The following is a 70,246-nucleotide window of genomic DNA, read 5'->3' as shown; positions in this document are numbered from 1 at the left end:
AGTGTAGGCTCAGGTATCCTATTCTTTCTGACTGTTCTCTGGCCAGAGAAAATCTAGCCCCAGCTTGCAGCTGTGAGCATGAACTCTCAGTGCCTGCTGCAGGTGGCTGTAGGTCTGAGATAGATTGAACCCATAGTGTTGAAGATGCCTATCTATTTGTGCTTTTACTCCTTTTCTCCCCACTTTTTCTTTCCAGGAGTGATGATTCTAAACAGCTGTTACAGTGGTCTGAAGAACAATGTCCAGAGCATAAGAGACTCAGGTTTTATAGCTGTGAGGCTGGATAGGAAATGGGATGGTCAAAAAGCAGGGGAAAAGGTGTTTTGAAACCTGACAGAACAATCCAAGAGAAAGTATTTTGAGGGGAGAAAGTTGTGGTGAGCATAGGGAGCTACAAAGCAAAACAAAAGGAGGTAAATGCTGGCTCCATAGAGATCAGACACATGGAGCTACAGAACCAGGGCAGCCCTGTGGGGGTGACTGGAGTCTCTGCTGAAGGCAAAGAGCCAAGGTTAGGTGAAGTTGTTGGGTGAATCCCAGTCTTTCCTGGGTGAACCTTGATGTGTGTATGCCTCTGCTAAAGCACTACAGCTCCGAGATCCCAGTTCAGGAGGCTTCTGGGCAGCTTCACTAACTTCTAGTATTGCACAATCACCTTTGACTGTCCTGTGATGATCCCTCAAGCTTAGAGATGACATCCAGGATGAGCTGTTCTACCATCTTCCTGGGGATAAAGGTGAAGCTGATGGGCTTGTGGTTTCCTGGGTCCTCCTTGCTGTCCTTTTTGAAGACAGGAGTGATGGTGAATTTCCTCCAGAGCTCAGGCACCTCTCCTGGGGAATCACCTCCCCTGACTCAGGGGCAGTGCTCCCTGTGACAGAGGCAGGAGTGGGGATTTCCCCTGGCCAGGGCTGGAGCATTCAGAATTCAGAATGAGATTATTTGGTGGCCAATAAGAAGCACCATTATCAGGTTCTTGTTCAGGTTGCACTTTACAGTTGGTGGAATGATGAAGGCAGGCTATGAATGCTAGAAACTCTTTTTTAGAAGTTATACAGTTCCTATCCATTACAGCATGCAAATAGTTGGACTTGATGATCATAAGGGGTCTTTTTCAACCTAAATGATTCTATGATTATCTAGCCTTAGTCATTTGGAGAAGAATTATCACAAATGCATAATGCCATCTTAAAACATAAAACTCAGAAGCAGGTTCCAATGTCTCCAAGTTTAAGAAGGTCATCAAATCCAAAAGTGAGTGTCCTGGCCACATAAGATTTACTGCTTGCCTGCAAGATTAACCACAGAAGAACAGTGCCCTGGGTCTGTGGAATCACAGAATGGTTTAGGGTGGAAGGGACCTTAAATTTCCATCTCCCTGTGCTTGGCATTATCAGAGCATGTTCTATTCACAGGTGCCATGCCTGTTTCTGCAGCTGTTGGCCAACTCTCCTCTGGAGCCCAGGACACCTTGCACAGGCTGTTTTTATCAATACTTTTCAGAGGGGAGGGAAGACAAATTACAGCTATTCCTAATGAAGAAATCAATCAACACTCAACAACTGTCATGGCAATATTCCACATCTGGATCAATCAAATGTCACTACCTGCACTGCTCTACAGTACCTGCACAGTATTTGTGTTCCTGCCACCACAAAGTCTCTCTTGTCAGCTTTGCCCCAGGAACAGCAAACCACTGTGGATGTAGGCTCAGCAGCACTGCCCTATCATCACTAGATGACAACTACTCAACAAAATTTCACAATCCAGTTTAGAAGGCAGGGTTGTAGTTTACAACCAACTGCACAAAGGGAAAGCAGCTATGGAAAATTCCAGACAATAACTTGGGAGAGAAAAGTCAAGCTTTAGGCAGAGCAGAGTCCCCTGGCAGGAGTCTGTTGTGGTTTAAGGCATGGCTCTCCACCAACACAGAGCTCATATGAAACCTGCATGGGTGTAAAGGTGAACCTGTCTCTGACCTTTTGATCAGCCTGAGTAAATACAGGCACTACTGCCAGCCCAGCTCTGCAACACAGTTTGCAGAGGTGCTGAACCTAGAAGAGAGTTTTATGCACAGTGATGTCCAGGAGCTATGCTATTCCATGCTGTGAAACACCAGGGGGAAAGCTGTACCTGCTTCTCAAGAGATTGATATTTTATAATGTGGCAAAAGCCAATGTTCATGGGGATGTGGTTATTTTAGTTTAAAAGATACAGGCACATAAAAGTATCTCATGTCAGAATACCTTCCTTCATTAAACAAACCTCGTGGTTGTATAATGTACAATCCCAGAGCCTCATATGAAAATGTCAGGATTTTTTTTCAGAAATACAAAATACCACATATATTTGCTAATTAATCATAGCCTGTTTACTTTGCTTATCTCTACTATTTTCATTGGTCAGTCAATCCCAAGTGAAATGCTGACTTTTCTAATGAACTCAAGGTACTTGAAATCACTAACCAGTGTGAAAAAGGCCAGTTCTTTCTGGTGTTGTCTATACACATTCTTCAAGTATGAAAGTATGCAAATACACTTGGCTTACTAAAATCTTACCTCAGTGCTAAGGCATTTATGACTACGAATTCAGAATACTTGACTGACAAAACTGTTTTCATTGCTTCACTTGACTGACATATGATTAAAAGTCATACTTAATTGTCAAAAGAATTACCAGATGAGAAATTTCTTGTACCTTTCCCAAGTATTTCTGAGCAGTTACCAGTTCCAGAAAGCAATGTGACTTAGACCAATGTCTATATGTTTTCACACATTAAGGACCTTTTCAGTTAAAATCATACCCAAAAAGTAAAACAGTTATTTTTCACACCCAATTATTTTAGAATAGCAATAAAAACCAAAACAGAGGCTTTCAAAAGAAGTCCCTGACATAAGCAGGAATCACTCCACTGGCTCTTGACAGTCACCAAAACAAGACTGCAAAACACATCAGTGAGCAGCAACATGTCCAGCAAAAAAATATATGGTAGAAGCTGCAGAGAAACCAGCCCCTCCCACCACAGTCCTCAAGACTAAAAACATCCCAACAATGAAACTTATTTTGTGACCTATCTCCAAAGTGGTGGAAACATGGTGGATGAACCACTCCTCAGCTGAACAATCCACAAGTGCAAGAGCAGGAAGGAGTGTCACTGTTCTCAGAAAAATGCCACAGCAGTTTTCCAATGACTGTGCTTGTGCTGCAGATTCATACAGGGAATGGGAGTAAAGACTGAAAGGGTTCAGGCTCACACAACTAAAGGAGAAAACACCAATAATGTGGAACCAGAAATAAATAATGCAAAACAAGACAGACCAAAAGGATGTTAGGGAAGCAGGCAAGACTTCAAAAGGAGTACAGACCCAAATCAGAGCATGGTCTGAACCCAGGGCATCATTTGGAGTTTTGATGGAACATAAGACAACACTCTCAGGTACATGGTGGGATTGTTGGTGCTTTTTTTTGCAAGGCCAGCAGTTGGACTTTGATGATCTTTGTGGGTCCCTTCCAACTCAGGATATTCTACAATTCTAAGATTTGAAATAAAACAGTGCCTGAACTAGAAAGTGGATGGAAATAGCCCTGCAGAGTACCCCACTGCCAAGTGCCTACACACAAAGATTTACAAATACCTGACACATCCCCATCAGGTATCAACCAATCCCTTGACAGGTATGGGGGAAAGCAATGACCAGTGCCTGCAGGAAGGAGTCCATCAGAAAAATGCACACAGTGGCTCAGGACCAAGGCTTTAATCCCAGCAGAGGAAATGCAGCAGGCTCATTTTGATTTTTTATCTTCTTTTTTTTTTTAATTTTTTTTTTTTTTTGCCACCTGCCATGAAATGATGATTGCCAGAAGATGGAGAATCACTGCAATCCTTCAATCCTTCTCCCAAGCTTGCAGACAATAGGTATTTGAACATGACAAGCTTCTGTTTTCACATGCACCCTAGATGATCGATATTCTGGATTCTAGGTGATATTCTAGATTCTAGTTGATATTCTGGTTCAAGGATCTAGTTCATGAAGATAGAGCCAGGACCAGGTGAGGTCTTCAAGTAAAATAGTCAAAGTTGCCCTCAGGCCTGGCAATTCCATTCATTGCAGTCACCAGCAACAAGAAACTTTACATCCTTGAGCTGAGGAATGGGACAAAACAAGGGGCTCTAGTGCTGTCTGGCTGCTTGATCACATCTGTAAAGTAGCAGCACTTTAAAACACCCTGTTTGGTACTGATCTACTCTAAAATCTGCTATTTGTAAAGTACAAGCCACAGTAACACTGATGATGTACTGGCCACCTCATAAACCAGAATACTGATCATGAGAAATGTGAGAGAAGATTGGATAATATTTCAATTTTAAAACTATTGTTCAGTGCCTGTATGGGACAGTAGTTAAAATCCTGATGTATCTAAACTCACTTTTATTATATTCAAACTGGAACACTGGCTTCAACAGAAGATGTGTAAACATAAAATGAATACAGCAGCCTCATTTTGCAGAAAACAAAGAGACTTATGTGTGATCCTAGCTGCCCAAAACAGAAGTGCTAATATAAACAAAGCATCTTTGCAAGTCAAGTTTATCAAAATAACCAAGCACTTCAGAAGGAGACACCTATAAAATGGAAGACAACAAGCAAAGATAGTCCTAAATACTTTGAGACACTAAAAACAGCAAATATATGGAAAGCCCTGCTTATTGTCAGATACAAATTCTATGAATTTTAAACTATTGTATATATAGCAAGAGGATGCTTATGCAATTTTTAACTTGTTTAGAGGAGGTTTCATGGAAATGAGTTAAAGAAGTATACAAGGAAAATTTGATGAGGAGCTGCACTTAGGAATTTATAGTGTAATTCAAGATTTTGGAGGAAGTTTAGGCCTGAAAAGAATGAAAACTGGATATAGAATAAAAAATAATATATGCATGGAAAATCTCAACCAAGCCTCAGAGAACAGCCCTGACCTCACAGGCTTTAGCAGAGAAAGGTTTGGATTAAAATCAGCACTTGGCAATGCTGGGATTTTGAATATTTAGAGAACACAGAGTGCAAAGGGCAATTATAAGATAAAAACTTGATTCTGATCCAGTACACAGCTCATGTTGGTTCTGTGTGTGGGTGCATAAAACCTGTGCAATGACATTAAAAACCTTCCCATGCTAAAGGGTCCTTCTTGCCCACCCAGGAAAATGTTTCAGCTTTGTCTCAAGGGGCACTGAGGATGAGCAGGGCAGCACAGACCTTTGCAAGGCAGTCCCAACCTTCCTGGAGGAGCAAGGAGCCAGGTCATCCTGGACTCACAGCCTCCTGCTGCTCCTCTGGAGCAAAGATCCTATGGCTTGTACAAAATAAACCCAGTGGTAAGTTGCCAGGGAAGCTTTGTGTTGATTTCTCCCTTTCTCCTGGGTTAGGAGTATTAGCACTCCTGTCACCTGCACTGGAGAACTGTTTGAGTAGCTCTTTTCTCCCCAAGCACATACCTGGGGTGGGACTGAGTTCACTGGTTCTAATAATCTGAAAGTTTATTTGGCATAAGTCAATTAAGTTTCCTTTGAGAGAGACAGAATCTCAGGAGGAAACTTGTCCTGTCTGTCTTGATCAACTACTCTTGTATAGCACAAATCAGTCTCTAGAACTGCCTGTCCCTCCTATGGCCCAGAGAAGGGACCTTGAGAGCCAGTGCAGATGAGCAGCATAAGATGAAATGAATCCCACCTGTAAAAATTACAACCTCTAAACCTTCTTCTCTAGATCTTTCACTAGCAAACATATTTCCTAATCTATTAATTATTTTCATGGCTTTTCACTGAAACCATTCCAAATTATACAGGGTTAACTTGGTCTGGGGAAATGTGCAGGGAACAACATCCCCCCCATTAGTCACAGCAGCATTGCCATGCACACACATGGTAATATCTAATACATGCACAATAACCTCCTCATCAATACATGATAGCCTGTGTCCTGTTGTTCATTACTTTACCAAGTTTGCACTGTAGGAACTTCTGGGATATCTTCCTCTATGTTCTTTTTCCTTCAGGAAAAAACAGGTTTGCTACTGATGATGGACTATTTCACCACTGCCAAAAATCAGGGAGTGAAGCAAAAGAAACATGGAGGAGAAGATAAAGAGAATGAGGAATCAGAGGAATGCAAACCTAGGAGTTTCTTTTGACTCCCATAAAGGTGAAATAAATCAGCAATAAATTAATAATGAAGGCTGGTAGTGGACAGACTGGAAGGGGGCTATCTTTCAAGTGACAGATGGAAACAGTGTGCTGTCACTTCCATAGATGCAAAGCAGCAGGACCATCATGATCAAGAGAAAATAAAATGTCACCAGTCATTATTCACAAGAAACATTTGGCATGACTGAGAGGCATAACTTGTCTCTTCAGGAACTCTGCAGATTAGGTTATTGTGAAGGACATGGTAGATTTTTTTGTTAAAGGGATGAAAGTGTTCCATTTCCTCATGTGTTCTGAAGTATGCTGATGCATTTGCACAGGACACTGTTTAGAGGCAGAAGATGGAATTTCACAGTTCTCATCTGCTTTGCATCCTTAGCTTTTGCTCCTCTAGTTCAAGAGAAAAAGAACTGAGCTCAGATAGATTCTAAACAAGGATCAGTAAAAAAACTAGGCATTCCACAGCAAAGGCTGTTGATTTTCAGTTCAGAACATATCTTCTGGTCACTACTTTAAAAACACAGATCATTTTTGAGCAACACCCTTTGATTAAGTCTGTCCTTCAGTCTGTCTCTGTCTGAAGCAGCAATATGGTACCTTCTAAGTTACTTTAACTTTCCTAACTCCTTTACATCTACATAAAACCTTGCTTTCCATTCTGTCCTTATCCTTGCCTCTATGGACCCATCCCCCAGGAATTCTTCATAGCAGGAACTGACATTACCCATGAACAAACTCAAAGTGTCTTTAAAAGTTGGCACAAGTCCACATCCCAGATGCCATGGCAGTGCCAAGCACCTCTGCATGCAGATATTCATGCTAATAACAATAATGAACACCACCACAAACCTGAAAATGGATTTCTTTTGGAGGAAAATTTTACAAAAAAAAAGAAAAGGAATAGGAAATTGGATCAGCCTGAACTGTAGCTAGTCGTCAGGAAGAGATTAGCACAGTGCAAAGATGAGCTTGACATTGGGGAATTAATTTATGCTAGCTTAAGAGTTTTCCCCTGATTTTTCTTTGTTGGTTATATTAGTAAGTATGCATATATTTGCATGATTACCATTATTATATTTAATCCTTCCATCAGAATTGGGGTTACACCAGTCACAGACTTGTAAAAGTGGGCTCATTAGGACAAACAGATGAAAAAAAACCCCAGAGACTATGGAGTAGAACAGCTGGAATGCTTTGAGACATCCCATCAGGTTTCTTCCACTCCTTCTTGGGGTCTCATTACACAAGTAGTCTTGATGAATGGCTTTTCTGTGAGATCTAATGAGGGGACATGTGACTGTCTCCTTGTTGTGTTAGAGCCTACATAACTCTCCCCCACTGAATGGGAAGCTGCCTCTATACCCTTTTGACTAGGAGGATCCTAAATCCACATAGACAGATGATAATAATAAGAAAGCTAAAATTATTTTGTTCCAAAAACTTGTGCACTTTTATTAAATAATTATGGCATCAGCAGAGACCTAATTTTGGGTGTTGCTCCTGCCTTGGGGTGTGACAGGCCTGGGCTGCCACTCTCCTTTGGGGGTCCCCATGATCCTTGTCCCCATCCCCAGGCAGCTGCAGGCCTGGCTGCCCTGTGGTAGTCAGACCCTTGTTCTGTTCTTGTGCTGTGGCTCTGTGTGTGCTCAGAATGTGAATGTTTGCATTCACTCATTGCTCCTACTAATAGGTTTAATCTTGTAGGTTTTACATTTAATGATCAGCCCTACTTTGAATGCAATCTGATTGTTAAAATATTCAATTTTTTCTTATTAGCTCTAGATGAATGTCAGGCTGTGTATGCTGGATTAAAACTCTTGGCTATTAACATTTACCTCTCCAGTTAACATTCACTGCTAATCAAGATGGATTTCAGTCATGGCTGGTGCCACTGTAGAGAGCAGGGACAGACTAGACAACCTGCTGGGACACCTTGCAGCAGTTTTCCCCTAGTGGAAAGCCTGGCATGCAGCTTATGCTCATTTAATTGTGCAGTATTTCAAAAGCACTGTGCTTTCACAATTTCTGCACTGATTGCATGAGGAAAATTTGAAACTGCATACAATATATGTTTAGAAGTGCATTTAAATTTGCTTTTCTTCTGCAACATCAGTGTTCAGCAAGCACAAAGGCACTGAGCAGGAGAGCAGCATGGCCTGCCACAGATTAGGGAGGTGTCAAGCCATGTTCACCCCTTCTCTGAGGGATTCTCCACCAGGGATGAAGTGCAAGCACCAATTCACTGGGTACCTGAAAGCACCAAGGCTCAGGGCACCTCAGGACAGTGGTGGAAAAGGGTGGGAGGAGGATGAACACCCAGGGATCACTGACAGGGACCTGGCACAGTGGGAGTTTGCATTCAGACCAGGAGTTTAGAAGAATTCCTGGCTTCAGTCCCCTGTACCTGAAGCAGGTGCTAATATAATCTGCAGGTAACAGATGAATCCATTCTGCTGCTTTGACTAAAGGTGATGTTAATATCCATTTACTTTCCAGCAGAAAATTTCAGAGATGTGAAACAGCTTGTCCTGAAAAAGAGACTTTCCCCCCCGAACATGTTGAAGAACAACTGTAGCACATAACAAACTACAAAAAACGGTGTTTTTTTTCTTTATTTTTTAAATGTGCTATTGTTTAAGAAGTAGAAACTGAGCATATGTGTAATTTAAAAAGCTGCACAGTGGTTTTACCAGCCACTGATGAATCATGTGCCTAAATTCTACCTCTTACACTTTGTAAATGTAGAGATCTTTGGCTTTGACCTCTACTCCATCAACTTTTCTCTACTAAATCCTCAGAACTTAGTCAGTGGTCTCAGTACCTGTTCCACCAGAGAGCATAGCTATTATGCCATTTCCTTGCCACAGTGTCAGAGAACCTAAGAAAATTAATGAAAACAATGTATTTTATCTGAGACAAACTCTAGTCTGAGGTGAGAACATGGAGGCTCTCAGCTGCTCTGTTTTCACAGGAAGTTTGCTCTGCTTTTAACATCATGCATAACGTGCCAAAAATCCAAGCAGAACACACTTTATCTATTTGATTAGTTAGAACCACATGGGATGAGTGAAGTAATGGGACCATAAAAACCAGAAACTGAATCCTAATATGATTAGATGTGAGGGCTCTAGACAAAAAAAAAAAACAAAACAAAAAAAATCAACTCATCATCTTTGTGCCATCAAAGAGTGTTTATTAGAGTTATGTACACCATCTGCTCATACCTGCTGAGACAGATACTTTAGGACTGGGACCTCTGTATGAAATCATTATTAGGGTCAGGAAATGTGTATCCCAATATCTGAGGATCCTAAAGTGCTGGACAAGCATCACAACGTTGCAAACAGAAAAACAAAGAGGGGAATACAGTACCTGTCTAATTGCACCGTGGTGTGCTGGTTTTGGCACTGGCTGGGGTTACCATCACACATGGTGTAAACATTGCAGAAGCAGAAGCCACTGAGATGAAAAAAATGAACCTTTGAACCAGACTTATTGCAGAAGAGAGGAGGGAAAACCCACCAACCTGGCTTTGGGAGAGGTTTGGCCTGTTCTAAGCAGTGCTAGATCTATTCACTAGCAGGATTATATAATGTGTCCATGAACATACAGAAACAGACTTAATGACACCCACGTTTGCTCTGTTGTATTTTAACAGGAGCCCTCTTAGGGCTCTGTGCCCTTACACTCCATGGACCTTCATGTGACTCTAGGATGTGCACCACATACTCTCAAATGCAGACAAAACAGCCTTCTGTTTCAAACACTTAAATTTTAAAAAAAGTAAAATGTATTAATTCTTAGAGCCACAAGAGGAAAATAGGAATCTGAATAATCAGAAAGGAAATAGAAAATAGGAAAACAGAAGAATCCCAGGAATAAATGTTATATATTGGGAACATCAGGAGGCTGTGGTACCTGGCATTAAATACATAAATATAACCATAGCTACCCTTGAAAAGAGTCCATAAAATGTTCCATTTCTGCTTTTGGAATAGCCTTCCCCCGTCTTCAGTGTTTCATATGGGATTTGAAATGTCTCTGCAACCATTATTTCTGATAATTTGATAATTGTGTCTCTCTCAGGATAAAGAGGTCTTGGAATTTGATTTAATCAGACAGATTCTTTAAATCAGAGTAAGAATATATATTTCTATTTTTATTCCATTTGCAGTCCCTTTAATTTTCTTCCCTCCCATTTTGCCCAAAAATTCAGGACTGTGCCTGTTGTAGTCAGTACCTGTGACTTCCATCACAGATGCCTCTCAGAACCCTATAAACTCTCACTTGAGATATTATGGAAGAGAGACAGGAACCCTCTCCAGACTTTGCTTTTTCCAATGCCCAGAAAATGGAGAACGACAGGGACTGAACAAGTGTCCTTGGCTCAGAGGATGTCTTGGGGCTGGAACCTTCTGCCCTGAGCCTGTGAGTGTGGCAGGTCAGGTGTGACTGATGTGGGTGCTGGATGGGCTCTGTACAGATACACCAGACCAAACATATTTCCATGCTTTGACCATCCCCAAATCCCGTTCTCCTGGTGCTATCCTCACAGCAGAGCAGAAACCTGAGCCATGGAAGGCTCTGCTGGGTGTGCAAGGGACCTGCCTGAAGCATCCCGGTGGATTCGACGGCACTGGAGGAGCCAGGCTTTGCCCTGTGGGTGGGTGTCACACACAGCTCTGCGCTGGAGGAGCAGTGGCACATGTCACTGTCACACAGCACACGGCACCAGCTGCCAACCCTTACATCGGGGGGTTCACAAGGAAACCCCCAGCTGCTCTGCTTTCAGAGTCCCTGCCCTGGCAGCCACAGGTGCCCGCTGGCTGCCAACACAAGCAAGCAGAGAGCCCTCGATCGGAGAGAGCCCCTCGGGAGCTGCGCTGCTCAGCCAGGGCGATTCCATCCTGGAACCGCGTGGGAGGCAGGACAGACCCGATCCCCGCCTGGCCCGGGCTGAGGGGCAGCGCCCGGCACCGGGCACCCAGAGCACAGAGCACAGAACCCAGAACACAGAGCACAGAGCACAGAGCACAGAACACAGAACACAGAGCACAGAGCACAGAGCACAGAGCACAGAGCACAGAACCCAGAACACAGAACACAGAGCACAGATCCCAGAACACAGAGCACAGAGCACAGAACACAGAGCACAGAGCACAGAACCCAGAACACAGAACACAGCACCCAGAACCCAGAACGCAGAACCCAGAACACAGCACCCAGAACACAGAGCACAGAACCCAGAACACAGAGCACAGAGCACAGAACACAGAACACAGAACCCAGAGCACAGAACACAGAGCACAGAGCACAGAACACAGAGCACAGAGCACAGAACACAGAACACAGAGCACAGAGCACAGAGCACAGAACACAGAACACAGAGCACAGAGCACAGAGCACAGAGCACAGAGCACAGAACCCAGAACACAGAACACAGAGCACAGATCCCAGAACACATAGCACAGAGCACAGAGCACAGAACCCAGAACACAGAGCACAGAACCCAGAACACAGAACACAGAGCACAGAGCACAGAACCCAGAACACAGAACCCAGAGCACAGAGCACAGAACACATAGCACAGAGCACAGAGCACAGAACCCAGAACACAGAACACAGAGCACAGAGCACAGAACACAGAGCACAGAGCACAGAGCACAGCACACAGCACACAGAACCCAGAACCCAGAACACAGCACCCAGCACACAGAACACAGCACCCAGAACCCAGAACGCAGAACCCAGAACACAGCACCCAGCACACAGCACACAGCACACAGCACACAGCACACAGAACCCAGAATCCAGAACACAGCACCCAGCACACAGAACACAGAGCACAGAGCACAGAACACAGAGCACCCAGCACACAGCACCCAGCACCCAGCACACAGCACCCAGCACACAGCACCCAGCACACAGAACTCAGAGCACAGAGCACAGCACACAGCAGCAGCAGCAGCCCTGCTCCGGGCCGGGTCCGCAGCGGGGGCGGTGCCAGTGGCGGGGCGGGACCGGCACCGGCACAGCCCGAACGGAGCGGGACCGACACCGGTACAGCCCGAACGAACCGGGGCGGGACCAGCACAGCCCGGACGGACCGAGGCGGGACCAGAGCGGGACCAGAGCGGGGGCGGTGCCAGAGGCCGGGCGGGACCGGCACCAGCACAGCCCGAACGGAGCGGAGCGGAGCGGGAGCGGAGCCGGAGCCCCGGAGCGGGCAGCGCCATGGCCGAGAGATGCGATGTGGTCGTGGTCGGGGGCGGCATCTCAGGTGGGTGCGGGGTCGGGACGGGCAGCGCGGCCGGGGATGCGCGACCCCCGCCCGGCCCCTGAAGCCGGCTGAGCGCAGCCCCTGGAGCATCGCTCGGGCGGGGAGCCGTGCGGTGCAGGCAGCATTTTATCATTGTAAACTATGAATCGTTTCAATTGTAGTGTTCTTTTAGTTATTTGTATCTTTATTTTATAATTTATCATTGGTTTTATTATTCTTTATTTTTATTAGTCTTTATTTTTATTATTTTTTATTATTCTTTATTCGCATTATTATTTTTATTATTATTTTCCCCATTATTTATTTTTACTGTAGTTAATTTTCATAATAATTTATTTTTATTATAATTTATATCCATTGTCGTTCATCTTTGCTAATAATTTTCATTTTACTATTTTTTTTTTTTAAATTCAATTTTATTTTATAGATTTACATTTTATTTTTCTGGTTCTTCCACTGCCCAGTCCTAGCATCCCCTGAACTTGTGCAGTTCTTGCAGTACCCCTGGATCTTTTGTATGAGAAGCACTCAGTATTCTCTGCACCCAGTCCAGGGGTGTTAGGCAGAGGCCCTTGGTCCCATGTGATTAATTTCAATCCTTGGCTGCCTTTTGTTCAGCGCAGGTAGAGGAATAAAGGAAAAATGCCTGCAATCAGCTGGATGAATAGGAAGTTTCTAGCTCCCCTTTCAGTGCAGGTATGGGTTTGAGAGCATGAGCAGCCTGGCAGAATGGACAGGCTGCACTGGGAGCCCAGAGCCTTCTTGCACCTGAGTGACAATCAGCTGGTTTTAGCCAGGCTGGCCTAGAAGGCCTCTGTGCCTGCCCAGTGAATCTCTCCCCTGTGCATTTTATTCCAGATGCACGTGCCAAATAAATTGTCCATCAGCAGTAGATTTTTTTCCCCTGTGCCTTTGGCAGATCAAACAGTTGCTTTTTGGTCCCTTAGCATTGGGAGGTGTGGAGTGATAGCTTCTGTGCCCTGTGATGGTCTCCTCAAAGCATGAGTACACACATCCACAGATCCAAGCAGTGTCTCCTGCCAAGCCACAAACAATTACTTGAGATCTGTTACAAAATTTGATTTTTTTTTTCCATTCATTTTCCAAATGGCTTTTAATTTCCATTATTTACTTATATATAATTCTAGATTTCTGTTTAACCATCATGGTAAGGTGTGTAGCATGCAATTTGAATGATATACAAAATGCAGAGACAAAATCACAGGCATTATTTCCTAAGGATGATTCTCTGATAACAAACTGCTGAATAATGTTTGAGTGTTTCAAGTGTGTTTATACAAACAGCAAAAAATTAACCATGGCTTTTCTGTAAAGCACAGTGGATTCCGGACACAGTGTTCTGGCTAATTTTTAATTTACATGCGTGTCACAGTGAAACTCAATTAAAGTAATTAACCCGTGGTAAATGTCTGTTCATGCCTTGTAAACAAAGACATTTTCAGTGGCATGGTTTTGTGCAGCAGTAGTGCTGCATGTTGAATGAGTTGGAGTGAGAGTCAGTGTAACAGCTTTTAAACTGCCCTTGTTACTCATGGTTGCCATGGGAATATTTTCATGGCAGACCTGCACTGAGTTTTTCTGGAAGAGCATCACGACAGAGAAGCAGTTCTAAGTGTGCTAAATCGTGTTCTTCACTCTTTGCCACCTGCAGACAGCAGCAAGTGGCAGGAGGAACAGTTTTCTATTTACTTCTCTTTACTAAATACACACCAAAATGCTCCTGTGTCATGCTGGAGCAACTTTTCTCCTACTTTCCCATAACGGTTGGAAAAATATACAGGCACAAAAATTGCTGCTGAATAATTGCCCCTCTTCAGTCACTTTCCTTTAGGTGTTGTGTACAGCTCCTGCTCCACCTCTGACTCACACTTGTCTGTAAATCATTGAGCTTGCAGCCAGCTGGTGAAACCAGGGCTTTAGCTCTCCTCACACTGATTTAAAACCCCTGCTAACATGCACAGCTGCTGCAGAGACCCCTTCTCCTGTCCACCAGAGTAGGATTTTTAAAATGAGGCACTCCTTGGAGGCTGGGTTTGTTGCTGCTCTACAGCTGGTGTGTGTTCCTTCAGAAGGTCTCTGTTTTTGAGCTGCCTGAGGCTCTTCTGACCAAGACTCTGTGTTTGCTGCCTGTAAAAGCAGCAGAAGGCTCTTGTCACATCGAGGTGTGCTGGGCAAAGCAGGTAATGCAGAGCAAACAAAGACTTGCTGTGCCAGCAGGAGGATGCAAACAAACAAGTGTCACAGAGCTGCCACTTGGCTCCCTCCTTTCTGTTTATTTCTTTAAGTCAAGCAAGATCCATTTGCAGGCTCAGACCTCCTTTGGCAGCATCTCTGCCTGTCTTTTTATCCAGGTGTCACTAGTAGGGTCTAAAATTTAAAGAGTGAAAAACCTGATAATGAAATAACAGTGCAGAGGCCTTTACAACCCTGGCAGTCTCTGTTCTTTTATCTGGAGATGCCATTTCCTTTGCTGAATCATTTTATTGCAGATTTGATATAAGGGAAGAATCAAACTGGCCAATTTAAATTTTATGTAATGAAAATCTACTCAAAATTAGTCTTAATTTCTTTCAAGTCAAAGCAATGGTCTGTGGCTTTCCTGAATTTGTCAGGTAAACTCAGTAATATTGATGATGATGAAAATCTTTGAAGAACAGGAGGATTTACTAAGGGTAGATTCTGTTTTGTGAGCAAAACTTCAGCAAAAGTCTTTGAATTTTTTTGCAAATGGTGCAGATTAAAACCAAATATTTTGAAGGAAAATTTCCTGGAGTCAAAAAGCATATATGAAAATGCTTAGCCACACATTGCATGCAAAATGCTTGGTGCTAAAGAATATTTAGATCAGAAGCATAACAGACCCTCTTAGAGCTGGAATTTGCATTGGGACAGGTTCTTCTCTTTGCTTTGAGTCCTTCTTTCATTTTGAAAGGCTCCTTTAGCATGAGGGTCAAAACAACTGTGAGAAAGCTGTAAAGTTACATCATCAAACTTGTTTATCTTCTTAATTGAGACACCAATGACTTCAAATAACATCTTGAAATCTGTTCTGAGATTTTGCTTAAAGGCTTTCTGGTTTTGTTTTCAAAAGTCTCTTCCTGTCTCTGCTTTTCCCTTGGGAACTGCTTTCCTTGCTCTGTTTTCACTTAAATGATCAGATTTTATCCTAAACCTATGCCAGTTCTTCTTGAGAAAATACTTCTCTTAAATCTCTATTGCACAGATTTTACAATCAAAGTGAGGTTAATTGATTTTTTTTTCCTTGAAGGTGAAGTATTTTCTTAATTATAATGTTATTTGAAGTATGCTTGGTGTTTTGCTGTTCACAAACCACCTGTCATGTTCCTGTAAGTATAGAAGCTAAACATTCTGTAAGACAGCATAACATCCTGTTTTGTTGGGTTTTAAAAATATTTCCATACCTATTCTTGCATTATTGAGGTGCCACTGTGGTCTCTACTCTTCTTAAGCCTCACTTTTAATTTGTGTGACAATTTAATGTGCTGTATAACTACAGTAGCTCTCACTGCATCTGTGAACCACTGTCAAGTTACTTTAAAAATAAAAATGAAACCAAAACATCCCAAAACAGACCAGGTGTTTTGAGGGCTGTTATCTGATGGTGTTATATCTGTTTAAAAATAGACTGATACAGAGGGCAAAATTGTTATTTAAAACAATTCTGGGACACATTGTAAGAAAACTATAGATACAATACATTTTATTTAGTAGATACTTGTTTCTTTTTGCCCTCCAGTAAAAAATGACAATGTCTCAATACTCCTCCTCTAAAAAGATTGTTTACCAAACAAGATGTTTTTTGGAGTACATTACTAGTCTGGGAGTCCTATGCTAGATGTCCATTTGGAGAAGAAAAAAACCCCACAAAACAAATGAAGGCATGGAGGAAATAACTGTTCATGATGAACCAGAATGGGTCAGTCAGTGGGAGCACTCTGACCCTCTCCAGGGAATGTCACCTCCCTGGGATGCACCCTGGCAGAGGGAATCCAGGATATTTTCCTGTCAGTTGACATGATGAACCTCTTGGTTAACATTTTCATTAACATTTTCTTGGTTAACATTTTCACCTGTCTCTGACAGCAGGAAGTTTTTCCTTTTTTTCTCAACCCCTCTCATGGCTAAAGCAGTATGAGCAAATTAGAAGGAACCTGCATTTGACTTCTGGACATTTCACATTAAAAACAAAACAAAACAAAAACAATTTGGCAATGCACAGTAAACAGAACAAAAAAGCAGCTGCATAATGTGAAATAGTTTGGTAGCCTAGGCAGCAGGGACAGCTCTTGTAATTCACTGTCTGAGACCTCCTAATTGGTCTGAGAGTTGATTTGATAAGAAGCTTTCCAGTCTACCTGCAGGAGCCATCTCATCTCACAAGGCTCAGGGTGATGCATCATTAAAAAAGGTTTTCCATTAGCTTATTTAACCATTATGAAAGGGTGTTGCTAGGGAAAGTTCATTCAGTCTGTTCAGCAAAATGTGAAAGCTATATGGTAGGGGAAAAAGGTAAGTTAGTAAGGCAAAACTTTGGGAAAGGAATTGCTGTTATGTCTATTATGGGAAATATGTTGAGCTATTATGGGAAATAACTGGTAAGGAATCAAAGTTTACAAACTGGAAAGTTCACAGGATTTTCTTATCTGTGCTGCTGAATTGTTGGTTTTTTTTTTGTTTTTTATGTTTTTGTTTTTGGATTTCTGTTTTTTGTTTTTTTTTTTTTTTTTTTTTTTTTTTTTTTTTTTTTTTTTTTTTTTTGAACAAACAAGATTCAAAGCAGGAGAGGCTGAAAGCTCTTTGTAAGCAAGTCCTGTGCATTGTTTGCTTGGACAGCCACCTGCAGGGGTGCTTTTAGTTGGTGAGATTTGTCAGAGTTTGGTCGAGCAGTTGACTAGAACCAAATCACACTGGAGGTGGGGATTGATGTTTGTCTGCATTAGGGAGATTGTTCAGATCAAGTGTGTGATGTTCTGCACTATTTTTTCACATAGACACTGCCAGCTTGTTGTCTTGGGAAGCTTAGTTTTCCTGATCAAAGATAGTGACATGGAAAGAGTAAGTATTTCAATTTTGTGCTCTTCTTCCTTCTATGAAGACACAGTTAAATTTTTTTTGCTTGGTCCTCTTGACCACAGATGTGCACCTGCATCCTCTATGTCCATCCTATGTGTTTTCTCCTTGCCTACTTCTCTTTCATTTTCTTGTAGCATCAAGAGGTTGCCAAAAGATCACATTCTGCATACTTAGGAATCATGATTTGCTCATTTTACTCCTTGGCACCATCAAGTTCAGGTGTTATTTTAGAGAGATGCAATTCATTGTCCTTCCCCTGCTGATCAGTGTCAGTCCCCAGCAAGCAACACAATGTCAGGCACCACAGTGACCCAGGGCTGGGTTAAACACTGGTGCCTGTGTTTAAGTGGGCTGGGATGAGCAGCCACTGCTCTGCTCCATCCTGGAGTGTTCAGGTTGTCTGAGTTGATCTCAGGAGTGAGTTGACAAGGATACTCTTGGCTACTGGAGGTGCTCTTATCAACTGGTGTGTGTATGCAGTCTTATCCAAAGCTGAGGGATGTGCCAAAAAGCTGTGTATTCATGTTTGCACTGCCTGAGCAGCCTGAGCTATGTGAGCTTACACAGCCCTGACAGTCTCAGAGGTAAACTTCCAGTGCTGCTTGCATTATTATAAACCAGCAGAGAGTTTTCTCTGTATTTACATATCTTGCACAGCAGCTAATGACAATGAATTAGGCCTTATGCCTAATTTAATCATTTCAGAAGTCTTTTCTTCTTCTGAAGTTATTATTCTGTATGTAAACAATCTGGGGGATTTTGGCATATTTCCCACTGCCACTATGGAGTTTCTTTCTCCATAGCACAACTGACAATTGTAACTAAAGAGTTATGTTATTTCATGATAAAAAGCCATGTTGTCTCACTGCTCCTTCCCAAAACAGGAGATGTTTGCCTTTGTGTTCTCTGCTCTGTAGCAGTTATTTCACAGAGTGCACTAATACAGCAGTGAAGTTCATCATGGTTATAAAAGTTTCCTGAGCAGGGCCCTAGATTATTGGAGACCTTCCTTTGGATTTCCTTTGCTGAGAATGTGTCTTACAAAGCACTCAGGGATGATTCTAAAATCAGTCATCATTCCTGAGGAGTTGTAGAACAGTTTGGGCTGGAAGGAACCTCTACAGATCAGCTATTCCAGCTGTCCTGCAATGGGCAGGGACATCTTCAACTAGATCAGGTTGTTCTGGCCTTGAATGTTTCCACCACCTCTCCTGTCCAATCTGTCTAGCATTTCACCATCCTCACTGTAAGAAATTATTCTTTACATCTAATCTGAATCCACCCTCTTTCAATCTAAAATCATTATCCCTTATTGTGACAGGCCCTACTAAGAATTTCATCCTCATCTGTCTGATAAGCCTCTTTAGGCACTGGAAGCTGTTACAGGGTTTTCCCAGAGCCCTCCCTTCTCCAGGCTGAACAAACCAAGTTCTCTCAGCCTTTCCTCATAGGAAAGGTGTTCCATCCCTCAGACCTTCTTTGTGGGCCTCCTCTGGACCTGCTGGTCCTTGTTTTTTTTGTGATGAGGACTCCAGGGCTTCAGCCAGGCTTCAGTTTCTTGAGGAAATTACATTTATCTCAATAAAGTTTCAGTCATTTAATTTTTATATAGCCATTTTTGAACTTAACATGATTTTCCTTCTGGGCTGAAAACCTATTTCATCTTTGTAAACTTATGTCAGATATTATTATTGCTGCCTTGAAGGATGGTCAAAATGTGATAATTCATCTAATCCACTAGGTTTTTTTTTTCCCTTGTGGACCAATTCGTGTCTAAGGTTTATACTTCTGTAATGCTGCATTATTCTTGTTTAACTTTTTTTTTTTTTTTCTATTTTCAGTGGTCAGTGAGGCTGCACTACAGGTCATTGGTATTTAAACCATGAATGACTAGCATTCTTCTAAACAACCCACCCATTCTCTTGTATTTTGTACTTTCTCTGTCCTGTCAGTTTTCTGTTCAAACAGCTTGCTTAAAAGAAAAATCAGTATAAATTCACTTGGTAAACTGTATTTCCTCCATGAACCCCTATTTGTTTTGGGACTTGAAGGGAAGAGAAAGAAGGATGGTCATCAGGGTCTCATTTGAGGAGACCTGAGTTCTGGATAGATGAGTAGTAAAAGAGGTGCTGAAAAGTGCCTGTCAAGCCATGGAGGAGTTGCATTGACCCAGACAAGAAACAGTGAGAATATTATTTATGGGAAGAGCAGCCTTCTGTTCCTATGGCACTCACAGCCCCACAGGACTCAACTGTGTGAGTTTTGAGGGCTCCTAACAGGATCAGGAGCAGCAGCAGCCATGGATGGAGAGCAGGGAGCTGCCCAAGGAAATGATGGGCATTGGGAATTTTGTAGGGGGTCTGTGTGATTGTGTAGAGGAAAGGAGGGCAAGGGATAAGGAGGGGGGGAAGCAAAGTGAAAACCATCCCTGGAAGAATGGGTGCTCTAGTCTAGGAAGACTGAGACCTTGTGGGTTACTTCTAGTAGCTGGCACATCTGGCAAAATAAATCACAGCTGCACTAATTTTTACCACTGAAGAATCTGGCTGTGACTCATTAGAGGCTTGGGCATCTTTAAGTTGTGGTGGTGACCTGGCTTCTGTTGGCACTTCATTTTTCAGGTGGTCACAGAGTTCCCTGAAGTTTTGATTTATTTTAAACCTGCTCATCTTACAGATATTACTTTGTACTATTCAAGTTTTTCATACTTTTCAGTTTCCACACAGCTGGAAGTGAGGAGGGTGGGGAGGACAGATGCCCCTGGAGCCTCCTGCCTCCCAGGCAGCTGGTTTTTATCTTGATGGTGTAATTCATATATAAAACATTGAATTGAGTCTGTTCAGTTGACTGCACACAGCAGCAGCTGATCAAACAGCAGGTTCATACTGTGCACCATGATTACCTGGATTACTAGGACAGCTTGAGTATAAACTGGGCTCATTTTGCTTGAGTGATAAATCTGTGTTTGAAGGTATTAAATATTGGCTCAAGACACCTCTTTTGTTCCAATATGAATTAATTTTTTATGAGGTAGCTTGGCCAGAGGCTGAATCAGTGATTTATGCTAAATAATGAGTATCAATGAGGAAAGGAAGGGTTGAAAATGCTTTTATTTTCCACTTTAGATATTTATCTTTTCTCCTATTCTTCCTTCACCATTTTTGTCCCTACACATTCTATCAGAATGTACAATTCTAGTGGTAACCTTTTTTTCTTTGCTAGCAATGATGTTTTTATGAATTCTTTGGATCAAACTTCTTCCTGCCTGCACTTAGAGATGGATGGATGGAAGCCACAAGTCATCTGATTTAGTGGTTCTCTTTGGGCTTCTCTTCACGACATGTACATTTTCAGCCTTTGATATCTTAGCTGGAGAATGGTTTGGGCTTTCAGGAGGGTTCATCTTAATTTTTCAAATAAATAAAATGTTCATAAATTCTGGTAGGCTTTACAATTTAGCCTGTGTGTGTACACAACTACTTGTATATGTGGGCTGTGATGATGACAGGAATTTCCAAAGAGTCTCTGGGGCTGTTTGGAAGTGACATTGAGAGGTGCTCAACATAAATCTGTAATTATTATGTGTTATTTGTGTGAAATTCATTAGCTGAAGATCAATTAAAATATGGACTGAATGGATAGCCATGGAATGAGGACATAATGGGTCTGCTGGATTTTGCTGTTGCCCAGCCTGGCCTAGGTGAACACCTATGAGTTATTAGATACTGAGAAATCTGGGAAATTACACATTGATCTTTAATGTAAAGATATGAGCATGATATTCTGTTTATTTTTTAAGTTTACTTCTTCCAGTTGATTGTGCTTTTTGAGCATTTACTTTTCTCAGAAGACTAAAAAAAATGAATTCTTCACTTGACAACAAGCAAGACTTGGCAAAACAGATAAGCATTTCTCTTCTGAGGCAACTGATGCATAATTTTGCAAAATTTTCCAGATGCAGCTTAGCCTTTTTCTTCCTCACATTGCTGTGTATGGAAGGCAAAATTATTCTTCAGAATAAACCTGTCTGGCATTTCATTTGCTTGTAGATCTATTCATGATAGTAATGCCTAAAAGGATGCTTTTAGGAAACTGCCTGTATGGACCCTCAGCCAGTTCACTGTGCTCAGCTTTATTTGATCCAGTGCTATGATCTGTTTGTTGTTCCCTCTGTCCTTTTCCCCCTCTGTTTTGTCTATTGTGTTTTGAGGCAGCCCAGATTGTAAACTAGGAGAAAGGGATGACCTAAGCTAAAGGAGTCCCTGGGACTGAGGGTGTGTGATATTATCAGAGTATAAATCATAATTACATTATTAATATTATTACTAATATTAACTTTAACTTTTCAGTATATCCTGGAGCCATAACAAAGGACCCACAGAATGTGTTTGGATTTGTTTTTTTTTTAATTTGCTGAAGCCTAGAAAACTTCTGACATGTTTTTACAGTGTGATGTGGGCATGGCTGTTCATGACAAGTCCATTAAATGAAGAAAACACAGTAAATGATTGATACCAGAAATACTCAATCTTTGAAAATCTGGAGATTTGTCAATATGAAGTTTCAGAGGGAACTTCAGATGCAAAAGTGAAGTGGAGTTGAGGGAAGGCTTGGGCAGCACAGCTGTGCCTTTGGTGCATAAGCCTGGGTACCACTGTACCAAAGGTGTTGGGTTTCCATCCAAATGCCACAAATTGTCTCCATCCCATGCTTGGCAGGGCTGGATCTTAACATCCCACAACCTTGGTCATCTCCCTTGTATCTGCCCAGGTTCTGTATCACCTAACCAGCTGCAATGCTGGGACAAGCTGAATGTTTGTAATTCTGGTTTTAAGAACTTAATAAATGCTTAATAAATGCTGCTCACTGCACTGTGGATGGATCATCCAGGATCTCCTGCAAGGAGAAGGGATCACAGAAAGCTGGGACTAGAGTTTATGCTCCCATGAAGTCCCATTAACTCATGGGGATGCTCACACTGACCTCAGTGACAAAATTACAGAATTAGAGCTCAGACAGAAAAACTCATTGCCTTGGCTAGACAATGAAATGCCAACAGAAATAAATTATATTTGCTCATAGAGTGCTGTATCTTAGGCAGAAATGTTAGGTCCTTTGTACAAATATTTTAAGTAAATGTACATTTTAAGCAGATAGGTTGATAATGTCTCTTTTTGCTCCTTGGGGTTTCTGAAACTGTAATTTTTGTTGTTTTCCTAAGCTCCATAATGTTCTAGGTGGGTGATATTCATTTTGATGGCATTAATTTCAGCATGGTGATACAGTTTAAGAAAATATCTCATTTTTGCCATGCCAAAATAGTTGGGTCAAAAAAGAGTTGCTTTGCTAGTTTCCACTGTACTGTTTAGGCATGAAGGTAAGGCACCAAAAGTGACAATTGACATTGGCCCAGCTCTCATTTAGGTTTTAGGTTCTGAACTATAATTTTTGAATTTTCTTTGGTAAGATTGAGTCAGATATCTAAATTACCATTGTTAAGGTGGCCCAGATTAGAGAAGTTAAAAGGTTACTGAAGGCACAGTATTCTTCACAAGAACAAAATTCCTCCTTAATGTGAGGAACATTACAAAACTATTCTGTGCCACCTTAACTCACCCAGACCCTGGGCCAATGCTGGTTTTGCTTTCTTGTTGCTGTTGCTGTCTTGATTTTTGTTTTATTTACAATTCTTATCAATAATGCCTTGCAGGCATTATTGTCTCAGGCCATTATTTCAATTAAAACATTTTAGGTGGCTAATGATGAGTGACAGAGGTAAAGGTGACCAGTGCCAGGTTTGATCTCTCAGGGGCAGAGCAATAATCAGATTGTGCTCATTAGGGCACAAACAACACCAGTGCTATTAAATTGCAGTTTCTAGCACAGCCATGCAATAAAGGAGCTGGGGAGCACAAAGGAGAAATCCCACTGCTGCAGAAAGTCTCCTTGGCTATGGGCGAGGTCTTTTCCCTGGTCCTGCCCTCCATCCCTCCAAGGTCACAGTGACATGGAAACTGCACTGAATTACAGGATGTTGTGAGGACATCTCTTAGAAGGAGGTCAGAGATCCCTGAATATAAACAAGGAGGGTTTTTATTTGAATTTTTGAGTAACTCAGTCTTAGCAACAGCAAACCAAATTTTTCTGCTAACTGATCTAATTTTTACATGCTAGAAAGTTAATTCCTGATTGAGAGAGTGTTTTTTTTAATCTTTCTTCCACAATTTACCTTTCCTGCTTGGGGCATATTCCTCTGAGTTTCTTCTTCCAGACCTCATTCACTGCAGCTGTGTTGACCACTAATGGTGGTGTTCTCCCCAAATGTCTTTCTGCAGCATTAACAGATGGATTTTGTTTCTTTGGGTACAGTGCAGCAGTTTTGACCAATTTCATTTATTTGCTGTATGTATTTTGCAAATATTCCAAAGGCAGTATCAAAAGTGCTAGCATCAAAGATGGTAGGTCAGTGATATTGTACAAAAACACCTCATAGTGAGGAAAGTTGTATTTCTCATGTGATCGCACAGCAGTACCAGATTCTATAACTTTTTGTAGGTTTTGACAGATTTCCTGTTTTTTTTCTTAACATTTTAGATACTTTAGGTAGGGATTTTAAATTTTTTTGCGGGATTGGGGTTTTTTGTGGTTGGTTTTTTTTTCTTCTTCTTTTGAGACTCATCACTTGAATTAAGAAAAGAAGTTAAATTCATGGCCTCTCTGGTCAAAATGAGACTTATATTCAAGATCAAGAAGAAGAATGGAAAGATTAATAAAATAACAGATTCAATGTGTTAAATATCCATGGACATCCATCTGCTGAATAATTGAATAATTCTGTTAAAAATACTTGAGTTCATCTACCTTAGATCCTGGAGTCTTACTTGTTTGTGTATAATCAGTTACCAAATGTTTCCTTTTTTTGATGTCAGCCTTGTGACACATTTTTGCACCCCAGGATTTCTGCATTAACCCCAGGGCAGAGGACTGTGCTGTTCTGCAGGCTGAGTGCTCTCCCATTTCCAAGGTGGATTTTTGGGCACATCCTCATGCTGAGCCTGCTGCAATGTTTGTTTATTGCTCTGGGCTGCACCAAGGCTGCTCTGCCCACTGCCTGTGTCAAGCAGCATCTGCTACCTGACATCTCTGCAGACTCAGTGATTTAGATGTGGCTGAACAGGTTGACAACCAGGAAAAAAAACAAAAACAAAAAAAAACCCCAACCTTTGCAAACATATCTTTTGTGTCAAAATAAATGCAGGGAGAAAAATGTTGGCAAATTCACTGTATTGGAGGAAGTTCTGCATTAAGACCTGCAAATTAATACAGCACATGTACAATGGCAGCATTTCTTCCTGCTCAATGTACAATTTTAGTCAAAGGGAGGAATTTTTATTGTTATTAGGTGAAGAATTTTTTTTTGTGCCAGCCCTTTTAGGAGCTATTACTTGAATGCCTGTGGCTTAGAACTTTCTTTGCTCCCTCTGTGAATTAAAATTTAGAATCTGTAGATGATTTTAAGAATTATATAAATGAGAAAAGCGATTTTTTTCCTAGAAAGGATAATAAATATGGAGGAACATGATAAAGTAATGAGTAATACAGGAATGCCTTCAGAAATTCGCAGCTTTTCAGGGCTGGAATTTCCAGTCATGTCCTTTCTAGTGGTTTTTCTGTTGAAATGCTAAGATTTCAGGTGTTTCAGTAAAATTGCTGATATTTTATCATAGGGCTACATTTTAGGGCACATGGGGGTCAGATGAAGAATGAGACTCTTCTCACATTGGTCAATTAAAATATAAATATCATGAATATGTTATTATTATATATATAATAATATCAACATATTACAATATTATATATAATACAAGTATATATAATCAAATACATATATATATATATATACACACACATATATACAAATATATAATGAAGGTTGGACTCTATGATCTTGGAGATATTTCCAAGCTTAATGATTTTATGATTGTATGAAATAGCCATTTGGATTTTGCCCTAGTATAAATGTGTAAGATTTTCTGTTAAAAAAAAAATAAATTGAAAATCTGAATTAGTCATTGTCTCAGGATAAGAAAGCTGTTATGTCAGGAAGAGAGGTTGTAATGAAGCTGTTTAGTGAAATGGTGCAATTTAATGTGTTTAGTAGGTACAGAGACATCAAACAAGAAAGAAGTAAGTTAGAGCTGAAGATGAAATAATTACTGTGATGATTACATTTGAGTCCAGTCTGTGTGAATGCAGATTGCTGCACGATGGGGAGAGAAAAAAATGATTTTCGTGACTTGAACTTGCATTGTAAGATTCTGGGGGAGGCAATCTCCCACCAGGATCTCTGGGTGGCTGTGTTGGGTACCAGGTTGTCATGGTAACAGATGGAGGCTTGCCCAGTTAAGCATCCTCTAAACACGGTTGTTTTTTCAGTCTGGGGCTTCACATAATCATCTTTGTTTCTTTGTTGTTTGCATTAATTATCTGCCTGTTGGTTCTTTGAGCAGAACTGCACGTGAGTCTGCTTAATTGTTTGATTTCTGCTGTATCTCTCTCTGTATATATCTATATATGGCTCTTTGACCTTGAGAAAGCTGACCTGTGCTGGAAACTGGACCCAATTTCTGTCTTCTGTGAAATGGTGGCAAAAGTGGCTGAGCCCTTACGCTGCAATTCAGATCTGATTCTACTGGAATGCTCCTGGGGAGGAGGGAAAGCTGCCTGTGGCTGACAAAATGCTCAGCATAAAATAGGAGTAATAATAGCATCAGTCACAGTTTTGGATGGCTTTTGCATTTGAATGCAGCTCTTTGCCTCTTTTGTGAGGAATGGGGGCAATATCAAAGATCTGCCTTTTGTTAGTGGAGTGTTAGAATGGCAGGTAAGTCAGAGGCAGTTCTGGAATGTGAAAGGGTTAAACTTCTCAAGAGGAGACATTATATCATATGTGATTTTTCCAGGCTTTGCTTCACAGGTATCCTGTGTGCTCTGTTTGCAGCCTTGGGGCACAGAGAGAACCACTCTGACTCTTGCTCAGAAAAGAGGTTGTGGTTTGTGGGGTTTTCTGCAGCAGTTGTTAGTTTGTGGAAAGCAGACCTCAACCTCATGCCCCAAAGTTCACATTCTAATGTTCATTTCCATTTTAATACTCTTTTGTTGCTGTTCCTGGTGCTTTACCTGCCCTTGTACCGCTTTGGCTTAGAGCTCTCCCTCCACATCATCAGTCCCTTCTGTTATTATGGTGACAGTCCAAGAGCCAAGTTTGGGTCCAACAGGGATGAAGTAATGTGGCAGTACTGGGATTCCTAATGTGTGAGACACCAAAACCAGCAACATTCCCACCTGGCATTTGCACTGTACTGTGGTCTCTGTCACCAGCAGCCTGGAGTTATCCTGTTGTGTGTGTGTGTAATGGTTTTGAAATCAAAACCAGTGAGAGACTTTAAGTCAGAAGTACAATTTAATAGGAAAAAGAAGAAAAAATAAAATACATGCAATAGTACAAAAGAAAAACCACTGACAGAGTCAGAATACAATCTGACACCCTGCTAGGTAGGGTGGTGGTAGCGGTACAGATGAAGTGTTCTTCTTGAAGCAGTGATTCAGTAGAGATCCTGGCAATGATCCTGGTAGCTCATCCTCTGTAAATCAGTGGGTAAGGGCTGCCTTGGTGTTCAAAAATCTCAGTTTTTATCTAGGTAGGAAAGGATTGGCTCGTCCCCCTGGGTGGAGCGTCTCCCAGTGGGAAGATGTAATTTTATCAGTCACATGGTGGGACTCAATGGCCCATTAACAGGAGATATCTCCCTGGAGGAAGGATGGGTCCTAGGAAAGATCATGAATATTGCCCCACCTGTTTTTTAACAGATGGTCCATTAGCAGAGGATATCTCCCACAGAGATGAGGATCACTGCCCCACCTGGTTTCAGCAGATGGTGATAGAATACAGACCCCTGGGCACATCTTTACATTGTAACCTAGGAAAGTGTGCTAAGAAACCTGCCCTGGTCCTTTGCTGTGCCTTCTCACCCTCCCGAGCCTCTGCCTTTTCTTCTTCCATATTTCTCCTGTTCATGTCTGTGATGATCTGTGCAGCAGAAGAGGGGAGCCACCAGCCCTTGAACTGATCAGGTGATGCTTGATTTGGGAACGTTGCAGACTGCATCTTCCAACCCCAAGGACATCCCTCCCCCTGCAGAGATCAGATCTGCTGGAGGATGGGCATGGGTGGGGCAATGTGATATTAATGAGCCTGATCCTTCCCTCTACACTGTTTTGGTTTTTTGTTTTTACTTCAGGAAAGAGTAAACTCTTGTCTTTAACAGGTGTGAATGTGGCAGGAGGTAGGGGAAAGGTGGCACATGCCCCAAAATAAGTGGAGAATAAATGGTAGGTGCAGTCAGGTGAGTGAAAGGTGCAGGAGGAGACAAGGAGGTGGTACCTGGACTGTGAATCTGCTGCATTTCAGTGGAATCTAGAGAGTTATCCTTTCACAAACTTCACTATTGCTTCAGCTCCTGGGAATAAACTGCCTGTGTTCCCAGCTGCAGTGAAATGTTTATTCATTAGATTTTAATAAAGAAAGTCAAATCTCATATCCCTTAATCACTGTTGGTAACTGAATGCTATTAATTGATTACTCAATACCTGTTAGCATGAAAAGCCAGCAGAGGCCTTCAGTGACAACAGCCTTTAGTTTATGCATTCATTCTGTAAATTATTAATAACTACTATTGATCCTCTCCCAAGTGATGAAATATTTATCTTTTTTTGAAAAGTAACTTCTTTTTTCTTTAACAGATAAGTCAGATTTATTTAGGAGTTTTGTTGCTTGTATTTCCTCCAGAAGCCAATCTCTCTTTGCAAGTTGTTTGAAGGATTTGTCCATGTTTACATACCATGGCTGTTTCTGTATTATGTTCTTCCTTAGTATCTTCAAATATTTTTTAGTGTAGTCAAGGCCACTGATCCAGCCAGATGTTTTTGCAGTATAATTTCCTCAGTAGGAAGTATAGAAAGACCTTTATCAGTTTCATTACTGGTTTTCTCACCAACACTTATGGGAAAACCCAAGATAAATAAGCCCATGAAACTAGGGGCAAAAAAAAAAAAAAAAAAAGGCAGAAGGATATGATGTATTAATGGAAACATCTGCAGCTTTTCTTCAGAAAATGTCAAATTCATTAGATAGATAGGTCTACACTATTGTAATTTTTTCCCTTAATTTTTATTGTTTTGGGTTTTTTTTACATGGGGCAAGAAAGAGCTTAACTGCAGCACATTGTGGCTTGGAACAGGACTGGGTTCTTCTGGTCCCAGTCCACGAGTTGGTGACCAGAATGTTCTGTATCCTCTCCCCAGGACTGCTATATTTTCTTCATTTTCATTTCATTCAATCCTGCCATGTTAGCTTGGGCCATCTGTTTTTGCTGTCAGTGCTTTTTGCCATTTCTTTCACTGCTGCTTTCTGCTTGGAACAATCTGCTTGGATGACAAGTCAAAAACTGCATGTACTAGGACACACAGAGGGAGCTGATTGCATTCTCATGGTAACAAGGCAGGGAGCCAGAAAAGATGGATAAATTGTGATGTATGAGAGTGGCTTCCAGCCTGGCCTCTTGCTGAACTTTATTCAACACAACCTTTTGGTTCAAAAGGATGATGCAGCCTGCTAGAACATAACTCTTGTCCTACTAGAAATTCACATGTGGCCAAAGTAAGCACCTTTGTTTATCTAAATCTCAGTTTGTGTGCTGAAGTAAAAGGCAGAGATGATCTTAGGAAGTTGAAAGACTGTGGGCTGTATTCCTTCCATGTGCATCCTTTCTAGTTCTCTTCATTCCCACAGCAGATTGACACACTTGCTGCAGGGCTTGACACTGATATTTTCCACTGCAGTTGTGAGGATTTATAACATCACAACAAGAGATATTACCTCCTCTATTTTTATTGTTCCTTCACTTGGGTGTCTCAGCTTCAAGAGTCACAAGATGGAAATAAAATGTATTAAAAAATGGATGAGGAAAAAAATAATTTCTTGGGGTAGACTTACCCATACTTTTAATTCTTGTTGCCAGACTGCACATTCTGTCTCTTAGTCAGACCACATGTTCTTCTGGAGATGAACCCTGTGACCTGACTGTGTGGGAACTTTGCTACTGTACTTCAAAATATTCAGAACTGGAAAGCAGAGACATAGAACAAGTGTCAGGGAAAACTTCACAAATTTAGGACAGTCCTAATACTTCTTCCTTTTTTGTTGTAGTTGGGGTTATAAATAGCAAAATTTTGGGGAGGACAGCTTTGTGTTTAGAAGCAATAAAGTTTGTAAGTTCTCTGCCTGGCTGGGTGACTATCAGAATTCTTGAGCATGAGTGGTGCAAAACTTACTCAGCACATGTAAAATTGGGCAACAAACTGTTTAATTAGGTGACTTCAGTTCCATGTAATGATTACTGGGTTTTGAGGGTTTTAATTCCACTGCCTCACCTCTCTGTCATAGTGTTTGAATGAAAAATTCAGGATTTGGATGGACAGCTATGAGAGTATTTATGTATCAAGCCACAAAAGCTGTGCCGTGTATATACAGAAGTATTCTTTAATTGCTTTTCTTTTATATTTTAGGTCTCTCAGCAGCCAAGCTCCTGACTGAGTCAGGCTTGAATGTGGTGCTGTTGGAAGCCAATGACAGAGTTGGTGGAAGAACTTTCACCGTCAGGGTAATTATCCCCAGAGCCATTTATATCCTCCTATACTATTTATATTCATACTTGCAGTATGTGCCATGTGGGGGAAAATTTCTGGATTACCAGCAGGTGGGAAATTTCCTCGTGTTGTACCAATAAGAGTAGGGAAGGACTGGTATGATGGTGGGACAATACTTCTGTGATCTTTGAGTTCTGGAGTCACCCACAATACACAAGGAGCTACATTTCAAAATAATTTCCTGGGGAAAGACACTGCAGAAATCTCTGTGGAAGAAACACCCCTGAGGCCAGCCATGCTGTCAAGAGTCTTGAGCTGGGCTGTGACATGGCCCATACAGAGTGGTGTAGGGCAGAGGAGTGTCAGGGCTGGTTGGGAGCTAGAAGAACCCTATTTCTCTTCACTGCTTTCTTCTGCTCTGTCTTGACATGGGACACCCCCTCTCACTCTGCCCATTAAAAATCCTGTGCTGCTTCCTAGGATAGTGTGTTTTAAACTGGTCATTGGTGAGATGCCTGACTGAGCAAGAGCTGCACAGCTGTCTCTGTCTGCCTGCCAGGCTCTTTCCTCTTTTTAAGGCTGTAATGTAACAATGGGCCACCTATTCTGGTTATAAACTCCAAATTATAATCAACATGCTGGTTATGAACTCAGTAATCCCCACACCAGAACTCTACTGAAGAATTTGCTTTCCACAGAGAGAAGAATCTTAGCCAAAATGCTCTGGGAGTATTTAATTTCATTTCATTTCATTCCTCTGGATTGCTCTTTTAACTTGTGTGCTATTTACAAAGGATTTATCTCTTTTGGTTTTTTGTTTTTTTTTTTTTTTTTTCCTTCTTCCCTTTTGTGTGTGTTGTGTGTGATAAACCAGAATAAGCAAGTTAAATATGTGGACCTTGGAGGGGCTTACGTGGGGCCAACACAGAACCGTCTCCTGCGGCTCTCCAAAGAGCTGGGGATAGAGACATACAAGGTGAATGAAGTTGAGCACCTGATACACCATGTCAAGGTAAGAGACACTCTCAAGCTGCTGCAAACAACATTGCAGTGATGTCCTTTCTCCTTGTTTTCCACTCTTGCTGCCCTGGAGAATACTTGTTTGAGTATGCAGCATCTAAGTTTGTGGGTTTAAAAAGTAAGTGTGTTGATAACGAAATCACCAACAAATTACTATACTAGTACAAATTATGACATGCACACATATTTGTGTGTGTACCCTGTGGGTGCATCCTGTTAGCTCATGCCTTGGTTCAGGTCTCACCTCATAGATGAAAGCTCTCAAAAATCTTCCTTGTTTATGAGTGGTGCAACTGTGACTCTTCTGTGCAGGTCAGCTCTGATATGCACTGCCCAAGGTGGAAGAAAATCCCTTTAGAAATCCTGAATGTACCTCCAAGTAGGCTGAAAGTCTCTCAGGATGGGCTTCCTAAACCAGTGGCAATTATGCTGATAGAGAGAAATGTGAGAGGTTATGTCTGGTTTTGCTGATGGGGAGACTTAACATGCAGAATAGCAAAATAGTAACTGCAAAAGGCTCTGGGAATCAGTCTTGTGGAGGCAGATCTGAGTTCATGGTCTGAAATAGAACAGCTGTGGCAAAGCTGTTAAAAAGCCCACTCAGTAGTCATTCTCCAAAAGAGCATCTTTTCTTCTTTCCTGGTATAGCCCAGTATTGCACTTGCACAGAAAGGAAACTTTTCCAAGTTAACTCAAGGAAGTTAACTCTGGATTTCATTATATGCTCAGGAAAAGCCATTGTTCAATGACTGGCAAAATATTTGTAGTTGATATTTGATCAAAGGTTAAAGAAGACATTGACAGCTTTTAAAACAGCAATAGAGAAAAGATGGCCTGTCATGTTTTCCATTATATTTCTACTCAATTGTTATAAAAAAAGAACAGTGTTCTCAAAGTGATTTGCTATGGTTTCAGTCTGTAATTACCATTTCTGTGGTAGAACTAATGGGCACATCCACACTGCTCTATTTGTGTGCCTCTGGCATTATCTTCAAAGCCAATTTTTCTGTTTGTTCACAGTATTCAGCCTTTAAATCTCCCCTACAGCAATAGGAGGTCATGCCATGAGAGGAAACACTTGACATGGCCAGTCAGGATGCTCAGCTTTTCAGGGCAACCTGCTGCCCTAGCATGGTGGCATTCCAAAATACTGCCAGAAATCACTGTTTCTTGAGGTTGTTCCCAGTCAAGTGTTGAAAGTCTCCAAGGAGAGAGATCCTAGATGCTGGGTGAGTACTCCCAAGCCATGCTGAGAGCCTAAAGATTGTATGGAAACAGTCTGTAGGCTCAATTGCCTGTAGGAATTCCTGGAGAGAGGAAGGAGAGAATTGTGTGCCAGAACTCCTTGGTAGCCAAGCAAGAGGTAAAGAGAGGAGATAATTCCATAGTCAGAAGCACATCCTTTGCATTTCCTGATTTCATCCATTTTAAATCCTTTATTTCCATTTTCCTGCTGTGTTCATACAATTGTGGGGAAGTATTAACGTGGTTGAAGAATTACTCACAGTTAAATAATTGGCATTTGAGCACTACATAATAAACATATGCACTGTCCCTGTGTGAATTTGAATTCACATGCTGACCCAAGCTTTGTGACTGTAGACAAATATAATTTAATTCTGAACCACAAAATTATCTGAGCCCAGAGAGGCAATGAAACCTAAAGGTTTCATTTCTTCTTTTGCTACACAAAAATCAGGGATCACAGTGCATCTTGTAAAATCAGCTGCTGTTTTCACTTATACCCAAAGGCAAAATCAAGCCTTTCATAGTTAATTAAATTCATTTTAGAGGCTTTTTAAAACAAGTAATATATGCAGCTTCTTTGTACTACAAAATGAAAAGAATGAATTTTGTTGATCTCTGGGTGGGTCTCTACTAATTAGGCTTTACCAACTTGATTGGGTTCCATGGTTCTTTTCTCCTTTAATCTTTTTTAATGCCAGGTTCTATTGTGAGATTATTTTTGGTCTTGCTTATATTTCGTGTGATATCTTCACAGAAACTCAAAATTACATTTCTTGCCCTACATTTCTTTTTTTCTTTTCCCTCCACTTGTTAAGCAGCCTTTTTCATGGTCTTTGAGAAGAGATTAGTATGTTCTTTTCATTTTTTGTAAATACTGGTTCATCAGCCTTAGTGAGAAAATTAGTATTGCTCTGTAAGTAGTGTTTGGTAGGCAGATTACTGCCTGAACACCATTGATTTTTCAATAGCCTAACTGAAATTAGGTTCATAAATCCAGATTTGAGAAGCAAAAGCAGAACTTTCTGAGAAGTCATCATCTCCTAACAGGTCTCACTGAACTGGTAGGCAGATGTAAAATCTGTAAAAATCCTTCTTAAAAGGAAATAACTTCTTAGCTGCCCAGGAGAGGATTCAGGGTCCTACCTTAGATATGCAAATTTGCAGCTTTTGACTAATGGTGTTTATTTTCCTCACCAGAATGACAACTTTTGCCTTTTAAAAGAGCAAAGCAAGGAGCATTTAGTCCTGGTAATTTTTACCATGTAACAGTCCCTGGGAAGACTGAAATATGAAAACTTGCCAATTATTGTGGGGGTTTAATTAACAATTTTTTTCTTGTTAATTCAAGCTGTACTTCACTTCTGTGGAGTCTCATTAATCATGCCAACTTTAAAAACACAAATGTACCATTGTTTCAGTTGTAATGCAGGTTCAGTGTCTAAATTAACTGTGGAACTGGTTTGCTCTGTGAAGAAACATTTCATTATAAGAATGGTTTGCCCAATGAATGTTTTTACATTATTCCTTCATATTCTGTGAGTTTGATCCACTCTTTGTCCAGCTGAATGCCAGCTGAATATCCTCTGATCCTGTTTTCTACCAGATCTTTATAAGGGATAATGCCATTGATGCTTCCTGGAAATTCCTTATCATAAAAAAAAAGGGTAGAAACACTTGCTTCTTGTAATCTTTGTGTTGTCTCGGGACTCCTTGTTATAAAAAAATGGTAGAAACACTTGCTCCTTGTAATCTCTGTGTTGTCTCAGGACAGGCTGTGGATAGTGCTGGCAGCTGGCTATTTTCATAGCCTGTTGCACCTGAAACATTCCTCATGTGGTTATAATTGAGATGTTTCTTTAGCACCAAGGGGGTCCCACTGCCATGTCCCCCATCCTGGGTGTCTTTCAGGTTAAGGTGCTGGGGAAAACATGAAGCATTCCCTCCCCAGTCAAGTTCTTGACAGGAAATTGCCACCAAACCATTACCTCAGTGAAATTCCCTGTCAGAGGATGGAGTTTCCTCATTCTCATCCCTCTGAATGAATGCCATGACCACTTGAATTTTGGCACCACTTTCATACAAGGATAAATAATTGACAGCTCTGGGAGAGTGTTAATGTGAACCCTGCCTGCAGCACCTCATGAAGGTGAATATTTAATCCTATGCACACAGTACTTTTAACCAGGACCCCAAATCTGCCCTGATTTTGCCAGGTTACCTACTGTCCTGCAGCAGACTTGCAAAGCAAAATTTTACAGCCCTCTTGGGTGTCATTCATTTTCATCACTATTGTGCTTGTTAAAATGCAGTTTGCAATGGTCTTGTTCATGAATTAGAAATATGATGGCCAAATTGTATTGGGATTTAATTAGCAGCTGGATAAGTGACTGCTGTATCTAAAGCTACATAATTTAGTGGTGCTGCTTCTGTGATATCTGTGATATATGCACTGAGGCTAAGCAATATGTTTTATTTAAGCTTTTCACCTGCCTTGTCTGCAAGTCTAAGGGCAGTATCTTCTGGTATAGTCTAGTATAGAACATAACAGCTTAAATGGATTTTTGAATGACTAGATGAAAGTGCTTCCATTGTTCTTTGTATATCTCAATTAGAGTGCAGTCAGAGAATGGAAAGACTCTGAGACTCTCAGTAGATATCACTTTAGGTGAGGTGAAATAGCCTCATGTCTTTTGTTTTCTCCCCTTTTTGATGACAATTTGTAAACAAGAATTTGGGGAACTGAGAAGACACCTGAATATTCAAGCATCTGGGCATCTGATGTCTTGAAAGGAAAACCAAGTAAATTTAAAGACACTTGAATTGCTGCAGGGCTTTGATAGTTTCACATGCCATTATTGGAACACAGATCTATGTTATTTTAACTCTTTACTGGAGATGAGGATGCAGACATTCCTGCCACAAGATGCTGTGCCATTATCACACTCACTTGTAGCTTCAAAAGTGAGTCTGAGTTTGACCAGGCTCAAATTGGACAAAGCATCTTCCAGACCCCCAGAAGGGATATTCTCCAGCCAGAGAATGAAGAGCAGCTTTTGGCAGGAGTGTAGGAAAAGCTGGACTTGCTTGGTCTCACTGGAAATAGAGGGGCATCTTCCCTTTTCTCTGTGCCAGGCAGCTGGCAGTATTTGCAAGAAGAAATTTCCTAATTAGGACTTTTTATATGAAAATATAGATATTTGTATTTCAGCAGCTTAAAAGAAGCAATTATGGACAGCAAAGTGATCTCTGTCAAGGGGGACTGTAAACAAGGTCTTGCAAAGGTCTTGATCAGGAAGATTGAATGGACCTAATGGTAGCATGAGGATGAAAGCAGTAAGAAAAATGATCTGTGAATAAAGTGTGCATTTCTTAATTAAATTTGAGGGGGAAAAAAAAAAATCTTCGTGAGTCTTAGCTTTCCCAGACTCCATGGTCTGTTTATGAGGAGACAAGGGAAAGGACTTGTGCTCCCACCTAGATTATTTAATGGAGAAAAGCTGGGAGAAAAGCTTAAATTGCATCTGGATGCAGAAGTGATTTTTGTTTTGCTTGTGAAGCTGTTTAGTGTCTACAGGAAAACAGAATTAGAGAAATGTCTATTTAATACTGAAACAACTGGCTGAGCATATTGGGTTTCACATGTCTGTAAAATTTTATGTAAGTTTTCATATTTTTAGTGATCCCAAAGTCATTTCAATGTGAACCCAGTGTTCTAGTTGTGGGATACTCTGTCTACTCAGTTACACTGTGGGCAGATGCTCTTTTGAAGGCTTTCTTTCAAATGAGGCTCCACTTTTCTTTTGTTTTCGTTTATTTATGCCCTTTTTGTCTTCTTTTTAGAAGGGAAGGAAATATTTCTGTATTTCTAATTCTAGAAATACTGAAAAGTTTTCAACTGATTTTATCCATTTTGTTGACTGGTTTAATCCAGGTGTTGAAAGCCACTGCAAATCCAGTATCAGAGTATTTAGGAACAAAGTCCCTATGAATCTCTGCTTCATAAGATATCTTAATATTTTTTCTAAATATATTTTTTGGTGTCTGAAAAGAAAAAAAAATCTCATTCTAGTAGGAAGGAGAGTTGGTTAATTATTTTCAGAGCTGATTGGAACAAATAGTTATGTATATCTACAGTTATATATAGACTTTAAACTCAGAGCACATCCTCAAGATCCTCACTTTCACTTTCTATATCACTTTGGTGGATGTTTCTCTAATTCTGCTTGTTTTTTCAAGTGTGGAAAATATTTAACAGATTGCATGACCAGTGTGGTAGAGTGGAAATGGACTTCATTTCCATAATACAACAGAAACAACTCGTTCCCAATTAGCTCCTTTCCTTATCAGAATGCACATTTCAAGCCACTGTGTCTGGCTCTGCAACACTTGAAATGGAATTAGTTTTTGTAATGAAATTCCCAAGACATGTTGGCATCCACAGCTGATGAACTCAAATTAAATATTGAAAGATATTTGGAGGACATTTTGGCATGTCTTAATGTTCTAGCTTTGCACCACCAGTTATATTTTTTTTTCTGCTCCAATTATATTTTCTAACCTGTGATCTTCTTACCTTTAGAATATTATAGTAACCAGCCAGGCATTTGAGATCCTGAGCAGTTTTGCAATGAAGGGAGTTTTAATGAAGCTCAGCTCTGTTGTAGTTTCTAAGTATGTTGTAAAATCTCTCTCATTTTGGTCCAGCTATTGCCATTTTTTACTTGAGAATTATGATTATACAAGAGGCTTAGTCTCAAAAAATGCCTTGTTAGATGTCATGAATTAAAAACAAATAACTCCAAATGACCAAAAAATACCTCAAACCAACAAACAAACACATATGCACACTCCCCCCAAAAAACAAACACACACACACCCCACAAAAGAAACCCAAAAAGCACCCCCAAAAAACCAAACCAAAATTATCCTTTTCCATAAGGCAGCAGATAAGAAGCAGCACCTGAGGCAGGTACAGAGTTAGAGCCTGAAGTGATGCTTTTCTGTTTCTGATTTTCCTTGTCACAGCTTGAGGTCTTGCAGTTCCTGAGCTCTGGATGGATTGCATTACTGGGATTTTAAACTGGGGGTGTGTGGTGTGTGGGTGGCATTACTGGGATTTTAAACTGGGGAAACTGGGAGTGTGTGGTGTGTGGTGTGTGGATGGCATTACTGGGATTTCGAACTGGGGAAACTGGGGGTGTGTGGATGGCATTACTGGGATTTCAAACTGGGGAAACTGGGGGTGTGTGGTGTACCAGTGCTGTGGATCAGCAGAGGGCACTGCATGCCAATAAACCTGTGTGGCTGTGAATTAAAATGCAGAGTGACAGTCTTGGTGAAGTGAGCATCAGTTAGTCCAGGGTTTAGATGGTTTAGCTGAGGGAATATCTGTGCTCAGTGAGAGTTGACTTTATTTATAAGATGTTTATACTGTGCTATGAAAAATGCATGGATCATTGTCACCAGGGGCTTCAGTTCACAGTGCTGCATCTCACTCTGGCACTACCTGGGTACATAATCTTCAGGGGAGCCTGAAGTTGTCCTGGGCCTGCAAAAACAGGTTTTCTCCTGAGAATCCCACTCTGCATTAAGATACTGACATTTCCTGGCAGTTCTTGCTCAGCTAAGCATTTTCTCACTGTTACCTTCACAGGAGAAGGTGCATGAGATCTGGTCCCTGTGCCTCCCTGAGTCCTGGGGCTGATATTCAAGGGGCTACTGATATTCACTATCATGTTGTGGGGCTTTTTCCCCGGTAATAACTCATTTCTTATGTCAGCTATTTGACCTGAAACAGACCTGATGTATAAAGAAATCTTATTTCTGCACGACTTACACGGGCCCATCGTAACTCAGCCAAATGTTGGTTGACATGAAGCAGATGGAGGAAAATCTATTGGGAATTGTAGAGTTTGTGACAAACACTGGGTTTCTCATTTCCCTGCTGGTTTATTCCTGGGTTGCATGAGTTTCCTCCCTTTAGTTTCAGGTTCTTCAATGAGTTTTAGCCCCCACTGCAGCAGCAGCAAGTGATCCATGCAGTGTCAGTAGATCTGCAAGTGCTGATGCTGCTGTTGTGGTTTTTTCAAGCATTGCAAGTGGCATCATGCAACCACTTCTAAAATTTTATATACTAATAAAAAAAGGGTGAGAAATACTTTTGAGCATGATAGAGTTGGTGTTGAAACACCGTGTCAAATTATTGAAAGGGGTGGTTGTTGTTGATGGTTTTATACAGCTCTGATTCAGGTATAAAAATATTTGAAAAGGAAATGTTTTGTGCATCTTGGGGCAGGCAAGTGTCCTGTTATTCTTTAGAGATTGCACATCACCAGGAGGCACAGAGAATACTATTACTAGCAAATAAGCAAATTTTGCCTAAACATCAAAAAGGTTTTTGTGTTTGCAAAATTGCAAATTCAGCACAAGTGCAGCTGAAATGTTTTGGTTTGTTGGTGACTACTCAGAGCCATCTGTAGTCTTTCTTTGCTGCTGCTATTTTTGTTTCTGTGTCGAGCCTAGTCTGGCAGTCTCTTCTCAAACAAAATTGTGATTGACAGCTCCTGGAGTTTTGTTTGTGCAAGAAATGAGGATCAGGCCTTAGGAGATGCCTTAGGAGCTCTTGAAAGTAACTTTCACAGGAAACTCTAACTTTGATGACTGCATTTATTTTTTTTCAGGTAGAAGTTTATTCCAGTTCTTTATGAGACTCACCACCCCAGATTCCTACACAAGAGGCATACCCAAGGTTTTCCTTCTGGCAGTTCAGATGCAGTGAAATAGAAGAACAGTGGAACAGAAATCTGGATTGTGTGTCTCAGCCCTGCGCTCATGGGGAAGCGCTGCTGGGAATTCATCAGACTTGGGTTCACTCAGAGGGGATAACTGGGTTAGAGTTGCCTCTGGCAGACCAGGAAGCTCAGAACAAAATCAATAATTAGAATAACCCATTCTGATGCTGTCCTGGTTTTCTTCAGCACAGCAGTGTGCTTGTTTCATAAACCTAAATTTGGGAAATAGCAGGAGCTTGAAACCAAGCTGATAAACTCTAGTTTTGGAATATTCACAGGATGCTGACACTAGTGAGGGCTCCAGAGTTCAGAAGCCACAGTAAAACTGACTCCTTGAGGCCATAGGGCCAGTTATGGAATTTTAATGTGCCCCAGATATCTAAAATGTAATTCCAACATGATTCAGGAAGGCACTTGGTCTGGGAGGTTTTTTTCCTCTCTCACAGCCCTTTGGCTGCCAAGTATGGATTGATGTGTGTCCCAGTATAAACTGAGTCCATGTGAAGAGATTCCATAATAATACCCAGATGTTCATGCATCAAATGCCTCTGATGAAGCTAACTTTGTGTTCATTTCAATCTACAGCAATGTATTTTCCTGATTGCAGATTTTGTTTTCCTGATTCCAATATTTTCATTTAGTTGAGCACAAAAGATGTAGAGATGCACTTTGATTTCATGCTGAATGAAAAAAAAACCCAAAACATTACAGCCACACATTTTCTGAGTGAATGTGTGCCATGATGTCCATCCTTAAATCAGAAGTGCTGAATTTTCAACCTTGGTGCTTCTGGACATCTACTATGGCTATGACAGAATTTCTGATAGAAAACTTCTAAAAATTTGGTTTTGGCATTTTAAAAACCATAATTTTTTCTTCCAAAGCACTACAGAATTAAACTATTGTCTTGTAGCTACTTGTCCATTTACCAAATAATTAAATCCTTTTCTCTGCATTTTGCTTTCTTCCTAACTTTCATTGCCTAGGTGTTTCTGCAAAGGTTTCAGTTAGAGTCTTCTGTCCATAAAGACTAGGTGAAAAACCAGTTTCTTCTTAATTTTCTCTGACCTCTTTGGGAGTTTTGTGAACTAATTTTGTCTTATTCATAGGTTTGAGGTTTTTTTTTCTTACTGATTTCTGAGTTTCCTTCTCTTTGAATTAAAAGTTCTCAAAGTTATTAGTCAGCATTTTTCTAAGTTATATCTCATCTTATTTCCAGAACAAGTTTTAAGTCTTTCAGGATCCCTTTGTACCCTTTTACTGCATCTTCTGGTGCTTGCAGACAACTGAAGATTTGAATAATGTGCTCTCTGTCTCTTCTTTCACATATTAATAAAGAGGTTAAATCAAATCAGGCCTGACATTTCTTTGACTAAGAAGTCTTTGGATATTTCTCTTCAAAAAGACACTGTTGTTGCTGTTACCTAAATCCTGGTGCAGTATAATTTTTTTAAGCCAGTGTGAATACATTTTTAGTGATGAATTGGTGTGGCACTGCATCAAATATCTATTAAAAGTTAGTACTTGTAGTGTTTGATATTCATGCCCGTGCAGGTGTATATTAAATATGTAATTTAGTATAAATTTTGAAAAAATCAGCTGTGGCATGCAATATGGCCTTTATTATTTATCTATCCTATGGATTCCATAATGCATTGTGGAAAAACATAATGCTAATGAGCCTTTCTTTGTGATTTTTTAAAGCTGTTAGGCTGCCATCCATATAGTCAGCCAGGGAAATCCCATGTAAATAAAGCAGCTCTACAAATTACCCATTGTCTTCCATTCTTAATTAAGCTAGACTTTCTGAATATCTAGTAATGGAGATTTAGATATAAAAGATCACACTATTAAATATGGAATGATGTCATTTGGACATTGGTGCTGGTCACACTGTCCCACTCTGTAATTTTCAGCTAGGGGTCTTGAGCAGGAAAAATAAGTCTAATTTGTAAATGCTACATTTTCTGCAGGTCTGGTAATTTTTAGGTTAGCTGAGACATTTTTTATCCCCAGGTAGGTCTCTGAGATACGATTTAGTGTATAATAAAGCTTACCACAACTACTTCTGTCTGATTTTGAAATAAAAATAAACAAACCAACTGCTCAATGCAATTAACAGTTAAGAGTTTTCATGAACAAGTAGGAGGGAAAAATAATTTAAATAAATAAATCAATATCATTTTCAGTAGCAAATAGCCAATTTTTCAACTTAGTCAAAGAATGCTGTTTCATCTCATTTTTTTGGGTGTCATCTTAGTGACTCTACTGCAGGGTGTTAGTTTGGTTGCCCAGAAGTGTCAAATGTGAAGCTTTGAAGGTAAAGTACCAGTTCTGCACTGTCTTTCTGAAGTCTGACTTGCTAATTGAGCTGTGCATCACACCAGAACTGCACATGCAGAATAACAGGAATAACAGAATAACACCTAGAGCTGTTTCCCAGGATCATGTTCAGGTAACCTCTGAGTCTCTCTGAGGATGGAAGACACCACAACTTCTGTGGGCAATCAGTGCCAATGTTGCTGCATCCCAGAAACCTGGGTTTTAAAACTTTCTGTGACCTGAGGCCTTGGAGAAGCTTCCAAATTTGAGTGATGGAGTTGAAGTCATGAGTGTGTAGTTAAATAGAAGTTTGTGATTTCACATGGTGAAGGGTTTTAAAATTGAGGTTTTCATAACACAGTAATAGGTATGGGACAAGATTAATATTTTGAGTAGGGTCTCAGTGCTCATCTTCCTTTTTCTTCATGCTTTCAGGCAGTAGTTTTTGGTTGGACAGTTAGTGCTACACTGCAGGTCACAGGAGTTTGGTTATTGGGTCAAAAGTATAAATAATATAGGTGTTATTTCTCTATTGGACTGTTTAGCTTTAAGAGACCTTGTAACAGCTGGTTTCTCCCTCCATTTTCCTCACTTTCAGCTGGTAGCTAGCAGTGATGCAGAACTCTTTAGATACTTTAGATAAAATTTAATAAACAACCAATCCTGAACACAAGAAAATCTGTCTCCTTCATGTTTTTAATCCTGGCTCTGAGTGAAGACAAAAAAAATTTTCGACAAGCCAATAGTTAAGTGGTGCAAATACCATCTTTACAAGTGCTCAGGCACCCTCATGGTGAAAAAGCATTTCCTGAAATTCAGAGGGAACCTCCTGTGTTTCACTTTGTGCCTCTTGCTCTGTGTCCTGCACACATCTGACCCATCAGAAGCTGTCACATGGAATGATTAAATTTGTCTTTTTGTGAACATTCAAACTTCTAGTGCTTCTTCTCACACTTGGAACCCATGGTTATGGTTATCTTTGGGGGATTTTTATGAAGTTTTTGTTTGTTTTTCATCTTGTAGGGTAAATCTTACCCCTTCAAGGGCCCCTTCCCTCCTATGTGGAATCCCTTGGCTTACCTGGACTACAACAACCTCTGGAGGACCATGGATGAAATGGGGAAGGAGGTATGGCATGGGGCACTGCCTGCCCCAGGAGGGGCAGAGGGGAGGATTGGGGTGCAGGCAGGCAGAGCTGCTCTGCCTTGAGCACACCCAGTGCTGGCAAGAGCAGCCACACAGTTTGGTCCCCACTGGTGGCCAGAGCACATCTGGGGGTGGCCTCCTGGCAAACCCTTGTGAATCCTGTGCTGCTGAGGCTGTGTGCATGCATCCCTTTGTTTTTGTGACTGTGGGAATGTCAAGGTTTATGCCTGTGGTTGATTTTTATCTCTTTTCCTGGTGGTTTGGTAATTAATTTTTTAAGAGTCTTCCAGAACTCAAACATTTTCTATCCTGGGATTCAACTTGTCTGTTTGTTGTTACCAGTTTTCCATTGAATGAGCTACAAAATTTGAGAAGAAGTTGTTCTTATTTGTCTAGATATATGTGAGAGAGATGGAATAACCTAGAGACATTTCTTAACTCTAAAATTATTCTCTATTTTTCAATTAAAAAAAAAAAAAGTTAAAACAAGCCAAGTAACAAACCCCCTCCCCCAAAAGAATTCTCTGTTAAGTTCACTGTGTTACCTGCCAGAAATTTGCAGGCTGAATTAGCATTTAAAACAGGATTATTTGTATTTCTTTGCCACTCATTCACTTGATGATAACTGATTTTCTTTATGTCTCCTTAGATTCCCAATGAAGCTCCCTGGAAGGCTCCACATGCAGAAGAATGGGACAAAATGACCATGCAAGATTTCATAGATAAAATATGCTGGACAAAGTAAGAAACTTCTTAATATGAAATATAATGGCCTATATTTATATACCTTAGGTCTCTAAATAAGCATTGCTGCTTTGCAAACAGATGTAGCTATCACTAAAATGCAGCCCTTGTAAAAGAAAAGGGTGAGAAAGTCCTGTAATAATGGACTACAACACCTGTCATCACATTCAGTAGATTCTGTTACATTTCCTTTTTAGACAAAAACAAAAAGAAAATATGTGTTGGGAAGGGTTATTTCTGAAGAGATAGGATAATCTGTTCTGTGCCCTTTCCTGCTCTTTACTCTGTTTTTAGCCTTTAAGTGAAAAATGTTATGGTTTCAGCAGGTTTTTGAATCAAACCCTTGATGGAGCAATACACATTTATTCTGTGCTGGACCAGCTGATTTTACCAAAGTGCTATAAAGATAACACTTGTCTTTCAGTAGCACTAAATCACTTTAGCACTCATCATTCTATTGTTTAGCTGTTGCACCATATACCACCCAGGGAAACTGAAAATGCTTCCTGTTTTTATGTATACATCAAAGCAGTTTTTCTTTACTTGTCATTCAACAGCAGTTTGATTGTTTTTGTTCTCACTGAAGGGGAAAAAAACCAAACATTAATCCTGGCTGCTGTAGAGCAGATTGATTTCTACAACAACCTCTTCAGAATTGCTGAGTGTCCTACACTTGGCTGGGGCTTGGTGAAGAAACCTGTTAGTGTCCTCTAAAGCTGGGGCTGCCATTGGCATTTTTATGGGGCATTTTTATGGCTCCAGGCAGCCTCTAGACAACATCATGGCCTTTGCTGTTTGTGTTGAGCCAGTTGGAGTGAGTCCAGATGAGGCCACAAAGATGATCTGAGGGCTGGAGCATCTCTGCTGAGATGGGCTGAGAGGATTGCTCAGCCTGGAGAGGAGAAGGCTCAGGGAGGCTTTAGAGCACCTTCCAATGCCTGAAGGGGCTAAAAGAGAGCTGGAGAGGGACTGTGAGCAAGAACATTAGTAATAGGGTTTTTGGCTTTACACTGAAAGAGGGCAGGGCTAAATTTGATATTTGGAATGTTTTTTTGACCATGAGGGTGGAGAGGCACTGGCCCAGGCTGCCCAGAGCAGCTGTGGCTGCCCCAGCTGTGAAGTGTTCAAGGGCAGGCTGTAAGCCACCTGGTGCAGGGGAAGCTGTCTCTGCCCATGACAGGGAGGTTGGAACTGGAAGTGATAAAGGAGATTTCAAGTTCTTTCACCATTCTACAGTTCTTGTTAATGGACAGCAAGCTGTTATCCAAAAACTTGGAATCTTCATAGTTTTGCTTTCACAAGAGTGACCATTGCACAGAAGCATATAGAAATCCTTTCTCATTTGTGCCATGGTCCATAGTGAGTAAAACCAAATGGAAATGTGTGCTGACAGCTGTGCTCCTGCCTGAGCCTGGGACAGGGTGAGCAGCTGTGCAAGTGAGCAAAACACCACACACTGGTGCTCACTCAATAGCCAGCAGCTCATGTGACTGCAGTCATGTTTCTTCCAGCTCTGATGGAATAAGACTTGACATTTTACCTGAATACTGGCATAAGCTGAGGATACTTTTCAGATTTTATATGTGCATCTTGGCTTGATTTGCTCAGTTTGCTCAAGACTGAGGTAACATGCTGCAGAAACTTCCCACCCTGGAAGGTAATGATCCAGAAGGGCAACCTCCTACTCTTTCCTCTTGTCTAACAGACTGTACAGGTTTGCTTTTGGCTACAGCTCTGTGCTGGAAATATCCTGAGTGCTCTTGGTTGAAATCATGCTGCCATTTCTAGATAAAACATCAGGAGCTGAGAAGCAATGGGAGGAGGTGGCAGAATCTGGTAGGATGTAACCACTGTGTAATAGCATTTGCTTATAAAATACTAATAAATACATATACATTAGGCAAAATATCTCATAGAGCTGATAGTATTTTACAATATGTGTTCATACAGATGAAAACTTACAAAAAATTTCTGTATTATTTGTGGCTGTCCAGAATGAATTCAGAGTGCACCCATTTTTCAGAAAATGGATCAGCTTTGTACTTGAAAGGGACTTCACATTTTTAGGAAAGAAGGAAGATGCATTTTTCTATATGGATCTAGAGCTCTTTGAAGTAGCATATTAGAGTTACTTTTTTTGTTGTTGAAAATTTGAAGAAAAAAAAAAAAGAGAAAGTAACAACCAGAAGTGGATTCTGCACTGGCTTTGATGCCTTACATATGAAATATCTATAGAATTTTCATCCCTATCAGTTACTATGCAGTTAAACTGAGCATCTTCTGGTCCTGTTCATGTCTCTTTAAACTTTTCCTCAGAGTGAAGGCAGAGGAAGTATTTGTTTATAGCAGGAGGAATATTTCCCTGAGCCTCAATTAACTCTGTCTTAATGCACCCCATAATCTTGTACAGGCTCATAATTTTCAGTAGAGCTGCTACGAAAGAACAGATTACAGGACAAAAACCAGTGATCTGTTTTCAGACACAGGTCAATTTTTTGTTTCTGTGTTCATTGCCACTGGATACCAGGACACTCTTTCAAATACTGAGTTGAGCTACCAAAAGTTCCTTTCCCCTTTCCCCTTTCCCCTTTCTCTTTTCCTTGTCAGACTCTGGCATGAATGCTGCCTCTTCTACTATGGCTTCCTACTTATATTCATTTCCTTGTTGTGTTCCAGCTGCAAAAACTCCCTGAGCAGAGGACTGGGCAGTGAATGGATGCTGACTAATCCATAGATCTTCAGATAATAGATAATTAGCTTAGAAAAGACCCCTAATTGTTTTTTTCTTTAATGACAGGTTTTGAACAATCTCTGTGCTGTGCTCTTGAGGGGACAGGCATTCAGCAGGGGCAGACAGAGATGCAGATCTGGTTTGTAACCCAGGAACTGGGGACAGGGTGGTTTTGGAGTCCAGTGAAGGCAGGAGAGCTTGCTGTGCTTAATCCTGAGGCTTAGTAGCATGAAGTGATATAATCTTGGGCTTTTGTGTCTCCCTTAATTTGCCTGGAATATAGCAGCATTTGATTAATATTTTTTGCAGGATTACATGAAAAACACTGCATTAAAAGAATTGATAGTTCCTTGCTTCAGCTGAAATTAAGGAACCCTTTGCCCCCACAGTGAAAGAAAATGCTGCAAAAGAAAGGCTCCTGCCTACTCAAGAACAATCTTGTCAGCATTATTCTGTTTTTAAATTAACTCACTTTCTTGTCTTTGTTGCAGAGCTGCCAAGAGTTTTGCAACTCTGTTTGTGAATGTGGATGTCACTTCTGAGCCCCACGAGGTCTCTGCCCTTTGGTTTCTGTGGTATGTGAAGCAGTGTGGGGGCACAACAAGAATATTCTCCACGACCAACGGGGGACAGGTACTGCCAGCCATCACCTCCTGCAGCCCTTGGCAGGCCCTGCTTTAATTTCATTCTTCTGCTGGGTTATTTTAGTCCAGAGATATCCATGACTTTTGAGCCAGCAGCACACTGATAACCAGTTTTATTCATTTACTCTTTAATCTGGGTCTTGCAAAACTAGTGTTGAAGATTGCTCCCTACCAAGGGCATTGCCCCCAGGGATCAGAAGATTTGCATCTGGCTTTTTTCTTTGGACACAGATTAAAATATGTGCTTTGCTTATCCACATTGAAAAGAGAAAATGTTACTTATGCTTATTTCTGTCACGAGGCTGAAGCCATCCTTAGCACTGCAGAAGCACTTAATGGAGATGGCAATGTCAGCTGCAAGTTACTGAAAATGTAGCCCAGAGCTGGGTTCCTAAAATGCAAATTTCCAAGCTTTAACACCATTAAGATTTTAAAATCAGTCTAAAGAAAATGAGCACCCCATCTTAAATATGGTATTGCTCTGAAATGTTTGCAATCTGGTACATTAGAGCTGCTTCTGCATTTGAAGAAAGTAAAGACTCTGTTAACAGTCTTCTACTTGACAAATTTCACTAATTTCACTAATTGTATTAGAAATGGATATATTTTTAGAAATGCTAATTATTTAATCATAAATAAAAATGCCATTACATTAGCCATATTAAAATGCATAAATACGCATAGATAAGCAATTACTGTAGATAATTTAAGTATCTTTAATTAAATATTATTTGAATTCTGTATATGTTAGAGATGATTTGAGTTTAAGTTGGGCTGAATTAGGTGTTGCAGCAGACACTTTTCAAGTAAGCTATGTTACTTCTTACACCTTGTTATTTATTATGAAGATCAGGTTTCCTGCTTCTGACAGAGCTCTGCAGGGATGAGTGAACTCAGAGAAAGGTTTGAAGGTTTAAGCACTTTTCAGAAGTCTTGCTGATTCTCACAGGCCTGTAGAAACCACATTTGGAGAAGAGATTTTCTTATGAGGTTACTATTGCTTTTAGTTTTGACTAGAGTTCAAATGATGGTCAGATACAGGAAGGATTTGAGAAGCTGACGGAAAGAGAAAATAAAATGAAAACGCGTCCAGGCGAGACTGCAAAAATTCACAAAGAAGCTCTGACAACAATGGAAGACAGGGGTTTGTTTTGGAGAAATGCTTGTGGTGGTACAGAAGCTGTGCTGAGCTGTGGCTCCTGTGTTCCAGGAGAGGAAGTTTGTTGGGGGCTCTGGGCAGATCAGCGAGAGGATCACGGAGCGCCTGGGCGGGCGCGTCAGGCTGGGCAAGCCGGTGGTGCGCATCCAGCAGAGCGGGGACGGCGTCATCGTGGAGACCCTGGACCATCAGCTCTACGAGGTGAGGGCATGTCCAGAAAGAGAGCATCACTGCTGGGATGGGTGGCTGCAAAACCCTCAGCTTCTCCTTTTTGACTTCTGCAAAGTCCTGTACAAAAATGCAATGCGGATTTAAGCAACAGAAAGTCACACGTTCTCGTTGTCCCAAAGTAACAGCAGTGTAGGAGCTTTAAAGTGATGCCTAAAAGCAAAGTGTGGATTCAAACTTTTCCTTTCCTGCCATCTCTTTGTGTTCAGTTACTTTCTGAATTGTAAGGTGTAAAATGTGATTTAGCAACAAGCTTTCAGTGAAAAGCACTGCAAGCTTTGCTTCAAAGTTGTAACAGAGGAGTCCGGATGGAGGGGACACCCATGGACTCTTAGGGCACAGTGTTTTCTTATGAACACCAGGGGAAGGGCAGCTGCTCATCATTTGAACAGATGGCTGTTTATATAATGCTTGTTTGTTATTTAATGAGCAGGATTTTGTGAGGTTTTGGTTTTGCATTTTTTATGCTGAATGCCAAAATTGGTTCACAAGATACACACTGCAACCACCCCAGATATCTGCCAAGACCATTAGAACAATATACTTGGGGAGAAGGAATTTGGCTTACAGATAATTATTTTTCCAGGGCAAATATGTGATCAGTGCCATTCCCCCAGCTCTTTGTTTGAAGATTCATTTCAACCCACCTTTGCCCCCAATGAGGAACCAGCTCATCAACAGAATCCCCATGGGCTCAGTCATCAAGTGCATCGTGTACTACAAGGAAACTTTCTGGAGGAAGAAGGGTATTGCATTTTAATTGAAAGGAATATTGGTGACAGAGAGAGGGAAGAGGGTATCTGGCAACAGAACAGACTCTTTGTTCAGAGCATGCTAAACCTCAGAAGGAGTCTTCATATTCTTCTATGCCATTTTTGCATTCCCCTGTGAGAGAAACTTGAGAGCTTGGTTGGGAGCAGAGAGTGGGTGAGGGAATAAAAAAAACAAGGTAGTCATGAAGGGAGAATTCATGCCTGTTGCTTATTGCCTTGGTTGTTCTGTTGTCCTCTCCTTGAGTGGCACCTGGGTATGAGGTGAGCCTCTCTCACTTGTACAGGGATGTAAAGGTACAAGTGATGTGTGATGGAAGGGTCTGCAGAAATGCTGCTTTCTGGATGGACTGGTCAGCATTAATTGAAGATGTCTTCACACAGACATCCCTAGCTGGGCTGGTCATCCTGGGCTCCTCTTACATGCTGAATGCTTCCATTCTGACTCCTCTTTTGGAATTTACTGAATCCAAGGCAAACTGCAATGCAGCAACACCCACTTCTCATTATTGGCTATAATGAGTCCACATCTGTTTGCCTGCAAATATCAACCACTCCCCATCTTTGTAAATGAAATTGAGGGTTCTGGATCCTGTCATGTTCTGGCTATTAGTCTTGGGATGGATAAGCAAGAGGTGACTGAGTATTTTACAACTTTTTGGAAGCTCCTGTGTTTTGATTCATGACTGCTTTCCCACCCTGTTCTTACCAGGATATTGTGGTACCATGATCATTGAAGATGAGGATGCTGCAATTAGTCTAACACTTGATGACACTAAGCCTGATGGCAGTTTTCCTGCCATAATAGGGTAAGGGACAAAGAAAGTGTCTTGTCTGGTTAATGTTTTTTGTCCCAGAGGCAACACTTGAAGAGGAAAACCTGATACTTCTAAAAGAAAATATTAAAAAAAAAAAATTAAAAGTTGAGTTTCTCAGTGCATGGTGGTGTTCTATGATTGTTTTCCTTCAAAATTTTCCTCTATGATATCATTGCTAATTAAAAAAATTAAATTTTCTCTTTGTACTTTTTATGTCTGTGGCAACATACAAACTTGGAGAAGAAGAAAGAGAAGCAAAAAGAGGATGATTGCAAAAATTTTAAGTTTTCTCCAAGTACTTCAGTTCTTTAAATGAAAATTTGTTTTCTAGAATTAAATTTTATTTTGTTCTGGTTATTTTAGCGACGAGAAAATATGATCAGTCTTAAAAGTTTTATTAAAATATGATTTCCAGCTCAATCTCAGGTTTCATGTTATTGCTATATGCCTGCACCCAAGGCTGTATGAAATTAAAGTAATTGGGAAACAGCTCATGCAAATATTTTAACATGAATTTCAGAGTGGTTCCTTCCTAAATGGGTCCTGCAAGCAGCAGGTAGAGAATTATGCAGAGAGGTGAAATGGATGTTTTTATTAGAGACCCTAAAGCTATTACTGTGAATCACAGCATCTCATCATAAGTTATTGGCATTTTAAATAATGCAGGAAATGTAGCAGCATAATGGGAGTAAATTGTTTTTGGTCTTACAGCTTCATTCTTGCTCGGAAGTGCAGAAGACTGACAGGTCTCACAAAAGAAGAAAGGTAAGTACAAACCCTGGAGATCTGTGTGGAATTCAATCAAAAATTTGTTATAAATGACCAGAGCAGGAAAAAAATGCCCTGATTGGAAGGAAGTTGTCTGTAACCTTGTTCCAGTAGGCAGATATTAATGAAGAAGATGCCTTACTTGGTTTAGGATGAAGGACCCACAGAAATTCCCACACAGCTCTTGCCCTTTGGAAACTCTCTGGTCCTGATTCTTATTTTCCCACAAGGTTTCTCTGTTTATGTGACTCTTACCAAGGAGCAGCTCTAAGGTGCTAAATATAAAAGTAGTGTAGATATTCTGCTTTAAAATGTCCAGGACCAGCCTCCTCCCCCCTCTGCTGCCTCCCTGGCTCCCTGCAGGTGCTCTGAGCTCTTGGAAAGCTTGTCAGAAGGGAAAGGTTTGGCCTCTGTGTTTGATTATCTTTTTTTTTTTCTGTTCACCCTGGAGGGTCCTTTCAGTGTCTGTAACTTAGTGCAACTTGAACCTGTATTTGCCACGAGCAAGCTTCAGCATCATGAAGGGATCAGAAATCTGCCTCTACCTCTGCACCCTCAGTGTGGGGAAAAAAAGTCCCTTCAGGCACAGATGAAGGTCATTTTGCTATCTTCTTGAAACAAATCTCTGCATAGAGTAGTGCTCTTTGGTATATTACTAAAATAGAATTTATAAAGTAATGATTTTTTATTTTCCATCTCACTGATTTGCTGTATCTGATCAAACCAAAGCTGCAAGTAGAAACTGTGGATTATGAGGAGAGCCTTGGTTTGACAGGGAGAAAATACATTTGATTTTAAAATATGATAAAGGAACACTGTGCCCAAGTAAACATTTTTACAGTAATAGCTGCTCTAACTAGAGACGATGCAGTTGTCTCAGATAGTCTGGCAGTCTGTGGATAATGGGTCTAAATGGAGCTGTTTATGTCCAATCTTTTCAAATGACAGCCTGGTACCACAGAGCCTTTTTAATTTTGGCAGGAATGGACAGCACTGAGGCTCTGAGATAGAGGCCCAGCAGGTGCCAGGTGATAAAAGTCCTGTAGGTGTTCTGAAACCCAGTGTGCCCAGCATTTTGAGCCATCCTAAACACCAAATGGTGTCTTTCACAGTGTGTCAGTGCCCTCAAATGAGCATTTGCAGCCTTTGAGAAGAGTTTTTCTTCTTATGAAATTAGGGTCTGTCCTGACTGTTTGCAGGGCACCATCTTCTCCCTGGGCATTAAAAGCACTGGCACAATTATCTGACTGTGCTGCTGCCAACAGCCAAGTTTTACACCAGAGATTTGAACTCCTTTTGGGGAAGAAACCTTAGACTAGGAGGGGCTTTGGTAAGGAATGTTTCTGAAGGTGCTGGCTGTAGCCTGGTGCAGGGCTGCCTCTGGCTCCAGGAGTTTTGGCCAGGAAAGGCAGGAGCCTGCTGGGCTGCACTGCAGCTCCTGCCCTCCCAGGAGCACAGCTCTGCCTCCAGTGGGATTTGGGGTCCAGGGGAAGGCAGGACATGAGCCCAGACCTCTCCCAGTGTACACTCAACCAGTTTGTCTGGTTTAGGTGAGGGCTGTGGTGGTGCAGGGAGGGATCTCTTCTGAGCACAGGCTTGTGACACCTGCAGAGGGTGTACCCTGCTGAGATGCTCAGCTACCAACACAACCTGGGCTCTCCCTTCATCAGGCTGAGGATGGGATGAGGGGTTTGGTAATCTTGGCTATGAAGAGTGGGATGTGGAGTCTGTGGCAGCTATCCTAAATCATGTCTGAGAACAAAAGTTGTGTGAGAGAATGGAAACCTCTTTGCAGCCTAAATCAGACTGAAGGGGGTAAATTCCATCCTTCCAGCTGGTCTTCCCAGGGGTGGGAAGGCACCAGAGGTGAGATTGTGCCCTGCCTTTCAGAGTGTGCAGTGAAGGCCATGGCATCACACCCTGCTGGAATAGGAGACCAGGAGAAGAGCTGAGTGTCTGCATGTGCACTTCCACAAAATCTAGGCACAGTTTGACTTTCAATAAGACCCTGCCTTGGTGGCTCCAAGCATAACATTTCTCTTATTTAGTGCTTATAGCAATTTCACAGCTGAGCCCAAACCTGAGAAATGAGGCTTTTACTCACTGCATATTCCATGTAGTGCTATTATGTTCCATGCTAACATTAACTGCAAGTCCATTAATAAGAATTTATTTAAACTTCTCTAGGACAAAAAGTGCAGCTCTTGCAGAGAGACCAGCAAGATGCAAAGATTGCTCTTATTAGGGGCAATGTCCTCAGTGATTGATTTATGTTGATTAAATCCTTTAGAAATTGCTGGTTTGGTTTTTGTTTTCTTTGGTCATTTGGTGTTTTTTTTTTTTTCCCAATCAAATAACATCCTTTTACTGATGAAGACTTCCTTCCAATGTCTACACTCTAAGATGCCCTTGACCTGAAGCTTAATATTTTCCTTTACACAGCTATCTTAAACTAATTAACATGAGTTTGCAATGAACTCAGCACACAGCTGTGCACTTGCACCTTGGTGGGCCCTGCAGGTGGCCACAAGTGACAATACCTGCCTGTCACTGGTACAGCAATTCCAGGCTGCCTGGAGGGTCTGCAAGTCATTTTGGAAAAAGGACAGGATTCAGGAAGGTCTAGAGGGGTCTTTGTCATCCCTGCCTTGGTGCTGGGAGGAGCAGAAGCAGATGGGTCCCAGGGTGATAAGTCCCTCTCCTGTGGGGTTTCTGACCTGTCCTGAAAGGAGGAATTGATGGCATTTGGGAGAGGTGGGCAGACCTCAGCAGAGGCTTGCCTGGATCCTGCTGGTAAAATAACTTTATTCTGATCAGACACTGGGTAGGTGCTGGTGGCCTGCAGGGCACAGTGCTCACCTCACTTATGGAGAAATTGGGAAATCACCTTTTAGTTATGGCTGTTGCTGGATTTGTGTCAGCCCTGACTGCAGAGGAATGTTCATATTCAGGTCCTGAAGCTCTCTGAGCCTTCCTGGCCCATCACTGCTTCTGGAGCAGGCTGACCCTTGTCCTGTGCCCCAGGGCTAAAGGAGGGGCTGTTTTCTTCCCCCTGATGCTGGGTTTGACTCCTACCAGCAGCACCACCCCAGGGCCAGGCTCCTCCTGAGCTGTAGCACCCTTCAGTTTCTCATTCAAGCTCCAACCTGCATGTGAGGACACATTCAAGGCCCTTCAGTTCATCCTATTTCTCTTCATCACTCTTTCCTCTTCCTTTGAGTTCAGCTGCTCATGGGTAGAGATGGGCTCCTGTAGGGCTGGGTTGCTTCTTACATCAGTTATGGATGTTTTCTCCATGTGCTTTCAAAGTGTAGCCCTCACTATTACAGAGATGGGACTCCTGTATTTCTGTGCCCAGCATGGCTTTTCATGGAGCACTGGATTTTCTTCCAGAACTAAATGTTTTTCCAGAGCTGTATTTGTTTTCTATAAATGTAATTTCATCCTGATCTTGCTTTTGGCAATTGGTGCAGCATGGCTGAGAGTAAGACCCAAGGGCTTGTAGGCACAAACTTAATTGCACTCGGGGTTTGCTACAGAATGAAGTATATTCAATGATTTATAGACACATAAACATAAAACAGGAGGAAACTTTATATAAACAGAAATTAAATGCTGGTTACCTGAGAGTCACAGTATATTGAGACCTGCACCTTTGTAGGAACAAACTGTAAATTAGACTATGTGCCAAGAGAAAAAAGTGCAGTGCTTTACTACATTTTTTTCCTGATAGCCTGGAGACCATTTGGATAATTTGAGGATTTGGGCTACTTGGAGTTATCTTGAGAGAACAGCTTGCAAAACTGCTGGAAAACAGTTGAATTGGGATAGATCCTAAAAATCTGGAACCTTGAATTCCAGCAGATACAGTAATTGTCCTCTTAGTAACAGGGTATATTAGAAGTAATTTTTTTTTTTTCTCTTTCCTCACACTGAAGCCTTCTGTTGCTTTTCTCTTGCAGGAAGATGAAGCTGTGTGAGCTCTATGCAAAGGTTCTGGGATCAGAGGAAGCTTTACATGTAAGCACAAAATCTCTGGAAAAGGTTCCTTTGGAAAAAGTACCTGCTGTGGGGGCACCTGCTGCCCCACTAGAGGAGTGGAGAGAGATAATGGCAAGCCTTGTGTTGGGTTTGACAGGATAAGAATGAGCTTTATGAACACTAATGAAACATTAAAAGTTGTTTTTGTTGATATATTCTTGTTCAGGTCCATGGGTGGGATTCTCAGTGCTTGCCACCATAAAGCTCAGCTGCTGTGGCAGGTTTGCTTTCCCTTTCTGTCCATGTCATATCTTCTCTCTTAGTAGCTGTTCAGATCCACTGCTGCATATTCTGGGTTGTTTTTATTTTGCCTTTCCCTTGCCTTCTCTTCCCTGTAAAGGTAAATGAAAATTGGGGTTTGTGTGATCTCACACTCAGATTATGTGATTAAAACCACTTACACTTTTAAGAACAATTTTACAGGGTTTTGATTTTCTTCAACACAACAAGTTTGCACACAGAACCATGCAAGTGCCACATTTGCATTTTTAACAGTGTATATTTGTACCCAATGTATACATTGCCAGTATACAACTGTATACACGAGAGGTTAATTTTGCTTTACACGGCTCAAAGCATAAATTTGTTCATAAAGCATAAATTAACATTGACAGATTAAGAGGATTATGCTCTACAATGGCCAGATTAACTAGTTTTTTAGATGGTATATTCCTATTTTTTAAAAAAATAGGGATTATTGTGTTGCATTCATGCTGCATTAAGAGATTTGTTAAATGTGCTCATCTTGTCAGACATTGACATGCAACAAATGATAAGCTGTTCTTCTCTGCTCTCTCCTCAGCTCTGTTATTAACTTCCTCGAGACTTTGTCCTTTCCTTGAGTGAATTAATCTCTGTTTTACAGCCTGTGCATTATGAAGAGAAGAACTGGTGTGAAGAGCAGTATTCTGGGGGCTGCTACACAGCCTACTTCCCACCAGGCATAATGACTCAGTATGGAAGGTACAGTGTCTATTTATAATGGGCTTTGGAGTGGTGAGATAAGACCAAGTTAATAAATATCCTCAGAAAGGGTCATAAATCCTCTGTCACTGTTCACTTTATACCTGTAAGATCACTGGGGGATGTTTTAAGCAGATGGGATAACCTTCCACGTGTCTCTGTTGGGTTTTGTGATGGATGAGTTCAGAATCATGAGGGGCCTTTATCCTCTCCTGTTATTTGGTGAGCTCAGCTGAGGAGGTTCTGGGAAGGGAGTTGGGAAACTTCCACAGTCTGCTTGCAAAAATGGCTTTGGGTATTTGGGATCAGTGTAACCATTTCAAGCACACCTGTAGCTGATGATTTAAAAATACTGACAGAGAGTTCTTGCTGACATTGATGATAATGAGTGACTTCTTTGGACCATTCCTTTCTTTTTAGCAGTGAAAGCTTAATATAGTGATTAGTGTGCTGTTGTATACAGTCCTCTCCCACTTAAGTTTTTGCATGAAAATAAGATTTATCAAGAAGAAAAATACTTACTTCAGACTGTTAATTGGATTTAGATACACAGGTTTTAATGTGGTAGAAGAGCTGTACTTTTGAAATTTCAGTTCTTATAATATAAAAGTAACTTAGAGCAATAAAGCAGTACTAACAAAGTGCTTATGGAAGCCTTGGTATTTGAAATAATGAAAATTATAAGTTTTGCACATTCTGGCAAAAATAGAGTTAAAACAATGCTTTTTGTTTATTTATTATTGCTTCAAATATTATGGGGATATATTTCAGTATGCTGCACTGTGCCAGCAATGCCTGGCATTGGTACTTATGCCACAGGCTGGAACTGTGAGATAGTGTAAGTCTCATCTCAAAATAATTGTCCTTTTCACCTGTAGTTGTCATTTTCACCTGTGAATAATGTAAACATTTAAAAAATGTGAACACTGTAAGAAATTAAATGCAACCCAGACTCCTCCTCCAGCTCCACTCACCCAGTGCTATTATCTTCAAGTGCTTGCTGTCATTTAAAACACTTTTATTCCAGCATTAACCCAGCTATTTCAGTTCTTTCCTGATAGTGGTGTGACTTTCTGCTTTTCCCCCTGCAGGATCATTAGGCAGCCCTTTGGCAGGATCTATTTTGCTGGCACAGAGACAGCCACTGAGTGGAGTGGGTACATGGAGGGGGCTGTCCAGGCTGGAGAAAGAGCAGCCAGAGAGGTACAGATGCTCTGGGGACACTGTAAAATGTGCTGTGGAAAATGAAAGGTCTTGTGGTTGGGGGGAGATGAGAGCTGAGTGTTGACAGCTTCAGGTGTTCTGAATCTTGATGCAAATCTCTGCAAAGGGGATTGACTCCAAAAGGGATGAAGGTTTTGCACTTAGATTTTGGAGTGTTAGGAAGGGCTCTGGCTATTCTGTCAAACACTCCCCTTGTTTCTAGGATTAAATTCTCTCTTCTTTTACAGAAATCCCAAATTCTCCCCCAATCATTTTTCTCCCAAATCTGGTAATCATCATCCTAGAGATGCTGAGAGCCTGGGAACAGCTCAGGGCTGCTCTGCACTCCAAACCAGGCCCTTCCTCAGTGTTTCCAGCACAGTGATGTTCCACTGGGACAGCCTTAACACAGAGCCACTAAACAAGGCTTAGATACTCTTCTTCTGAGAAAATGCCAATTCCCCAAGTATTTTCAGGAACATTGCAGCTTATGGAGCAGCAAAAGAAATTTAATCTTTGTTTTATGAATTGAAGGGAATCTTGTGGCTAAAAACTAGTCAAGGAGCACAAATTGTACTGGAAGGAATGTGGAGAGTTCATCTACCCCCTGCCCCAAGAGACAGAGATCAATTGTTGATAAATTATCCCATTGGAGAAAGCTCCAAACACCTCATGACCTCTCTAATGTCAGGACATTACAGCAGAGCCTCCATAGGCCTCAGCACAGGAGTAGAGAATTGCATTTGGCTGGTAAAAATGTTAATGTTTTCCTTTCCTCATTTACTTATGAAAGGAAAACATGTTTAAAATCCAATGCTTCTCACTCCCCTGCATTGAAGAGTTGACAGGTTCCATGAATTTTGTCTACACTAAAAGCCCATTGTAAAAGATGTTAAATCTTAAATCTGCAAGTGTCTGGAATTGAAAAGAATTATCATCATCTCAATTTTATTTCACTGTAGAAGGAGCCAATCTTGGTGTCTTCCCTGAATATAATTTCAAATAATCTTTTCTATCCTACTGATCTCTGCTATCTTTGCTACTTTGAATGGTGACTTTCCCATGGTGAAGGTTTTAGTTTTAGTTTTGCTTTTCTCTGGCTGAAGATAGTGGTCTGTCATCACTCCCAGGATGCTGTTCCTCTCCCTACATCATGATAAAATTTGCAAAACAAGCTGTTCCTTATAGCTGGTGTCTTCATGGCCCACTTTGCCATGACTGTCTGCTTAATTCTTAGTCATAATCACATTATCCTGTTCCCCTGGGACTGGCCAAATTCCAATATGTATCACTAGGAGGAATGTCTTATTAAATATTCCCAGAAATAAGCTGTAAAAGGCTGAGTTTTCTTCTAACATTTGAATACTCTGTGATTTATGTGCTCAGTTATGATGGCATTTTTAAACAACAGTCAAAGCCAGGATTTTTCTGTCTTGAAGAATCAATGGTACTTATTGAGAATTATTTATTTTCAGATACTCTTTGCTATGAGAAAAATCCCAGAGAGTGAAATTTGGAAGCCAGAACCGGAATCAATTGTAAGTATTTATGTAGATAAAATGGAGTTTTTTTTCTGCTGCTTTGCTGCTGAGATAAAATTTTTTCATCTGTTTTTATATAAGTTCACTAAATCAAAGCCACAATAAACTTCCCCTTATTGACCAAAATTGCCCTTCCCTAAAAAGGGAAGAGGATAGAAACCCATCTGACAAGTCTGTAAGGCAGGATTGGAAAGAGCTGCACTTCTTAACTGGGCTGTGAACCCTTTCCATGTGTGTGTTCTTCCCTTTAACTGAGCAGAAAATCTGGATATACTGCTTCTTGATAATGCTTCAACCCAGTTCTGCTCCTGCTGCAAGAATCTCTCCATTTATATCCCTCCTCCCAGTGGAGGTATTGTGTGGATAATGGATGCTCTCCCCACAGGATGTGCCAGCTTTGCCCATCACTACAACCTTCTGGGAGAGGAACTTGCCATCTGTGCCAGGACTGCTAAAGCTGATTGGATTTTCCACTTTCTTCACCTCTGTGGCTGCAGCTGGGTTATTTGCCTACAAAAAGGGACTTCTGGTTCGAAACTGAAAAAAAGGTGTGCTGACTCAAAGCCTCACAATTGAGGGATTTTCTTTTTCTTTTCAGAGGTTTTATTTTATCATGTACTTTTATGGCTCCAAAATCTGAAGAAGAGGTGAAAACAGTAGAGAAAATAGGCTGGTGGGCAGGGATGTAGTAAAGGGATCCATATTGAAGAAGAACCCCTAGAGTCCAGGCCTACTTCTAGCAGTAACTTCTTTGGTTATTGAATTTTTGGGTTACCAAGTACTATCACCTTGAGGTTTTTATCCAGATCTCATAACAGAAGTGACAAAATACTCTCTAAAGCCTATTCTGATGAGATTTCTGGTTGGTTTTACTCTTATGTCAGAACCAGACCCTGAACTCCAAGTCTCCACAGGCCCTTTGTACAGGATTTTGTGCAACAAAATCTCTAGTTATAAAAAAAGGATTTCAGCCTTCTTGTGTGGCAGACTGAGAAGAGAAATCCACAGCTTACAGAATAATCAGATAGTTCATGCAAATTACTGGTAAGAAACTGTTAGTGTTTTTATTTCTTACCCAGATGTCCAGAGCCCAGGGAGCACCTAAGGGACAAGTCAGGGTAAATTTATCCATTTGAATTATGCAAGTGCACCTGTAGGATGCATTTCCTGTGGCATGTATCTCCTACAGTGAGCTAAAGGACAGTAGTTCAGCTGTGTTTGGCAATGTGGTTGAACTTCAGGCCCCCCAGATGTGTTCAGAACTGCCTGGCACAGCAGAGCTCTTGTCCAGGGGAGTCTGTCCCTGTGAGCACCTGGAGGATCTGCCTTACCTGGTAGGGCACAATGGACTTGAAAATGTACTGTTGGCATTAAACAAACAAAATAAAACAAAACAAAAAACCAAAACCAAAACAAAAAACTAAAACAATAACAAAACAAAAAAAACAAAACCCAAAAAACCACAAACAAACTTCTCTGCCCCCAAACTCTTGCTTCCTGCTGAACACAGATTTGCTGATTCAGAGTTTTGGTTCTTCCTAACAACTTTGTTGATGGGATTAGCAGTGCCACTTCTGCCTGCTGTTCTGTGTTACACTGACTATGCACTTTTATAACTAATAACTGATAACTAATTAGGGATCTAAATGATAGTAAGATAAAGGAGAAGTGTGGATTTGAGAGTCAAATGCAAGTGCTTCTGTTCTCCACAGCTTGGTACTGTTCAAACAATGGAAAAAAAAACAAAAAGAAAAAAGAAAAAATATAAAGAAGTCAGTAGGCAGGGGTGGAGGAGAAGTAAAAAAAATCCACCCACCAAAGCCTCTTGTCAGTGTGGTGGCATCTTGCTCTAGATAATTCTGCTACCTGTGCACAAGACAAAACAGGAAGACACAGGTGTGGCTGAGAACAAGACCTGGTGCACATGAAACTGGAGGTGTCTGGAATTTTTCATACCCTGTTTGTTGCACTTCTCCCTTCTACCTACAGCAATTTATATGTAAAAAATATTGGATTGCAGTAAAGAGGCATGGAGGGAAGTATAATAATGAATTCAGCAACTGGTGTGAGCAGACGGTGGAGGAGCTGTATCACCAGTCTCAGGCTGATTTTTGGGCTGGCATCTCATCTTGATTGTGTAGAGCAGCACTTTGTTCTCCAAACAGTCCCATGGAAATTTACTGAACTGCTTGGAAAGCTGTAATATTTGTGAGCAGCACCTCTCTTTCTGGCCCTTAGGTTTTGTTCTTTTTAACTTGATGTGCTGGTTAAACATCATCTTGTAGCAGCAGCTTGGATTTTATCACAAATGAATGGCCTCATAACAGCCTTTTAAAATGCATGGGGGAACTTTTCAGGCATAAAGATCTTTAAGGCAGAGGAAGAGTGCAGCAGTGTACATATGGCCTCTCTTGTATCACATCAAGCTCTAATTTGCTGGGACATTTGCCTACTGCAGAGAACTTCTATGTGGATTTCTCTCCCTGTGATTTATTTACTATATGAATTAGGAACTGAAAGCTGGATGGGAAGTTCAGAGCTTTTGCAACTCACACAATTCTCAGGCCAGAAATAAACAAAGGAACCTAAATTTGGGAAGACATTTTTCAAGTCTTAGCCCTAATGTTTTTAAGTGCTAGACAGTGAAAACATATGTTACATATAAAGAGCTGCTGCATCTGCAGGTGATTTTTCTGCCAAAACTGTTTGGAATTCAGGTCTTGCTTCTCCACATTCTCTAAAGGGGAGCAAATTCATGAAACTAAAGAGGATAAATTTGTTTTATTCACATCCAAAATGTATTTCTCTCTTCTTTGCTCCTGAATCTGGCAGAAGTTTTTCCCAGTTTAATGAGATCATGTTGTGTGCCACAGGGGGAGAAATTCCAATCAAAATCAGAAATTAGGTACTTAGAACTGAACTGGATCATAACCTAAGCTTTTCATGAGATTGGCCAATTAAAAGAAAATATTGAAAAGTCGCTATAAGTATAAAACTTTTAGTTTGAAAGCAGAAGAAAAATGGAAAAAAAAACCCTAAAGCGATCCCACAAAGCATTTCTCATTCTGGCACAACTAAAGTAGGTGAGACAGGGAATCTCAAAACAAATTTGTAATCCCTGAGATTTCTGATCAAATCTGGTTGGAGCTAGGAGGTTTGAATTGTGACAGCTGTATTAACACTCTAAAGTCTCTGTCTTCTTCCTTGCAGACTGCCAAAGCTTTAGGAAATCTCTGTCTTTACAGCCGTGTCTTGCTGTGGTTGTGCTGTGGACCTTACCACCACTGTGGGATTAAAAAAAGGATTTGCTGCTGTTTTCTCAACATTTTCCACACAAAGGGAACACGTGGCACCTTGTGTACATGGATGCCAGTGTGATGAGAAATTGAAAAATGGAGGTAGAGAATCAAGCTACTTCCCTATGAGTAGAGGGAGCTGTTAGGACTGGCTTACATTTTTGAAATTAAAAATCATGCCAACCCTTTGAAGAGAGGAATGAAGTCTGTTTTAATGGATAACTAGTCGTGCTGTATTCTTAATTTATTAACACATTGATGAGACAACTGCTATCATGAAAGTTCCAAGAGTTTACCAGCTTTGTAAAATGTACTGTAGGAACAACGATGGAAATAATTGTGTTTGTCTCTTATGAGCTGAACTGTGTTACCATGCATATTTTGTAACGCTCTTAAGAGTTTACAAAAAAAAAAAAATTTACTCTCTTGTACACTGTTCTGCAAACCACTGTATATTGCAAGGAATAACGGGTCATGGCATAGAAATCTGTGTTAACCAAAGTGCTTAAAATCTAATTGTATAAACTACTCAACAATTACAAGGATGTGAGCAATCTGAGGCAGTCCCCTTGTTTTTCCTTAAATCTGTGCATTTTTTCCAAATAGCAAATCTGCTCTCAATATGAAGACATTAATCAAGTAATTAATTACCTGTCAGAGCATAGTCCATCACTGGAACCCATGGCCTGGACAAGAAAATATGGGGCTTAAAGAAATCTTTCTGTGTCCACAGTGGGACTGTTGTTTCACTGAAATAGGCTTTACAGATGTGCAGAAATTTTAAGGTTTTTTTTCTCCCTTTTTTGAGACATGAAAAAGTAATATTTTTGAGAAAGAAGGAATTGTGTGACCTCCAGAAATACTAGGGAGTCAATACTAAATAACAGACCTGCCACTGCTCTTGGGCAAGAAGCAAACCCCCTCAAACCACAGGTGACAAAAGTTCACAAATAAACCTCACCTGTGTTCAAATGAACTAGCATTCCCTCTCCCATCTCCACCACCTTGATCTTCCTTCTGTTGAAGAACAGATTGTAAAAATGAGATGGCCAAAGCAGCCTGACTTTCTAAGTGTCTCTCCAGTGAATTCTTTGTCATAGACTGCTGCTTATAGCGTGTCTGCTGTGGTCATGTGCAGGTCAGTGCTCAGTGGTGCCTGCCTCTGTGTTTTGGAAAAAAAAATTTAAAAGAGTGACTTCACTTTGCAGGAATATATATGCTCTGTGTGTGATGAATTTGTGCCTTTTATAACTGTAGCATTTTCTAAAGTGCCTCTGTGGTGACTGTCTCCCTTGGTTTCCTTCTTCAGCTCCCTTTCCAATAGGCTCTGCAGATATTTTTATCTGACAGCTGTGAAATTTTTTTAACTTTAATTAGAATCAATAAATATTGTCATGTCATATGTGTTGTTTGAGACCTTTCTTTTGTGGAAGACCCTTTTGAGTTGATTGTAGTGGTATTGCTTGCTTAGTATTACAGTATTTTGTATTTCATACTGAAACCTGTGAGGTAACTTCAGCTTTTCTTAGTAAAGAAAGCTCTGTAAAGCAAAGGAGAGTATAAAAGAAAAAAAATACAAAACCACCCAAGCAACCGCCCCCAAAACAATGCAAAAAATCCCACTCAACCCCTTAAATAATTTAAAAATAAACAATTAATAAAATCTAACCACATTTGGTAGTAGTATAGATGACCAACCCTCTTACACTTAAGAATTAGTTTTTACCACTGTAGTGCAAGCAGCTTAAGCTGAACATAAGAAGAAAACAGATAGAGATACAAATACAGTGTGATGTAAACATAAAAGCCCTAGAAAAAAAGAGAGACCAAAATCACTTAATTTCACCCACTAGCTCGTGTCAGTGCTAGAGAGATAATAGAACTGAAAAACAAATTTGCTCCTGGGACAGGGCCTGTGTTGCACTGGAGAAAGTGCAACCATCCGTGTGAAAAACATCTAAAGTGTGCAGTGCTCTTTGTATAGGCTTAACTTTCAGCATTACAAGTTAAAAAGGAGCACAAATACAATGAAACCAAACAGCCTCAACTAATCCTTCACACACTCTCTAAAGCATCTGTCCCCTAAGAAACGTGTCAGAACCAGCAGTGCATTTCACAGCCCTCAAAGCAGCCAGCAAGTGCTTATGATTTTAAAACATACTGATTTTAAAACAAAACTGCTGTACTGGGTTTGTGTGGCCAGGTTTTGGTAGCAGGGGGGCTACAGGGGTGGCTTCTCTGAGAAGATTCTAGAAGTTTTCCCTGTGTCAGAGAGAAAAACCCTGACAGCTCCAGGCTGGACTCACTGCTGGCCAGGGCTGGGCCAGTTAGAAAGGGTGGGTAACTCTGGGATAACAAATTCAAGGAGAAAAAGTTATTGTGCAGATGTAATTGCAGCCAGAGAAGAGCAGGGTGAGAATGTGTGAGAGGAGCAGCCCTGCAGACACCAAGGTCAGTGCAGAGAGAGGGGCAGGAGCTGCTGCAGGGGCTGGAGCTGAGATTCCCCTGCAGCCTCTGGGGAGGCTGTGGTGGGATGGCTGTGCCCCTGCAGCCCCTGGAGGGCACAGGGATGGAGAGATCCACCTGCAGGGCACAGGGGACACAGGGATGGAGAGATCCACCTGCAGGGCACAGAGGAGACCCAAAATAGAGCACAGGGATACTGAGAGAAGGCTCTGAACCCATGGGAGCCTGTGCTGAGCAGGGTCCTGGCAGGGACCTGCAGCCCTGTGGAGAGAGGAGCCCACCCTGGAACATTTCCTGGGGGACCCACAGTGGGGCAGGCTGTGCCTGAAGGACTGACCCATGGAAGAATAACCCACAGTGAAGCAATTTGTGGAGAACTGTTGCCTTTGGGAAGAACTGACATTGCAGAAGTTCATAGAGAACTGTTTTTACAATTTATTTTTCTTCTCATTATCCTGCTCTGATTATGTTAGTAAAAAAAATCAGTTAATAACTCCACATTTGACTCATGTTTAGCTCATGATGGTTTTTGGTGAGTGGGATCTCTCCCTGTCCTTATCCTGACTCATGAACCATTTGTTATATTTTCTCTCCCCTGTCCAGTTGAGGAGGGGAGTGACAGGGTGGCTTTGGTGGGTGTCTGGCACTCGGCCAAAGTCAACTCATCACTGTGTTTTTGGTGCTGAAACCCAGGATCATGATTATTTTGAGATAAGGATGGTAATTGGGACAGTTTGGACAAAAACATGGACTGAACAATGTTAGAGAGTAGAATGTTCATGGTGAAATTTTGCTGTAACTGTGGTGAAGGCACAAAGGGTGGATTTTGTTTGAATTGCCAATTTTTGTTCTGTGTTGTGATGACATTATTTTGATTTTTGTGGGGGGAATTTTTGTCTTGCTTGCTTGGTTGGTTTTGTTGATGTGAGTGCAGGTTGTGTGATAGATGTGGATTTTAATGATAATTCCTAAATAGTTAAATATATGATTCACAGAGGTGAGGAGTGGAAAGTGGAGTCAGATTTGACCTACCTCTTTAACATTTTGTTCAGACACATCCTGGAGCATCCCAGAGGACATAACTGAAATAGTATTATTATTAATTTAGTTATTTACAAAGCTTTCAGTGTGCATTTCAAAGAGACTGTGCCAGCCAAGGGGTACTTCATTATTTCCATCAGTGTATCATATATAAAATTAATGTGGACAGATTAATACAGAAGAAATCCATTTTGTTTAACATCTATGAAAGATACAAATACGATTTTCCAAGAAACCAATAGGAAACCCCTCTCATTGTTTAGAAGAGGATAGGATGTGTGCACAAATTATTTGGCTAAATCATGCAAAAGTCAGTGCTACTACAAGAGCTGAGGATAATTTTTTTCTTCTCGTCTTGTGTAATTATACCAATTGCTCATCTGAAGCAAATCCCAAAATGTTGGAGGGATTGATGAGTTTTTATTTCTGGCTCAAAACAAGATAAATTCTCCCTCAGCCTGTGGAATTGTCTCAGAGGAAAAAAAAAATAAATAAAAAAGCATCCAAGAATGATAGGCAAAACTGGCATCAGATGGCAGAACCAAAGTTCAGTTTGGTATCTGCTGGGAAAAAGGCACATTTTTTTCTCAGGTTGGTCCTGCTCTGTGGTGTGGTGTGGAAGGGGGCTCCTCATCTGGTGTTTCAACCCACGCAGGTACTGTAGGACTCTGGTGGACACGTCCTCCTCTCTGTCCATAGAGGGGTGGATGGGATTGGCAATTCAGTTATTGGATGGAATTTATTTGCATCTCCCTTTTTCTGCAAAGAACACATATTTACCTACCTAGAGGGCAATTCATGAGCCAAAACTCAGTCACCTTGTGCCTTTCAGACACTCAAGGGCACCTTGTTCAGCCTCCAGCTGCTGCCCCAGAGGGAGGCAGCTCTTCCAGAAGCCTAAGGGAAATCTCAAACCAGCCCTGCCCTGTGGCACAGATGATCTTTGGGAACCAAACTAAGCAGCTTCTACCCCCACCAACTGCTTATGGCAAGTAGATAATACTTGGATCATTTAGCTTTGAAGAAATGCACCAGGGATGATGTGGGCTCTGTGAATCTAACATATGAGTTAATGTTAATAGGTAGCTGCACATATAATGAGTTAATACACAGCTGTCCTTTACCCAGGCAGGGTACAGATGAATTTGTTTGTCATTGGAAACAGAGCCATGATATTCTAGTCATAATATTAGCAGAGTTTGGTAGAAAAGCCTTCAGTTAGCAGCTGAGTGCCAAGATAAGCTGTAAAAAAATACACCTGAGTAAGAGGCTTTGTAAGTTGATTTTAGTGTGCATGATTTGTACAGTCAGTAGCAATATACTGTTCTGAAGCTAGGCTAGAAAAAGCTCAAAAATAATTTAAAATATAGTCATAGAATAGTTTGGGTTGGAGGGGATGTAGAAAAGGGATCTTTCATCTAGTCCAAAACCTCTGCTGTGAGCAGGGACATCTTCAACTAGACCAGGGTGCTCAGAGCCCCATCCAGCCTGGCCTTGAACATTTCCAGGAATGGGTCACCCACAACTTCTCTGGGCAACCAATTCCATTGTTTCACCTTATATCTTATCTAAATCCATCTTTTGTTAGTTTTAACCCCTTTGTTTTATCACAACTGCTAAAAACTCCCTTTCCAGCCCTTTCAGGTACTGCAAGGTTCTCTGAGGTGTCCCCAGAGCCTTCTCTTCCCCAGGCTGAGCAGCCCCAATTCTCTCAGTCTGTTCTTACAGGGGAGGTGCTCCAGTCCTGTGATCAGCTTAGTGACCCTCCCTGGGCCCACTCCAGCAGGTTCATGTCTTTCCTGTTGCCAAAATACCTGTGAAACACACACTGCTTCATCCAGTGGGACTGCACCCAGTGTCATGGGGGCTCATCCCAGTTTTCCATTCTTCCTGGCACTGCTGAGAGGCAAACCAAGTTGTTTTGAGTCCAAGCTGATCTCACCCTGTGTTTTGACAGAAGGTGAGATGCTGTTTCTAATTTAGAAGCCAAGGGTATAAGCTTTCTTCCAGAGCTGTTTTTTTGCTGTATGCACAGTGAATTTTCTGATAGCAATGTTTCTAATCCTTTCTTAACAGAAATAATCCATATCCATCCAGCTCCATTTACTGATATCTACAGGCTCTGTAGCCTCCTTCCCACCATCCCTCCAGCTTTATGGGGGAGAAAAAGCCTCATCCAAATCTAAGTGATCCATTCATCTGACCTACAGCAGAAAGGGGCTGAGCACAGACCAGCCCCAAGGGCACAATGTCCTGAACTTTACAGTGTCTTTGAGAGGGAGAGTGTCTCTGAGTGCCATTTCCCTGCAGCAGCAGACTCCAAGAAGCACTTGAGGAAGTGGTACCCAGCAGAAACACCACCTTTGGATGATTTGGTTTGTCAAGTGGCTCTGTTTGCCCCTCTGCCTACTGGGATTTAACCTTCACTTGAATATGCTCTGGGAAGGAGCAGGGGAAAGGAAACATATCAATACTGCACTGAGGCATCCTTGTCAGCCCCCAGGCTGTGCCCAATTTGCATATGCTCCAAGCTGTAAGAAAACACTTTGCACAGCAGTGTTGCATTTAGCAGAAATTACATTATCATTTCAGATGTGGAAACTTCTATTCCAGGTCTGAGGCAGGGAGGTGTCCCATCAGGCTGTGCAGTCATTATCTCAAACAATTGAAATGCATGCTTCTACTTAATCAAAATCAGAGGAAGACATTACTCCAGCCTCCACTTGCCAATTCAGTCCAAAGTGGAACAAGAATATTTAACTAAATTAGAAACTATATTATTTCCCAATAATTCTTTATGAGATGGAGTTTGGCCAGAGCAATTTTTCGGAGTGTGCATATTTGAGCCTCTATCCATTTCTGCAAAGCAAAAAGCCCCCACAGAAACTCCTTTCTTTGGGAAGGGGAATATCCAGGTGCTTTTAGGATCTGTGCTCACACTTTTCTTCCAGTTCCTTTGTGCTGCCAAGCAGAAGAAAGGACTTGAGCTGCTTTCTGGAGGAAGTTTTGCAGTGTTGGCAGAAGCTTGGTGCCTCAGCCATTTCCCTGCTCTGATTCCTGCCAGGGACTGGCCAGAGCCAGGAGGCAGAGGCTCAGGGATGGAGCCTGGCTTTCTCTGCCTCCAGCAGTGTGCCATATCAGAGCTTGGAGATGGGTGAGAACTTAGGCTTAAAGCTGGGGACTTTCATCATTTTCCTTTAGTGTATTTCTCTTCCAGATTTCAACAGGAAGAGTGAACACCAGTGCAGAAATGTCCAGAGACCTTTCTGCAAACCAAAGTGTGAAGCTCTTGCCACATTTTATATTTTTTGTGAGGTGACAAAATACTGCTATGAAGTAGCCCAGAAGATGACAGCCTTCATTTCAGCCTTGAGCTCTGCTGTGCCATGCTGCTGAGCTGGCCTTGCTTCAGCTCAGCTGTCTGCACCTGGTGTCTGCTGACAGAAGTCATCCTCAAATGCCATCCTCTGCCTTCTGCAATTCAGTCAGATGTCCTGGATTTAATCAAGGTTTTGATGAAAATGATGGGCTCAGGCTATAACCTAAGCAGTTTTCAAGTGAATGGTCTGGTCATGGAAGTCCAAATGGCAACACAAGCAATAATTACATCCTTTGCTTCATTTTCAACCCCATTTCAAGTGGCAGCTGTCCTCTTGTACTGTGAGGGGCAGGCATATTTCGTAAAGAAGAACTGTGGGAAGATACAGATGGCAAAGGGCATCTGTCTTTTATTTTCTTGTGCTTGGTAAGGGGAGAGGCAGTGCAAAATCATGCCCCTGTCTGATCTGTTCATCTCAGACCAGGGAACACCACATCCCTGGGACTCTGGAAGAAGAGATGTGTGGCTTGAAAGCACTGCTGGTCTCCTCTGGCACCCAGCAAGGTGCCAGCACCACTGCTAAAGCTTCCCTCTTCTCTCATCTGTAATTGGGTCTTGCTTGGGAAACTTTTTCCCTGCTCCTTCTATGTGTCCTGGATTATTCTGTCTCTGTTATGTAAGATGAGTCAAAAAACCCAAAACAAAGAGAGCATGAATGGGAAACAGAGCCTGGAAAGCCAAGCACTACAAATAAAGAGCAGAATAGGAATTGCAGCTGGAGCCCAAAGCATTTGTTGCCAAGTGCAGGAGCTGAGTGGGAAAAGAAAAAGTCACAATTCACTCACAAAGAGCACACTTGATTTCCCCTCCTGGATTTTCACCAAGATGGAATTTCCTTTCTCTGTGTGTGTGTGAAAAGCAACTGTAGCAGGGGAGAACCAGCCCACAAGGAGGAGAACTGACTATAGCCATGTTTCCACAGTAGAGGACTCTCTGCTTTGTCTGGTTTTCTATGTTTGCAGTTGGAAGCTGAACTCTGTGCAGAGCATAAAACCAGTCCCCAGCCTGACCCCAGCATGGTTTCTGGCTGAGGAAGGCCCTTGCTGTCAGGCATCAGAACTGGTCAGTGGGACATGGGAACCAACTGGTGGGAAGCCTGAATTTGGATGTGTCAGACTGTGTTGACACATTACCCTGGGTGGTATTTTTGTTCAAATAGATAATGCTAATTTTGCCAGTAGTTGGGGGATGTGTTTAATCCTGGGAAAAGAGATCAAGTATGAACCTGGAGGCTGAATCAAATGTACTGAATGAAATGAATTGAAAAGTACTGGTGGTGAAGGACTAGCAAAGTGATTTAGTGATGGCAGCAACCTCTTGCTCCCCCAGAATTGATTTTCACAAAGTTATAGAATGCTTTGGGTTGTCACCCTTTACAGACAGGAGCTGCATCCAAGGGGAGTGGGCCAGAAAGGAGGAGGGAGAGACTCACAGGAGTGTTTCTCCATCCCCAGGGCTTGGGCAAAACTGCTATGCTGTCTGTAAGCAAATCCAGAAGCTTGATTAAAAAGAGGCAGATCTCCTCACATATATCATCCCCTTGTTTATTTTGGACCTCCTGATCTATGTGCTCAGTGGTGCTTCTTATTTCACTGCTACTATGGAGTATTAGGGTTTTTCCC

General features: G+C 41.3%; 1 protein-coding gene across 2 annotated transcripts; it reads left to right on the top strand.

Moving 5' to 3' along the window:
- Nucleotides 1-12,196: 12,196 nt before the first annotated feature.
- Nucleotides 12,197-61,787, top strand: LOC306799072 (amine oxidase [flavin-containing] B-like). Of its 2 annotated transcripts, XM_079299607.1 has the most exons (17): nucleotides 12,197-12,231; nucleotides 12,380-12,482; nucleotides 30,225-30,319; nucleotides 31,180-31,317; nucleotides 42,710-42,814; nucleotides 43,482-43,573; nucleotides 46,799-46,940; nucleotides 48,162-48,311; nucleotides 48,925-49,084; nucleotides 49,821-49,917; nucleotides 50,638-50,691; nucleotides 54,657-54,714; nucleotides 55,601-55,698; nucleotides 56,790-56,901; nucleotides 58,377-58,439; nucleotides 58,828-58,987; nucleotides 61,652-61,787. In XM_079299607.1, the coding sequence occupies exons 2-16, from the start codon at nucleotides 12,437-12,439 to the stop codon at nucleotides 58,981-58,983; spliced, it is 1,566 nt and encodes a 521-aa protein (XP_079155733.1). In that variant the 5' UTR covers nucleotides 12,197-12,231; nucleotides 12,380-12,436; the 3' UTR covers nucleotides 58,984-58,987; nucleotides 61,652-61,787. The 2 variants fall into 2 exon arrangements, with proteins under 2 accessions (XP_079155733.1, XP_079155734.1); XM_079299608.1 differs by lacking the exon at nucleotides 61,652-61,787 and having other exon boundaries at nucleotides 58,828-59,089.
- The last annotated feature ends 8,459 nt before the right edge of the window (nucleotides 61,788-70,246 follow it).

This window comes from Erithacus rubecula, assembly GCF_903797595.1.
Source record: "Erithacus rubecula genome assembly, chromosome: 1".
Lineage (NCBI taxonomy): Eukaryota > Metazoa > Chordata > Aves > Passeriformes > Muscicapidae > Erithacus > Erithacus rubecula.
Note: the sequence above shows the minus strand (reverse complement) of the source record. Positions and strands in the feature narration are given on the sequence as shown.

What these genes read in the sequence shown, in the direction of transcription:
- LOC306799072 (XM_079299607.1), top strand. Translation starts at nt 12,437, where the DNA reads ATGGCCGAGAGATGCGATGTGGTCGTGGTCGGGGGCGGCATCTCAG. An exon ending in AACTTTCTGGAGGAAGAAGG is followed by an intron (nt 49,085 to 49,820) that starts GTATTGCATTTT and finishes TGTTCTTACCAG; the next exon opens with GATATTGTGGTACCATGATC. An exon ending in GAGAAAGAGCAGCCAGAGAG is followed by an intron (nt 56,902 to 58,376) that starts GTACAGATGCTC and finishes ATTTATTTTCAG; the next exon opens with ATACTCTTTGCTATGAGAAA.